This window comes from Schistocerca americana, chromosome X, assembly GCF_021461395.2.
Source record: "Schistocerca americana isolate TAMUIC-IGC-003095 chromosome X, iqSchAmer2.1, whole genome shotgun sequence".
In the NCBI taxonomy this organism is placed as follows: Eukaryota; Metazoa; Arthropoda; class Insecta; order Orthoptera; family Acrididae; genus Schistocerca; species Schistocerca americana.
The window spans coordinates 916106038-916178126 of NC_060130.1; positions in this window are offsets into that span (position 1 = coordinate 916106038).

A 72089-nucleotide genomic window follows, 5' to 3' on the forward strand; every position below is an offset into this window, starting at 1 on the left:
CAGTACTTTAGTATTCTGCTAAGCACTCCGTCACATCCATAAAAGTCCTTAGACTTCAGTGAGTTAATTATTGACTAAATCTCCCCCTTGTAGTATCACAGAGGAGTATTTCAGACATTAATCTTGGAAAGGCATTTGCCAAGAAAGTTATATGATTTCCTGTAGAAATTAAATTTCTATTTAATTCACCAGCAATGCTCAGAAAATGATTGTACATATGTCTGATTAATCAGTAACATAAATATTTTTACTACAAACTGACTTTATATTGTCGAACTTGTGCTGCTGACCAGACCTTCTTTCACAACTGACCATATGGTTTTAACTTTATCCTGTGAATAGCTATTCTATTTGCATACCACATATTCTTTGCCTTCCTAATAACATTTTTAAGCACCTTACAATACTTTTTATAATGGGCTACTGTAGCTTGATTGTGACTACTTCTAACATTTTGGTATAATTCCAGCTTTGTTCTACACGATGTCCTTATCCCACTAGTCAGCCACCTGGGCTGCTTATTACTGATAGTAGCCCATTTAGAACATTCTAACGGAAAGCAACTCTCAAAGAGAATGAAAAAACGTGTTAAGGAAAGCATTATACTTATCATCTATGTTATCGGCATTATAAACACCTGCCACTCTTGTTCCTTAACGAGGAATTAATCTGATGGATTTTGCCATCTGAAGAACAACTCTTGCACCAATTGCTTCGACAGGAGGAATGTGGCGACCAGAGATCGTCTCAGTTCCTGCATCAGTTGTGGAGCCTCATGCAGCCTGACATGGTCCTGGACTCGGTGTTGCATACTATCTGGATGCGCAACCTCCTTGTGTAGGCGCAAGCAGTAATGGCTGTGCAGACAGATACGCAGTTGGATGCCATTGCAAACTTACCCAGTCCAGTATGTGACATGGTGGGAATGGCCCTAGACCATGGCTGCAGCAGCCTATGACACCGAACCCCCACCTGTGTGGTGGCACATACCCCCTGCAGCCAGCTCCTCAGACTCCAACCTACACCACATAGTGCAGACCTTGGCTGCCCAGAACTAGGCAGCACTCACCACACAGGTCAATCAGTTTGTGTTCTCACAGCCCGAGGGCAGCAGGCATTACAGCAGCAGCAGATATGCCTACAGGCAACCCAGCTTGTGCAATCGGTGATGCAGTAACAGCTGTTTTAATGGTACCCCAGTGACTGCAGAAGCACCTCCAAGTCGTTACTGTTGGTACCACACCTGTTTTGGCATCGAAGCGATCAGGTGTCACTCACCATGCTCACACTCAAATGCCAGCTGAGACTGGGCCGAGACATACCCAGCTGCAATGCCGTATCAGAGTGTTTGTTCATAGTGGAACAGGATTGTGGCTTGAGGCACCTGGTTAACACAGGTTAAGATTTATCCATTTTCCCTTAGATAATGTTAATAGACCATAGGACAGCTGAAACTCTGTGTCTCTCAGCAGCAAACAATTACACCATATTAACATATGGTAATCATCACCAGCGTGTGGACCTAACCCTCGTCGTGGATTTCCTCAGCCGCTACAAGCTGCTTGCTGACATCGCAAACACCCAACTAATCGTCTCCACAACGAGTTTGAAGATGTCAGGACAGTGAAAACAGGCAGTGTCCTCGAATATAAAACCCACAGCGTGCTCCGGACTGTACTTCGCCATCCTGGAGAAATTCCTAGAGCTTACTCACCCATCTGGAGCACAGAGGTAAGTCAAACATATGATGCTCCGCCATATTATCACCTCACATAGCACTCCCATCTCCTGCCACCCATGGTGCCTCGCATCTGATGGGCTGGCGGTAGCAAAGGCTGCGTTTGCCACAATGCTGCAACAAGGCATCATGCAACCATCAAACAGTCTATGGTATCCAGAATGAGATTTTCACTCTGCAGCAGAGTGTGCGCTGATATGCTATCCCCCAGGCTGTGGCTAAGCCATGTCTCCGCAATATCCTTTCTTTCAGGAGTGCTGGTTCTGCAAGGTTCGCAGGAGAGCTTCTGTAAAGTTTGGAAGGTAGGAGACGAGATACTGTCAGAAGTAAAGCTGTGAGTACCGGGCGTGAGTCGTGCTTCGGTAGCTCAGATGGTAGAGCACTTGCCCGCGAAAGGCAAAGGTCCCGAGTTCGAGTCTCGGTCGGGCACACAGTTTTAATCTGCCAGGAAGTTTCAGTCTGTGGTATGCCATATTACATTTAGTGCTGAAAAAGGACAGTTCATGTGGACTCTCAGTTGAAGAACAGTGCCAGACAGATACACAGTGCCAGACCTGCTGGATTTTAGCTACACCTTGACAGGCTCAACTATATTCAGCAAGGTCAATTGCAGGAAGGTGTACATGTAGATCCCATGGCGCCAGAATACATACAAAAAATGGTAGTCATCACCCCCTTTGGACTGTACATGCAGTTCAGTCTTCAGAAATCTGTCCAGACTTTTCGAGGCTTGCGAGGCTGTTTTGCATACCTCGACAGCATCCTTATGTTCTCGAAGTTGCCTGCAGCCCGATAACGATTGTCTCTCAGTGCGTCAGCGAAGCTGCCATCGTTATAAACCAATTGAAATGCATACTAGAGGTAATGGAGATCAGATTTGTAGGGCATCTAATCACCCCTACCTGATCCAAGCCTCTTCCACACAAGGTGCACGTGATCATGAGCATGCTACACACACAGACCCATGAGGGCATCTGCCAATACCTCGATGTGATAAACTCTTGCCCCAGACATCCACATAAAACTGCCATGGTACTCGAACCCCTGATGGCAATGCTATGTGAGTCACTGCCCAATATCCCTCATAACTTTGACATACACAATAGAACAAAGCTTTGCTGAGACAAAATTGAGCCTTGTGAAAGCAATGCTGCTCGTCCACCTGATACACAACATGGAGTTAGCCATAGATGTGGATGCCAGCCAGACCAGTAGAAGTGCAGCACTCCAAGAATGCATTGGTGGCAGCGAGCAACCACTCGGTTTCTTTTTCCTAAAGTTATTGTCATTGCAACACTCATGGAGTGCATATGTCTGCAAGTTGCTTGAGGTGTATCAGGCAATGAAATACTTTTGTTGGTTGGTAGAAGCCTGCTCTCTCATTATTTTCACTGACCACAAGCCGATAACCCATGCATTTTGTAGTGACAACATCAGCTGTTCACCATGTCAGCTACAACAGCAGTTCACCACAGACAATCGACACATTTTCTGGGATGGACGACATCGTCAATGACTGTCTCGCAATTGTGCTACTATCTCCTCCTCAATGAACTTCGTGGACGTCGCACAAGAATGGGAGACTGATGAACAATTGGTCAGTGTCCGTTGGAACACCTCCAGAAGCCTACAACTAGCAGTGGTACTCATTCCTGGTTATTCCCACAAGCTTTGGTGTGACGTTTTAACAGGCTCACATTGCCCATTTCTCAGAGAGAAATTCTAGCAGAACACATTTGGCTGCACCATGAGGCACAATACCTCAGCGTAAGCACCATCATGACACTTGTCGACATGACTTTCATATGGCTGAGACTTTGGAAAGACTGCCAGAAATGGGCACATACCTGTGCTGCACTCCAAAGACGAGAGACATGCCCATTAAATAATTCAGCACTTTGCACATGTCTACATGGACGTTGCAGACCCACTTTCTCTGTCCCAAGGGAAACGGTATCTACTGACAATTGTGGGCTGTTTCACACACTGGCCAGAGGCAATGCCAGTAGCAGACATCACTGCCGAGACTGTTGCCACTGCATTCATTGACACCTCGGTGGCACGCTTCAGTTCCCGCAGTCATATAACATCATACTGTGGCCGATAGTTTGACAGTGTGGTATTTATGCATATCACACAGCTGTGTGTTGTGGAGTTGCCTCGAATGACCAGATACCAGCTGGCATCTAATGGTATGGCTGAATGGCTCCGCCAAATGCTGTAAGCATTCCTGAAATATCACATCACCTGGATGGATGCACTTCTCCTCATACTCCTCACCTGTGGATAACACCAAAGGACAAGAACAGTGTTTCACCTTCACACCTCATCTATGGTGAATTGGTCACCATACCCAGTGAATTCATGGAGGAGGTACCACCAGAACACAGTGCCTTGTCACACCACTATCACAATGTCTGTGCAGTCACATGACTGGCCTCTGATCGTATGCACTGACATGGCATGGCACGGGCGAAGTATTCGTTCACTGCTACTTACAGCACTGTATGCATGTTATGTTGCACAGATACATGGTACAGCCACCACTTATGCTTCCCAACTTCAGATTACACCATATGAATACCCTAGATGAGAAAATGAGAAGACTCAAATGTAACAGCAAGCCAATACAAGTCTCTATTGACCGAGTCACACTGACTGAAGTCTTGACTGCCCCAGCTGCCATTCATTTCTTTGATTTGGCTGAGGACCTGTCAATGGACAATGCTCCCCCACACAACTGGTCACGCAGAGCCCACTCTCGTAGCTGCTGGTGATGCATCTACGCTGCTAGCTGTCACTGTGCAGCCGCATGTGCCTCAGCCTACCCTCACCCTGACCAGGCAGCCACTCAAACCTACCCACATAAGTGTGTCAGCCACCACTTGCACAGCAGCCAACAGACCATGGTACATCTGCTTCAAATGCAGAATGAAGCAGCCAGCATGTATCCCACCTGCACCTCCTGCCTACCATTGAGATGCTGTCTCTGGTAGGACCCCTCACCAGCTGCGACCTCATCTGCAGTTGAGCTCCGGACATCACTACACATCTAACCAGCTGTTTGTCTGTTGCAGCTCCTTGCCCCACTGTTGGATTTATCTGAATTCTCCACATCGGGCATTGATACTTCATTTACTCTCATACTGGCCACTGAGTCATGTTCCCATCAAGCTCTGGAAATTGCCCAACACACCTCTGGGCTTGTCTATTGCAGTTCCTGGAGCCACATTTGAGTCCAAATGACACCATATTCATGCAAGAGAAGACTCTCCATAGTCTCCACACCCCTGCTGCCGCATATTTCAAAGACACATTCACTGCCATGCTGTGTTTCTATGTTGGGTGTATTAAGAATTAAGTGCTTTATGAACAGCACATCTACGTGAATGTTTTGTTTTGTGTCTTTCATTGCTGTTTTACCAGACTTTGTTCATGTGCTTGTATCTTCAAGACAACATGTATGCTTTGAACATTTTGAACCACACATCCTCACAGGTGGCTTCAGGACACCACCACCTGCCACTGCTGTCTCTAGTGGGCCATGCGAGGACACACCCTCCACATACCCAGCCAGCCACATGTGATGTCATGCACTACAGCCCAATTGTTGCTGACTGGCCTGCTGCCATCATGCTCACACTGATGTCAACACAAAGTATGTGAGGCCAATCTTGTAATAGTATATAGATCCTGGGCTGTAATTTACTAACAAACCCTAAAAAATGAGGGTTTAAAAATACATTTTATTCAACTTCACTTATACTAAAAAATAGAAATCATGGAAGTAGTGCAATAAATCTATTAACATGAAAACTGTGAAGTTTTACAAGCAAACCGAAAGCTGTAGATAGCATGGAAGTTGAGAAAACCTTTCTCAAAGCTTATTCTGCGGAATTTTTATTGATATCCAGTAGGATTTTCTCAGTCATTCTGACTTTTTTCCTGTTTCAGGTTTTTAGATTTCAGTTTCAATCTAACATTGCGGAAGTATGAGCACATCATTTTTGTGTCTTTTTTCCAGCTCTATTTCATAACTTCTTGGAAGTAGGACAGATTGTGGGTTGTGGGACAGGTAAACATTTGGTGATTCATCATTTCCAGTGAGCATGCTTTCCAAATCACCTTCACAGGCACTGAGAAAAGTTGCAAGATCTCAGTAGCCTGCAGCTGTGTTATCAATGTGCAGTTATGATATGGTAACACCACAGTTGAAAAGCCATAGGTCATGAATCCAGTTCTGGTGCAGATAATCATCTTATCACATCTGATATCAGGTCACACAGCCATTGTCACATTACCCACTTACCTGACTTACATGTAAGGCCAGCCCCTCCCCTACACTCCTCTCCACCCAGGGAACTACCAGGAATTGATCAGTGCCGTCCAACATGCACCTTAGGCAATTATGTGAGATATATTCAAGCTCATGATGTAGCTCAGTAGTAGTCATGTGATATGAAATCAATGGGAAATCCCTCCCATCTATTTCTACCAGTGGGAGCACAATAGAAACCCAATGGACTAATACGATTCGAACTATTCCTCCCCCCCCCCCCCCCCCTTTCCATTCTTTATAACTAGCTCAACTTTGTGTTAGCCTCATCATTCGAGGTCTGAGAATGATGGGAGAGAGGGTCAAGTTTATTATAAATTATTATTTTACAATAATTTTAGTTGTTTATTAACAATTTTATCTTTTATTTACTAAGTTATTTGTATCTGATGACTTAACTTATAGTGTTTTCTTGCAAAGCAATTTTGCACTTTGTTGTTGTTGTGGTCTTCAGTCCTGAGACTGGTTTGATGCAGCTCTCCATGCTACTCTATCCTGTGCAAGCTTCTTCATCTCTCAGTACCTAATGCAGCCTACATCCTTGTAAATCTGCTTAGTGTATCCATCTCATGGTCTCCCTCTACGGTTTTTACCCTCCATGCTGCCCTCCAGTACTAAATTGGTGATCCCTTGATGCCTCAGAACATGACCAACCAACCGATCCCTTCTTCTAGTCAAGTTGTACCACAAACTCCTCTTCTCCCCAATTCTGTTCAATACCTCCTCATTAGTTATGTGATCTACCCATCTAATCTTCAGCATTCTTCTGTAGCACCACATTTCAAAAGCTTCTATTCTCTTCTTGTCTAAACTATTTATCGTCCATGTTTCACTTCCATACATGGCTACAATCCATACAAATACTTTCAGGAATGACTTCCTGACACTTAAATCTATACTCAATGTTAACAAATTTCTCTTCTTCAGAAACACTTTCCTTGCCATTGTCAGTCTACATTTTATATCCTCTCTACTTCGACCATCATCAGTTATTTTCCTCCCGAAATAGCAAAACTCCTTTACTACTTTAAGTGTCTCATTTCCTAATCTAATTCCCTCAGCATCACCCGACTTAATTTGACTACATTCCATTATCCTTGTTTTGCTTTTGTTGATGTTCATCTTATATCTGCCTTTCAAGACACTGTCCATTCCGTTCAGCTGCTCTTCCAAGTCCCTTGTTGTCTCCGACAGAATTACAATGTCATTGGCGAACCTCAAAGTTTTTATTTCTTCTCCATGGGTTTTAATACCTACTCCGAACTTTTCTTTTGTTTCCTTCACTGCTTGCTCAATATACAGATTGAATAACATCAGGGAGAGGCTACAACCCTGTCTCCTCCCTTCCCAACCACTGCTTCCCTTTCATGCCCATCGACTCTTATAACTGCCATCTGGTTTCTGTACAAATTGTAAATAGCCTTTCGCTCCCTGTATTTTACTCCTGCCACCTTCAGAATTTGAAAGAGAGTATTCCAGTCAATATTGTCAAAAGCTTTCTCTAAGTCTACAAATGCTAGAAAGGTAGGTTTGCCTTTCCTAAATCTTTCTTCAAGGATAAGTCTTAGGGTCAGTATTGCCTCACGTGTTCCAACATTTCTACGGAATTCAAACTGATCTTCCCCGAGGTCGGCTTCTACCAGTTTTTCCATTCGTCTGTAAAGAATTCGTGTTAGTATTTTGCAGCTGTGACTTATTAAACTGATAGTTCTGTAATTTTCACATTTGTCAACACCTGTTTTCTTTGGGATTATAATTATTACATTCTTATTGAAGTCTGAGGGAATTTCACCTGTCTCATACATCTTGCTCACGAGATGGTAGAATTTTGTCAGGACTGGCTCTCCCAAGACTGTCAGTAGTTCTAATGGAACGTTGTCTACTCCCGGGGCCTTGTTTTGACTTAGGTCTTTCAGTGCTCTGTCAAACTCTTCACACAGTATCATATCTCCCATTTCATCTTCATCTACACCCTCTTCCATTTCCATAATATAGTCCTCAAGAACATCGCCCCTGTATAGACCATCTATATACTCCTTTCACCTTTCTGCTTTCTCCTCTTTGCTTAGAACTTGGTTTCCATCTGAGCTCTTGATATTCATACAAGTGGTTCTCTTTTCTCCAAAGGTCTCTTTAATTTTCCTGTGGGCAGTATCTATCTTACCCCTCGTGAGATAAGCTTCTACATCCTTACATGTGTCCTCTAGCCATCCCTGCTTAGCCATTTCCTGTCAATCTCATTTTTGAGACTTTGTATTCCTTTTTGCCTGCTTCACTTACTGTAATTTTGTATTTTCTCCTTTCATCAATTAAATTCAGTATCTCTTCTGTTACCCAAGGATTTCTACTAGCCCTCTTCTTTTTACCTATGTAATCGTCTGCTGCCTTCACTATTTCAGTCCTCAAAGCTACCCATTCTTTGTCTACTGTATTTCTTTCCCCCATTCCTGTCAATTGTTTCCTTATGCTCTCCCTGAAACTCTGTACAACCTCTGGTTCTTTCAGTTTATCCAGGTCCCATCTCCTTAAATTCCTACCTTTTTGCAGTTTCATCGGTTTTGATCTACAGTTCATAACCAATAGATTGTGGTCACAGTCCACATCTGCCCCTGGAAATGTTGTACTATTTAAAACCTGCTTCCTAAATCTCTGTCTTGCCATTATATAATCTATCTGAAACCTTCTAGTATCTCCAGGGTTCTTCCATGTATACAACCTTCTTTCATGATTCTTGAACCAAGTGTTAGCTATGATTAACTTATGCTCTGTGCAAAATTCTACCAGGCGGCTTCCTCTTTCATTTCTTAGCCCCAATCCATATTCACCTACTACGTTTCCTTCTCTTCCTTTTCCAACTGTCGAATTCCAGTCACCCATGACTATTAAATTTTCGTCTCCCTTCACTACCTGAATAATTTCTTTCATCTCCTCATACATTTCATCAATTTCTTCATCATCTGCAGAGCTAGTTGGCATATAAAATTGTACTACTGTAGTAGGCTTGGGCCTCGTGTCTATCTTGGGCACAATAAAGCATTCACTTTGCTGTTTGTAGTAGCTTACCCTCACTCCTATTTTTTTTTATTCATTATTAAACCTACTCCTGAATTACCCCTATTTGATTTTGTATTTATAACCCTGTATTTGCCTGACCAAAAGTCTTGTTCCTCCTGCCAGTGAACTTCACTAATTCCTACTATATCTAACTTTAACCTATCCATTTCCCTTTTTAAATTTTCTAACCTACCTGCTCGATTAAGGGATCTGACATTCCACGCTCCAATCCGTAGAATGCCAGTTTTCTTTCTCCTGAGAACGATGTCCTCCTGAGTAGTCCCCGCCTGGAGATCCGAATGAGGGACTATTTTACCTCCAGAATATTTTACCAAAGAGGATGCCTTCATCATTTAACCATACAGTCAAGCTGCATGCCCTCGGGAAAAATTACAGCTGTAGTTTCCCATTGCTTTCAGCCATTCGCAGTACCACAACACCAAGGCCACTTTGGTTAGTGTTACAAGGCCAGATCAGTCAATCATCCAGACTGTTGCCCCTGCAACTACTGAAAAGGCTGCTGCCCCTCTTCAGGAACCACACGTTTGTCTGGCCTCTCAACAGATACCCCTCCGCTGATGTTGCACCTACGCTGCGGCTATCTGTATCATTGAGGCATGCAACGCTAGCCTCCCCACCAATGACAAGGTCCATATTCCTTGGGGGGGGGGGGGATATTTCACTTATATACATTAATTTGCAAAGCCAACTTTTCTACAGTTTTTTAGTGATGTATTTTTTTCTTTTATGTACGTACATTAATTTTATTGACAAAGTTATTATCTTCCTGATGACTTATACCTAGCAGACAGAATTATTAACACTAAAGCTAGTATAGAGAAGAGGAACTGGAATACTACATTTCCCATTTTCATTCTATGTACACTTGTTATTCTTTTATACAATATTTATGTTTTTCTGTCTTACGATTCTACACACTGTATTTACATTTCTTTTCTCCTTTGAATGATCATTTTTGACATATACAGGGTGTGTAGAAACAATTTGGCCAAAGCTGTAGGGCAGAAAGAACAGCATTCAATGAAGAAATCTGAGTATATGAAATAGGGGTCACAGTAGAATATTCAAGATGCTATTCCAGCATGAAAATTGTGGTCAGCTTGAACATTTGCTATGAGATGATTATATTTTAATGAAATGGTGGCAAGTCTGTGTATAAGAGCATGCTCATTTTTCACTTATGATGACCTTCTTAAGTCATACTGAAACATAAAACATGGACATCTGATTATTTAATTTCTAAAGAAGTGCTGTACGGTATGTCAGCTAAGTATGACATACGTGAATATGATGCTTTAAGATTTTCTTGTTCTCATCATGATTATTGGTTAGTCCAAAAATTTTATTTATATATACATTTTCTGTGAATTAAATTTCATTTTGAGTAAAGACATCCATATCTTTGATTTCAATTATGTTTCTGTAGCACCAAAAACATGCAGCTGTCTCTATAAGTTCCTGTAATCAAAGTCCTTTATTTGATGCTTTCTGCCCTACACTTTTGATCAAACTGTTTCTTCCCACCCTTCGTATGATATATGTAATTGGGGACTAGCAGTAGCAGATGAAGAAACCCCCATACACACCCAGAAATATATATACAGTACTTTACACACTCACATGGGTTACAGTTGTATAGATGTTATACACAATATATGCATACTCATTGTGTACAATCAGCAACCATACATTCACTCTCACAGACACACACACACACACACACACACACACACACACACACACACACACACACACACACACACACACACTCAATTACAACAAGTAGTTCATCCAACTATTAACTATTTGCAAATAAATATACAGCTTCACACTCAATCACTCCAATGAATAGTGTCAATGCAGAAGTTTGCCAATCCATTCTCATAGATGAACCATTTATTGTCATGACAGGACCACTGTACTTTCAGGTGCAGTGCAGTATGTACCTCATGGCCTCTTGGTTGAAAGACTGCTTTGTGCACAATATGTGGTGCTGAGCCAACATCCTCGAGAAGGCACCTCTTGTAATCGTCTATTGAGAAATCCTTTGAGGAGAATGATGCGCACCCTTATCTCACATCTAGGTGGCACATGCATCTATCCCGTATGTGTACATTTTGGATCTCAGCCCTACAAACTCTACAGTCTGAAAATCATTTGGCTTTCCTCCCAGCAGGCCAATAACCTTCTAGTTTTGAGGTGCTATTGCAAACGGATTAGCAGCAATGTATCCAGACAAGTCAAATTCTTCAGGACTTTACCTAATTACTTGGTATGGCTTGCAGTCTGTATCCATAAAATGTCTGTATCCATATAAAGTAAGTTGAGGTGGGTGAAATTTGGTTTGTGAAATTCAAAGTGAAAATGATATGAGTGGAGTCTGGAGAGCTCCAGAACACATACACTACTGGCCATTATTATTGCTACACCACAAAGATGACATGCTACAGACGCGAAATTTAACTGACAGGAAGAAGATGCTGTGATATGCAAATGATTAGCTTCTTAGAGCATTCACACAAAGTTGGCACCAGTGGCGACACCTACAACCTGCTGACATGAGGAAAGTTTCCAACCGATTTCTCATACACAAATAGCAGTTGATTGGCATTGCCTGGTGAAACATTGTTGTGATGCCACGTGTAAGGATGAGAAATGCGTACCATCACGTTTCCAACTTTGATCAATTTTGCATTGTAGCCTATTGCGATTGTGGTTTATCGTATCGCGACATTGCAGGTTGCGTTGGCTGAGATCCAATTACTGTTAGCAGAATATGGAATCAGTGGGTTCAGGAGGGTAATACGGATCGCCATGCTGTATCCCAATGGCCTCGTATCACTATCAGTCAAGATGACAGGCATCTTCTCTGTATGGCTGTAACGGATCGTGCAGCCACATCTTGGTCCCTGAGTCAACAGATGGGGATGTTTGCAAGACAACAACCATCTGCACGAACAGTTCGACGACATTTGCAGCAGCATGGACTATCAGCTCGGAGACCATGGCTGCGGTTACCCTCAATGCTGCATCAAAGACAGGAGCGCTTTCGATGGTGTACTCAATGACGAACCTGGGTGCACGAATGGCAAAACGTCATTTTTTCGGATGAATCCAGGTTCTGTTTACAGCATCATGAGGGTCGCATCCATGTTCGGTGACATCACGGTGAATGCACATTGGAAGCGTGTATTTGTCATTGCCATATTGGCATATCACCCGGTGTGATGGTATGGGGTGTCATTGGTTACACGTCTCGGTCACCTCTTGTTCGCATTGACGGCTCTTTGAACAGTGGACGTTACATTTCAGATGTGTTACGACCCGTGGCTCTACCCTTCATTTGATCCCTGCAAAACCCTACATTTCAGCAGGATAATGCACGACCACATGTTGCAGGTCCTGTACGGGCCTTTCTGGATACAGAAAATATTCGACTGCTGCCCTGGCCAGCACATTCTCCAGATCTCTCACCAATTGGAAACGTCTGGTCAATGGTGGCCGAGCAATTGGCTCGTCAAAATACGCCAGTCACTACTATTGATGAACTGTGGTATTGTGTTCAAGATGCTTGGGCAGCTGTACCTGTACACGCCATCCAAGCTCTGTTTGACTCAATGCCCAGGTGTATCAAGGCCATTATTATGGCCAGAGGTGTTTGTTCTGGGCACTGATTCCTGAGGATCTATGCACCCAAATTGCATGAAAATGTAATCACATGACAGTTCTAGTATAATATATTTGTCCAATGAATACCCGTTTATCATCTGCATTTCTTCTTGGTGTAGCAATTTTAATGGCCAGTTGTGTATATTGATATGGACAGGCTTTGTGAACTGCACTGAAACCTTGGCCATCTCCACAGGTACTAGTCCTTCATTGAAGATGGTGACACATTTGAAATTTCGTCCTGCGATGTAATCTCTTGTGCCTTAATGGCTATCCCACCGGGTGGCTACATGAATTTAGCAGTGTTCTATAATTTTTCTGAAAACTGAATTGTTCGTTAACTTGTAAAAATCGTTTTAAAAATCACACATTGTGAGAGCTCTCTGTTCAGTGTTAACACCAATGTATTCTTTCAACTAGCAACACTGCTTGAAGGAACTTCCACGGGTGATACTGGCAAGTTCCATCCTCAATCTGATACACTGCTGGCGGTTTCTGTTGTGGAGAATACAACATTTCGTGTTCCCTAGTGACGTCAACAGCTTCAGGATAGAACCATTTCATGGGACTAGGCACTCTGGACGCTGTGTTTATCTTGCAATTGCGCAGGGTATTTAAGTTCTACCTCTGGGACATATCCCTCACCAGTGTCTAAAGACACATCATGGATCTTTGGACATGTATCAGAACTCTCCAAATGGTAGACTTTGTAGCATGGCATACCCATAGAGCTTGTTTACATCCAGGTAAAGAACGTAACTTAAACCAAATGGCAAAGTCCCGAATCCTATGTTCAAAAAAGACCAATGTTATATAGGGAAGCTATGAGAAAGGGAGCAGCAACCCGCAGGCTCCTCAGGCATGCATCCTTTTTACATGGCCCTTGCATGCCTCAGCATCGTGAGCTTTCCATGTTAAAGTCACGACCAAACATCAGGCTGCGGTACCAGCACTAGCACAGGCCACCACTTCTGATGAACCTGTTTGCATCTGCACAACACATAATAAGAAAATAGTATCACAAGTATTCTGCCACCGGCAGCCATACAGGTCAGTGCTTGGACTACACAGCCAGTTCTTCTCACTTTGAGAGCCTCTCCTGGCCTCCGGGTGAGTGCTACTCACCTCATCATCTCAGGACACTCTACAAGCCCATCGTAGGGACCAGTACCACTGTTCTCAGATATTGTCATTGTTTCCTCTGTGGACTTAGAATACATTAAGGACAGGCTGTGTTGGACCTAATCAGGACTAAATTCTTGGAACTTGGATTATTTCCCTGCAAGGAAGTTTTCCTACAAAGCTCCTGGTGGTGTTACTGCATATGAGAAATAATCAGGTGACTTTTAGATAGCAGCTCTGTTAATCCTCTGTACCAGTCTCTAATGAGACACTCTTTTGCCTTTTCTTCTTATCGTCAATAAACTTATTGAAACTTGATCACTGGTTTCCCTGTGTCCCCATTAGGAACACTTCAACCAGCATGTCAAAACTGGTCAACAGGCACATACATGAAGTAAAGAAAAAACAGGAATTGGAGAGTTATTCTTGGCCTGATCCTTTGGGAAAATGAAATGACCTTTCAACAGTGTCAGGTATGACACTGACCTTATCACCCACCAAACTGAGAACACCTGAGTGCTCAGTCAGAAGATGAGCATCATATGCACTCAACTTGTGAAAGAAGATGGGTATGTTCTGTGACAGTTTGTACTTCATTGCACACATTGTCAGCTGTGTCATGCAACTTCCCCATAAGATGAAAGTGGTCCTTAGATTGGGTCTGCTTCTCTATCCAGTTGCATCCTACAAATATGACAATTAACTGCCTGCTCATACAATGCATCACCTTCTCCATGGCAGTCATTGGAACATTGTTGTGTTAAATCCCATCAACTTCCAATGCAAGTTTTTTGAGTTCAGCAAGCAACAACCTTGCACGATTATCCTCAATGTAAGATTAAAATTTGTTGTGACTGTAGTCATATGAGAATACAAATTGATATGAGGCATGAGGCTGTATATGATATGTGCCATTCTGTGAAGGTAATATGGAAGGAAAGGGGCCACCTTCAAAATATGTCACATGAGTTAGGAGGTACTTGAAGTCTGTGTATGCCATGAATGGGCATCACTCCTGGTTGTAGGCATTCTTAAAATTTATGAACTTTTTATCCTTCATAGATATTTCCACAAGTACCAGTTCCTTGTTTGAGCAGTCAGTGAGGTGCCTTTCAAGATACTCTCTTTTGGCAAACGAATTGAGACATCTATGGCATAAATGTTGTTTATGTTCATTTTTACTCAATATGTTTGGTGCGCTGACCAGCTAATTTGCTAAAGTAGAGGGGTCCAATTACTTTATAATTGACTTTTTTGTTCTGCAGAATGTGCTCATGGTCCTCATCTCCTGGTTTGCTATCATCAACTCACAGGGGCCTCAACATGAATCGAATAATCAGATCCCTACCTTTGGTATTTGGTAGGACCTGATGTTTTGCAGGGAATAAGATGCCATTGAAATCATTATGTTCACTGGCATAAGTGTTTCTTATTTACTTGTGTGCTCAAGACGATCACTATAATTTTTCTCACTAGTCAGAAGTGACCAGGCCAAGCAATATACATACATCATTTAGGTTCTGCATGATTTTCTTATCAGCGGTATCTTTCAGAAAAGGTATGAAACTGGACCCTCCATTAAGTGGATTTTTTTATTTTTTATTTTACACGTCTCATTCCCTAGGACCAAATTGAGGAGCAAATCTTCAAGGTCATGGAAGGTGTCAGTACGTGAAATTACAACACAAAAGTAATAACACAAAAGTAATAAAATTTTTATGAACCCCCCCCCCCAAAAAAGACCAGCCATAAGTTTATGTAAAGCAATCAGCAGTGTAACACAGGAGTCAGCTTGATTTTTCGAGGAACTCCTAGACAGAAGAGAAGGAGTGACCCATGAGGAAGCACTTCAGCTTCGATTTGAAAGAGCGTGGATTGCTACTGAGCTTATTGAAAATGGATGCAGCAGTATACTGCACAACCTTCTGCACAAGAGTCAAGGAAATGCAATCCAAATGCATATTCAATTTCTGCCTAGTATTAAGTGAGTGAAAACTGATAATTCGTGAAGCTGATGCTGTTAACAAGAAATGACATTGAGGCCAATGTCAGAATACCCAGACCAGTGAACAGGGATTGAGAAGAGGTTTGTGAACTTAAACCACTTATTGCCCAAACCGCCCATTTATGAGCCAAAAGTATCCTTTGAGAATGGAAAGAGTTACGCCAAAATATAGCACCATATACCAAAAGCGAATGAAAGTGAGCAAAGTAGGCAACTTTTCATGTCAGACTTGCACTTACTTCAGATACTGTTTGAATAGTAAAAATGACAGCATGAAGTCTTTGAACATGGGACTTCCACAATGGCTTACTATCTATCTGAACACCAAGAAATTTGAACTGTTCAGTTTCACTAATCATGTGGCCATTCTGTGAAATCAAAATATCGAGTTTTGTTGAATTGTGAGTTGGAAAATGTAAATACTGAGTCTTACTGTGATTTAGCATTAATTCATTTTCTACAATCAATGAAATTATGTCATGAACTGCACTATTTGAAAGAGTGCCAGTGTTGCACACAACATTCTTTACTACAAAGCTACTGTCATCAGCAAACAGACATATGTTTGAATCACCTGTAATACTTATATATAATTTATATAAATAAGGAATTTATGTGAATAAGAAACAGGATATCCCCTGCACTAATCCATGGGATACCTCCCATTTGACCGTGCCTCACTCAAACCCCACATCATAACCATTCTCAACACTGTGGATAATAACCTTTTGCTGTCTGTTGTTAAAGTAAAAGTTGAATCAATCATGTCTACTGCCCGTATTCCATAATGGTCCAAATTCCAGAGCAACATTTCGTAATCAACACACTCAAATGCCTTAGTTAAATTTTAAAAAATGCCTAGTGTTTGAAACCTTTTATTTAATCCATCCAATAACTCACAGAGAAAAAAGAATATAGCATTTTCAGTTGTTAAACAATTTCTAAAACTGAACTTTACATTTGATAGCAAATTATGTGAAACAAAATGATCAATTATCCTTACATACACAGCCTTTTCATTAACTTTATAAATGTAGACATGTGAAGGCATGTAGACATGTTAGTATATATTGTAGACACTTGAGTATATATCAAGATGGTCTATGCAGCTGAATGCCTTACCCTGCCTCCTTTCCCACAAGTTGGAAAAAATACTGAAAATGACACTCTTGATAGAAGTTCCAAACCACCCAGCAACTGAATAGCCCCATGATATCACACCAGTTCTCCTCCAAATTTGGATAATGATCTTCTCCACACCAGCATCACTGCCCCCTTTCAGGGGAAGCACGAGATCCCAGTATAGAACTGTGTTACACATTATGACAGGATGCCGCTGGTCTCTGGTAATTTTGGTAAGTATCCTTTCCAAATCACCTTGGCAGGCATCCAGAAAAATGACAGGACCTCAGTGGCCCACATTTGGGTTACCAGTGCAGGTTAATTCTCACTAAAAGAGAGAGCAATCACAGAATAGTCCAATGCAGCTGTGGGAGTTACTTGGTAATTCACAACAGAGTGGGCAGGGGTATTACTGCAGCAAGGTCCACAGTGAAGTCAGAGGGGTGTGCAATGCAATGTAGGTCCACGATGATTGTGAGATGGTCCAGGGTGCTGCTGTGTTGGCAAATGAGCTGATGTCATCATGTTTAAGATGATAATGATGATGGCAGTGGTATTTGTGGGTGCTGCAAACACATCATCGATGAACCCGGCTAGGGCAATGAATACATCATATTTGGGTGAGTTGTTGTAGTAGTAGCTGTAGGTGCAAGTCCACATCAGTGTGTGGCCTCCATCTTGTCTGTAAAGAAGTAAAGAAATTGATAAATATCATGCATAATAAAAGAAATGATATATGCTGCCATCTATAGTAAGTTACTCACCTTCAAAATCAGCAGCATCTGAATAAGCCCATGAACCCCTCATCTCATTGTTATTTGCAGTAATATCTTGCAATATCATACCCTTCAATCCATCTCCATATTAATGGTGAGAGAATCTAGAAATGAAGGTCTGTGTTGACTGTACCTGTAAGCTGGTCCAGGGCATAGCAGCATTGGCAAACTAGCAGATGTCAGCTGTCTATACCACAGTGATGGTGGTGAACCAGAGTGTGGTGGTATTAATAGGAATTGTTAATATATTATAGACAAACAGGGCAGGGGCAATAAATACATCATAATATCACTGGAGTGTGGAGTTGTCGTCTCAGGTGCAGTTCCGAGACTTCACAAATCCATCACATCTGCAAGAGAAGGAGAAGAAAAAGAAGAAGAAATTCATCATCAGAATGTAGCTGAAACAAACACATACAAACATAAGAAATAAATAAATAAAATCACCTTAAAACATAGCTGTAGAATCAACTAACTTGAACTCAGATTGCCTGTTAGCCTCTGATGAACATTCATTTCCATTACAGCGTTTCATCTCTTTTGATTCTGTAGGTGCTGTTAATATTGCAGATAGCAAGTCTAAGACTGGAATGACTTCTCGCAATACAACAATTTGTATTTATGGCCAAAAACCACATTCCTTGGCATACTTCAACTGAAGATGAATGAATATTCATATCTCTAGTCATGTGGATTTTTTAAATGCACGATGGCACCTGCTTGTGTCTACGTGTAGCAACACCTGTCTCACACCACTTTCATCAAAGTTTCTAAATTGAGAATTATATTTCAGTGCAGGTGCTCTTTGGACCATCACATGGGTACCATTTTCACTGTCGAAAGAGCGAAAAGAATTTACCAGTGCTCTGAGACTCCCTGTGCACTGCGACCAGCATCTGCAACTCACTACCAATCCATCACAAGCCCCTGTCAAGGGATTCCATACATATTTCCATCAATTTAAGCATCAGACATCATTCAGCGTCCATTTTGCAGAGCTTCTCAATAACATCAAAAGTAGTAGTGGAGGGTAGTGAGATTAATTTTTTTACTCCACCAGCCAGGATTCACAAGGGCCTTGCAGACTGACTAATAGCATTCAGCAGCTGATATTATGCAGAGCATGCCTACAGCCTGACAGATGATATCTGCTGATAGAGGGCATGATCGTATTGAGATGTCATTAATCTCTCTGACAAGTGTTTGAAAAGGACCATGGTAAAAACATGAATGATTTTTCCAATAGCTGCCAGCAAGGAGTGTTTATAAATTGTTCTAGTCTATTTTATTTGATCACGAGTTTATGTCATCAATTTTCATATTACAGTTATAGACCAATATATAATATACAGCATTAGACCCCTACATATCAAACACAGTTTTGTAGATTATCCACATCAGTAGCAGAAACATATGAGTAAATACTCCAGAAAAAGTAATGTATCGTAGAGTAGCTTCACATCTTTGTAAAAATAAATTTTTAACAAAATGTCAGTTTGGTTTCCAGAAAGGTTTTTCAGCAGAAAATGCTATATATACTACCACTAATGAAATATTAAATGCTCTGAGTAACTGGAAGTCACCTGTTGGGATTTTTTGTGATCTCTCAAAGGCTTTTGATTGTGTAAATCATGGAATACTTCTAGATAAGCTCAGGTACTGTGGTATGAATGGGACAGTGCTCAAATGGTTTAAATCATACATAACTGGAAGAGTGCGGTAAGTTTAAATAAGCAGTTCACATAATATGCAAAAAACTGGTGATTTCTCAAACTGGGGAACAATTAAGAATGGGGTGCTGCAAGGTTCGGTCTTGGGTCCTCTGCTGTTCTTAATATATATCAATGACTTGCCATTCTATATTCACGAATATGCAAAGCTGGTACTTTTTGCCAATGATATAAGTATAGCTATCGCACCCAACAGACAAGAGTTAACTGGTGAAACTGTAAACGATGTTTTTCAGAAAATCATTAAGTGGTTCTCTGCAAATGGGCTCTCATTAAACTTTGACAAAACACAGTATATACAGTTCCATACAGTAAATGGAATGACACCATTAATAAATACAGACTTTGATCAGAAATCGGTAGCTAAGGTAGAATATTCAAAATTTCTAGGTGTATGCATCGATGAGAGGTTGAACTGGAAAAAACACACGGAAGATCTACTGAAACGTTTGAGTTCAGCTACTTATGCTATTAGGGTCATTACAAATTTTGGCAATATATATCTCAGTAAATTAGCTTACCACACCTATTTTAATTCTCTGCTTTCATATGGCATCATATTCTGGGGTAACTCATCATTGAGTAAAAGAGTGTTCATTGCACAAAAGCGTGTAATCAGAATAATTGCCGGAGCTCATCCAAGATCATCCTGCAGACACTTATTTAAAGAGCTAGAGATCTTTACTGTAGCCTCACAATATATATATTCACTTATGAAGTTTGTTATTAACAGTCCGAACCAATTTAAAAGTAATAGCAGTATACATGGTTACAACGCTAGGAGAAAGGATGATATTCACTACTCAAGGTTAAATGTAACTTTTGCTCAGAAGGGGGTAAATTATGCTGCCACAAAAGTCTTTGGTCACTTACCTAATAGCATCAAAAAGTCTGACAGATAGCCATAAGGCATTTAAAAGGAAATGAAAAGAATTTCTTAATGGCAACTCCTTCTACTCATTAAATGAATTTTTAGATGTAATAAGTGACTAATTTCACCAACAGAAAAAAAAAAAAAGTGTCACGTAATATTTTGTGTAATGTAATATCTTGTATAGACACCTTTTATTAACCTGACACATTCCACATCATTACGAAGTGTCATATTTATGATCTATGAAACAACTACTAATCTAATCAGACAACAGAACTTTTGGTCATTATGTCTGATTGTTTGTGTGTGTGTGTGTGTGTGTGTGTGTGTGTGTGTGTGTGTGTGTGTGTGTGAGAGAGAGAGAGAGAGAGAGAGAGAGAGAGAGACAGAGAGAGAGAGAGAGAGAGAGAGAGAGAGAGAGAGAGAGAGAGAGACAGAGAGAGAGAGAAAGAGAGAGAGAGAGAGAGAGAGAGACAGACAGACAGAGTGAGTGGGAGAGAGAGAGTTTGTGTGTTGTGAAGTTGATACACTTATGGCTGCAGGTGGCCTGGATGTGATTTTTCAGATATGTGTAGTGTAATTCAAAATGTATAATAATGGGGAAATACCATTTTTAATGAGATCCAGATCCAGTTTATATGATGAGTGAAATAGTTTTTTAAATAATAATAATAATAATAATGTATAAAGGTATAAGAAATGTTAAACCAAGGATGGTGACAGGAGCTCACTGGCTGATGGATAATAATATAGGATGACCTGAGATAGAGATATTGAGAAGTAGACCTAACACACCGCACCATGATATGTATGGTATCAGAGTATTAGTGTTGATGGCAGCTTTAACCATCTTTCTGTCACAGGTCTGCATTCACTCTCCTGTAAAACAGTTAATAGTATGCATTTTGGAAACTGTGAATTTTCCAGAACAGATACTATTAGAGATGTTGTTGTTGTTGCTGTTGTTGTTGTGGTCTTCAGTCCTGAGACTGGTTTGATGGAGCTCTCCATGCTACTCTATCCTGTGCAAGCTTCTTCATCTCCCAGTACCTACTGCAGCCTACATCCTTCTGAATCTGCTTAGTATATTCATCTCCTGGTCTCCCTCTACGATTTTTACCCTCCACGCTGCCCTCCAGTACTAAACTGGTGATACCTTGATGCCTCAGAACATGTCCTACCAACTGATCCCTTCTTCTAGACAAGTTGTGTTATATTCTCCTTGAAGTCTGAGGGAATTTCGCCTGTCTCATACATCTTGCTCACCAGATGGTAGAGTTTTGTCAGGACAGGCTCTCCAAAGGCTGTCAGTAGTTCTAATGGATTGTTGTCTACTCTCAGGGCCTTGTTTTGACTTAGGTCTTCCAGTACTCTGTCAAACAATCACGCAGTATCACATCTCCTCTTCTCCTTAATTCTATTCAATACCTCCTCATTAGTTATGTGATCTACCCATCTAATCTTCAGCATTCTTCTGTAGCACCACATTTCAAAAGCTTCTATTCTCTTCTTGTCTGAACTATTTATCGTCGATGTTTCACTTCCATACATGGCTACACTCGATACAAATACTTTCAGAAATGACTTCCTGACACTTAAATCTATACTCGATGTTAACAAATTTCTATTCTTCAGAAACGCTTTCCTTGCCATTGCCAGTCTACATTTTATATCCTCTCTACTTCGATCATCATCAGTTATTTTGCTCCCCAAATAGCAAAACTCCTTTACTACTTTAAGTGTCTCATTTCCTAATCTAATTCCCTCAGCATCACAAGACTTAATTCGACTACATTCCATTATCCTCATTTTGTTTTTGTTATTGTTTATCTTATATCCTCCTTTCAAGACACTGTCCATTCTGTTCAACTGCTCTTCCAAGTCCTTTGCTGTCTCTGACAGAATTACAATGTCATTGGCGAACCTCAAAGTTTTTATTTCTTCTCCATGGATTTTAATACCTACTCCGAATTTTTCTTCTGTTTCCTTCACTGCTTGCTCAATATACAGATTGAATAACATCGGGGAGAGGCTACAGCCCTGTCTCATTCCCTTCCAAACCACTGCTTCCCTTTCACATCCCACAACTCTTATAACTGCCATCTGGTTTCTGTACAAATTGTAAATTGCCTTTCACTCCCTGTATTATACCCCTGCCACCTTCAGAGTCTGAAAGAGAGTATTCCAGTCAATATTGTCAAAAGCTTTCTCTAAGTCTACAAATGCTAGAAAGGTAGGTTTGCCTTTCCTTAATCTTTCTTCAAGGATAAGTCTTAGGGTCAGTATTGCCTCATGTGTTCCAACATTTCTACGGAATCCAAACTGATCTTCCCCAAGGTCGGCTTCTACCAGTTTTTCCATTTGTCTGTAAAGAATTCGTGTTAGTATTTTGCAGCTGTGACTTATTAAACTGATAGTTTGGTAATTTTCACATCTGTCAACACCTGCTTTCTTTGGGATTGGAATTATTATATTCTTCTTGAAGTCTGAGGGAATTTCGTCTGTCTCATACATCCTGCTCACCAGATGGTAGAGTTTTGTCAGGACTGGCTCTCCCAAGGCTGTCAGTAGTTCTAATGGAATGTTGTCTACTCTCTGGGCCTTGTTTCGACTTAGGTCTTTCAGTACTCTGTCAAACTCTTCACGCAGTATCATATCTCCCATTTCATCTTCATCTACACCCTCTTCCATTTCCATAATATTGTCCTCAAGAACATCGCACCTGTATAGACCCTCTATATACTCCTTTCACCTTTCTGCTTTCCCTTCTATGCTTAGAACTGGGTTTCCATCTGAGCTCTTGATATTCATGCAAGTGGTTCTCTTTACTCCAAAGGTCTCTTTAATTTTCCTGTAGGCAGTATCTGTCTTACCCCTCATAAGATAATCCTCTACATCGTTACATTTGTCCTCTAGCCATCCCTGCTTAGCCATATTGCGTTTCCTGTCAATCTCATTTTTGAGACTTTGTATTCCTTTTTGCCTGCTTCACTGACTGCATTTTTGTATTTTCTCCCTTCATCAATTAAATTCAGTATATCTTCTGTTACCCAAGGATTTCTACTAGCCCTCATCTTTTTACCTACTTGATCCTCTGCTGCCTTCACTATTGCATTCCTCAAAGCTACCCATTCTTCTTCTACTGTATTTCTTTCCCCCATTCCTGTCAATTGTTCCCTTGTGCTCTACCTGAAACTCTGTACAACCTCTGATTATTTCAGTTTATCCAGGTCCCATCTCCTTAAATTACCACCTTTTTGTAGTTTCTTCAGTTTTAATCTGCAATTCATAACCAATAGATTGTGGTCAGAGTCCACATCTACCCCTTGAAATTTCTTACAATTTAAAACCTGGTTCCTAAATCTTGTCTTACCATTACATATTCTGTCTGAAGCCTTCTCGTATCTCCAGGGTTCTTCCATGTATACAGCCTTCTTTCATGATTCTTGAACCAAGTGTTAGCTATTATTAAGTTATGCTCTGTGCAAAATTTTACCAGGTGGCTTCCTCTTTCATTTCTTAGCCCCAATACATATTTACCTACTATGTTTCCTTCTCTTCCTTTTCCCACTGTCAAATTCCAGTCACCCATGACTATTAAATTTTTGTGTCCCTTCACTACCTGAATAATTTCTTTTATCTCATCATACATTTCATCAATTTCTTCATCATCTGCAGAGCTAGTTGGCATATAAACTTGTACTACTGTAGTAGGCTTGGGCTTTGTGTCTATCTTGGGCACAATAAAGCATTCACTTTGCTGTTTGTAGGGGGGTACTATTAGAGATAACAATCAGAAAAATGGTTGTAGCAAAATAAATTGTTAAAAATTTATACAAAACAATAAGCAATAGTACTAATTTTGGACACTTCTGAAGTATAAATACAGATATTCTGTATGACGGTGTCATATCCAGATTATATTGAATTTTTGACACTTTTTTACCATTTTTACATATTTTTTCCATTTATAAAATGTTTTCATACTTTTTTCCCATATTGCATTTGTAAATTAACAGGAGTATATACGTTCTTATTGTTATCTTCACCAGCTGTGACTTGCTATTTGTTTACCAAACAACTGTGATACAGAGTCCAACCAAGCAAGGTTATCTACAAGCTATACTTCTTCCAGCGCTAAGTGTTAAAGGCAACACTAAAACACACATGCACATACATGAATTGCTGCGGAGGTAGAACATTGATGTTATTCTGTTGTAAACACACACACACACACACACACACACACACACACACACACACACACACACACAAAACACACACACACACACACACACACACACACACACACGCGCGCGCAGAACATATTATGTCTTTTTTTGCTTCCCACAGTGTCACGGGGTGTATTCAGAGTTGCATCTGGAAGGTGATTCCAGCTGTATTAGGTGTGGGAGATGGATCCTCCTACATCAGCTATGATGCTGCCAGTGTGGCCCGCTGCCCACTGCCTGCTTCCTGCAGGGGTCACCCTCATGGGAAGCCAATATATATATATATATATATATATATATATATAAAACAAATATAATGTGACTTACCATACGAAAGCGCTGGCTGGTCGATAGAAACACAAACAAACACATACATACACACAAAATTCTAGCTTTCGCAACCAATGGTTGCTTCATCAGGAAAGAGGGAAGGAGAGGGAAAGACAAAAGGATGTAGGTTTTAAGGGAGAGGGTAAGGAGTCATTCCAATCCCGGGAGCGGAAAGACTTACCCTATGGGGAAAAAAGGACAGGTATACACTCCCACACACACACATATCCATCCGCATATACACAGACACAACATAACATCCCGCGTGGAATGTTTCCCTCTATTATATATATAAGGCTTGGGTCTGTGTATATGTGTGTGTGTGTGTGTGTGTGTGTGTGTGTGTGTGTGTGTGTGTGTGTGTGCGAGTGTATACCCCTTTTTTCCCACTAAGGTAAGTCTTTCCACTCCCGGGATTGGAATGACTTCTTACCCTCTCCCTTAAAACCCACATCCTTTCATCTTTCCCTCTCCTTCCCTCTTTCCTGATGAGGCAACAGTTTGTTGCGAAAGCTTGAATTTCATGTGTATGTTTGTGTGTCTATCGACCTGCCAGCACTTTCATTCGGTAAGTCACATCATCTGTGTTTTTATATATATATATATATATATATATATATATATATATATATCTGTGTGTGTGTACTTACGATAGAATAATGTCAAAAGTTCACCCCCCCCCCCCCCCCTTCCTCCTGCAGTTCATGTACGTGAATGTGTGTTTTAGCATTGCATTTAGCATGTGGTGTTGACATTTGGAGGAAGAAGGATTATTTGTAGATACCCTTGCAGGCTTTCAACTCTGTATCTCAGCTGCATGGTAGGGGAAAATGGAAAAATAGTATGGAAAGTATAGAAAAATATTGAAAACGGAAAAAATGTACATAAAAGGTAAAACCGTGAAAAATTTGATAAAATCAGGCTATGCCATGGTCATACATTACATCTGTAATTATACTTTGGAATACCCAAAGTTTTTGTACTGTAAGCATTAGATCAAAGTGTCTGGAGCTCTCTTGAGTATTTTCCAAAAGCCACAAGTATGTTCCAAGGCTAGTCATATATATATTTGCAATCATAAAAATATTTGGATAGAATGTAAAGCGGTATGATTCCGGAGGCAATAAACATGTATCACATATAAGTCTTATTGATGCCACTACTACAGATGGAATCATAAGAACTTTGTATAGATAGCATATAACACTCAGATTAGAACTTAATACTATTGCTCATCGTTTTTTTCTAACTTTTTAACATTTTATCTTGCTTTGACTATTTTTCTGATTGTTCTCTCCCACAGTATTAGTTGTGAGAAACTTACTGTTTTAGATGACATGCAGTTGAGTGTTTTAGAGGAGAATGAACTCAAGTTGACAAGAGAAAGATGGTTGAAGCTACTGTCAGCACTGATACTGTTCATATTATGGTGTGGTATGCTAGGTCTACTTCTCAGCATCTCAATTGTGTGGTTTCCCTGTATCATTATGCATTAGCTAGTGAGCTCCTCTCACCATCCTCTATTTAACATATTTTTATCATCATACATTATTAATAGGAAAATATGTAATTAGACTCCTCATATAAAGTGGATCTGAATGGCATTAATATGATTTTCCTCCATTTGTATGCATTTTCAGTAACACTATGCATACTAGGATTTCACGACCAGCTACCCCTGGCCCTGGGGTTATCCATGTTATAGCACACACACACACACACACACACACACACACACACACACACACACACACACACACACACACACACATGAATAGTGTAAGTATACTGACACTTAGAGGACTTAGAGGGTATGATGGAAAGTGCTGTCTTTTGTAGTCTTTACTCATATTGCTGCTAATACAGATAATCAACTTACTGAGTTTGACGTGTTAGGATCTAATCCAAAATATAAACCATCTTTCTATAATTTTAATTATTTAACTTGGAAATCAATTATGCAAAGTCATGATCATATAAAACAACATTGAATGATTTGTAAACATACTTTGCAGAGTGCTACTGGTCAACACACATCACAGGCTGCTAATGACTTGATACAGCCACACTCTTCTATTGCCAGGTAGCGACAGCAGGCTTGTAGGCAGCCTCTGCATGATAACAGCTGCCTGATGCCTCTGAACAGTCTGCAAGGGTCTCATGAGTCCTCAATGGTGGAGTAAAAAACTTAATCTCAATACCATTAATTGCTGTAATTAATACTATTGCAGTAGCAGTTTGTAGCAGACTCTGAGTGATGCGCAATGCTTACATTGATGGCTTCCATGCTAGTGAACACCTGAAAAAGGTACATTACTGCAGTATGTATGACATTCCTTGACAGTGGTGTTTGATGCACTGGTAGTGGGCTGCAGGTACTGAACGTGGTGCGTGCTGAGTCTGAAAGAGTTGGTGAATTCTTCTTACACTTTGAACAGTGGAATTGATACCCATGTGATGGATCAGTGCACACACATACACTGAAATGTAATTCTATATTTAGAAACACTGGCGGAAATAATGCAAAATATCGTGGGCCTATGTATAGCCGTGATCAGGCAACATCATGCTGGGCACCACTTGACAACAGAAATGAACACTTGTTTCCCATCAAATGAAATACACAAAGATATGAGTTTTCTGGCTATAAATGTGAGTCATTTTGATGTGAACAGTCATTCCAATCTGAGACTTGCTAGCAGCAACATTTACAATGCTGATAGAATCAGCAGAGATGAAAGGTTATTATGGAAACTATGGTTCATCAGGGGTTTCAGAACAAAAGCAGTCTCTATTGCAAAAATGTTTAATGTCAATGATTTATTTTGACCTTTTGGGTCATTATCATGAATGAAACATTTCGAGAACAGAAATTTTTTAAAAACCATGCGTTGTGGGCTTTCCTTTCAGTTCATCACACAAATCACAATGATTAGTACTAAAGGGATATGCCCCATACAATATCACTGTCAAATATCAATTTGCAATCAATTTTGCATAGGGCACATCCCTTTAGTACTAATTGTTGTAATTTGTATCATGGACTGAACGGAAAGCCTGCAAAGCATGGGTTTTCAAAAATTTCTGTTCTTGAAACATTTCATTCACAGAACATATCAGACAATCTAATCATGCCCTGAAAGGGCAAAACACATCATTGATATTAAATAATTTTGTGACCAAGGCTGTTTTTGTTCTGAAACACTTTACACCAGTTGCTATAACAACTGCCATGATGGAATGGCAAAATTTTGTACACTATGGGGTAATACGTGACCATGTTATAACTCCAGTGATCCCATGGGTATGTACTTCAGATGATTGTTTTTATTTTATGATTTTGTATGCTTGTTTCAGCATTCTGATATTTAATTTCTTCTTCTTCTTGTTCTTCTCTTTCTGTTGCAGATTTGATGGATGTGTGTGGACTGCTCCACAGCCTGTCTAGACAAGATGTTGTGTTCCTCACTCCACAATGGGTCATCTATGATGTATTCGGCAGACCTACAAATATCACAACAGCCCAGTTCATCATCATCGCCATGGTATGGACTGATGAAGCCTGCTCATTTGCCAACACAGCAATGCCCTGGACCATCTCACAATCGACATAGCCTTTCATCTCCAAACTAAATTAATGCTGATATTGTGATGGAGTGACAGGCTCTGATGTTACAGGAGATCACTGTAAATAATAATGTGATGAGGGGTTCTTTGGCTTGTTTGAATACCACTGAGTTTGAAGGTGAGTAAGGTACTATAGACACCTGAAAATATATATATAAACAAAGATGATGTGACTTACCAAACGAAAGTGCTGGCAGGTTGATAGACACACAAACAAACACAAACATACACACAAAATTCAAGCTTTCGCAACCAACGGTTGCTTCATCAGGAAAGAAGGAAGGAGAGGGAAAGACAAAAGGATGTGGGTTTTAAGGGAGAGGGTAAGGAATCATTCCAGTCCCTGGAGTGGAAAGACTTACCTTAGGGGAAAAAAGGACAGGTATACACTCGCACACACACACACATATCCATCCGCACATACACAGTCATAAGCAGACAATATATACTTATCAACTGTTTTTCTTCCTTTGCAGATGAGATGGTGGCCAAATGTGGACTAGGGCTTGTACCTGCAGCAGCTGATACAACTATGATGTGTTTGTCACCCCAGCCTGGTTTGTCAACAATGTATTGACCCCATCTGCAAATATACAGCTGCATCATCATCAACCTTCTAAGGGCTGATGACACCAGCTTGTTCACTGATGCAGCCATGGGTCATCTTGCAGTTATCATGGTGATACATAACATCAGCCATCTCGTCAACAAATCTCTGAGTCTAGCAATATCAGTAGTCGTGCCTAGTCTGTTACAGATTACCAAGTAAGTCCAGCAGCTGCATTGGATTGTTCTGTGGTTGCTGACACTATTGAAGATGTTGTTGTTGTTGTTGTGGTCTTCAGTCCTGAGACTGGTTTGATGCAGCTCTCCATGCTACTCTATCCTGTGCAAGCTTCTTCATCTCCCAGTACCTACTGCAACCTACATCCTTCTGAATCTGCTTAGTGCATTCATCTCTTGGTCTCCCTCTACGATTTTTACCCTCCACACTGCCCTCCAATGCTAAATTTGTGATCCCTTGATGCCTCAAAACGTGTCCTACCAACCGATCCCTTCTTCTAGTCAAGTTGTGCCACAAACTTCTCTTCTCCCCAATCCTATTCAATACCTCCTCATTAGTTACGTGATCTACCCACCTTATCTTCAGCATTCTTCTGTAGCACCACATTTCGAAAGCTTCTATTCTCTTCTTGTCCAAACTGGTTATCGTCCATGTTTCACTTCCATACATGGCTACACTCGATACAAATACTTTCAGAAACGACTTCCTGACACTTAAATCTATACTCGATGTTAACAAATTTCTCTTCTTCAGAAACGATTTCCTTGCCATTGCCAGTCTACATTTTATATCCTCTCTACATCAACCATCATCAGTTATTTTACTCCCTAAATAGCAAAACTCCTTTACTACTTTAAGTGTCTCATTTCCTAATCTAATCCCCTCAGCATCACCCGACTTAATTTGACTACATTCCATTATCCTCGTTTTGCTTTTGTTGATGTTCATCTTATATCCTCCTTTCAAGACTTTGTCCATTCTGTTCAACTGCTCTTCCAAGTCCTTTGCTGTCTCTGACAGAATTACAATGTCATCGGCGAACCTCAAAGTTTTTACTTCTTCTCCATGAATTTTAATACCTACTCCGAATTTTTCTTTTGTTTCTATTACTGCTTGCTCAATATACAGATTGAATAACATCAGGGAGAGGCTACAACCCTGTCTCACTCCTTTCCCAACCACTGCTTCCCTTTCATGACCCTCGATTCTTAAAACTGCCATCTGGTTTCTGTACAAATTGTAAATAGCCTTTTGCTCCCTGTATTTGACCCCTGCCACCTTCAGAATTTGAAAGAGAGTATTCCAGTTAACGTTGTCAAAAGCTTTCTCTAAGTCTACAAATGCTAGAAATGTAGGTTTGCCTTTTCTTAATCTTCCTTCTAAGATAAGTCATAAGGTTAGTATTGCCTCACGTGTTCCAACATTTCTACGGAATCCAAACTGATCTTCCCCGAGGTCCACTTCTACTAGTTTTTCCATTCGTCTGTAAAGAATTCGAGTTAGTATTTTGCAGCTGTGACTTATTAAACTAGTAGTTCGGTAATTTTCACATCTGTTTACACCTGCTTTCTTTGGGATTGGAATTATTATATTCTTCTTGATGTCTGTGGGTATTTCGCCTGTCTCATACATCTTGCTCACCAGATGGTAGAGTTTTGTCATGACTGGCTCTCCCAAGGCCATCAGTAGTTCTAATGGAATGTTGTCTATTCCCGGGGCCTTGTTTTGACTCAGGTCTTTCAGTGCTCTGTCAAACTCTTCACGCAGTATCTTATCTTCCATTTCATCTTCATCTACATCCTCTTCCATTTCCATAATATTGTCCTCAAGTACATCACCCTTGTATAAACCCTCTATATACTCCTTCAACCTTTCTGCCTTCCCTTCTTTGCTTAGAACTGGGTTGCCATCTGAGCTCTTGATATTCATACAAGTGGTTCTCTTCTCTCCAAAGGTCTCTTTAATTTTCCTGTAGGCAGTATCTATCTTACCCCTAGTGAGACAAGCCTCTACATCCTTATATTTGTCCTCTAGCCATCCCTGCTTAGCCATTTTGCACTTCCTGTCGATCTCATTTTTGAGACGTTTGTATTCCTTTTTGCCTACTTCATTTTTATATTTTCTCCTTTCATCAATTAAATTCAATATTTCTTCTGTTACCCAAGGATTTCTATTAGCCCTCGTCTTTTTACCTACTTGATCCTCTGCTGCCTTCACTACTTCATCCCTCAGAGCTACCCATTCTTCTTCTACTGTATTTCTTTCCCCCATTCCTGTCAATTGTTCCCTTATGCTCTCCCTGAAACTCTGTGCAACCTCTGGTTCTTTCAGTTTATCCAGGTCCCATCTCCTTAAATTCCTACCTTTTTGCAGTTTCTTCAGTTTCAATCTACAGTTCATAACCAATATATTGTGGTCAGAATCCACATCTGCCCCTGGAAATGTCTTACAATTTAAAACATGGTTCCTAAATCTCTGTCTTACCATTATATAATCTGTCTGATACCTTTTAGTATCTCCAGGATTCTTCCAGGTATACAACCTTCTTTTATGATTCTTGAACCAAGTGTTAGCTATGATTAAGTTATGCTCTGTGCAAAATTCTACAAGGTGGCTTCCTCTTTCATTTCTTCCCCCCAATCCATATTCACCTACTATGTTTCCTTCTCTCCCTTTTCCTACTGACGAATTCCAGTCACCTACGACTATTAAATTTTCGTCTCCCTTCACTACCTGAATAATTTCTTTTATCTCGTCATACATTTCATCAATTTCTTCACCATCTGCAGAGCTAGTTGGCATATAAACTTGTACTACTGTAGTTTTGAAGATAGGATCTCACAAACCCACAATGATAACTTGAATGCAGGATATCAAGAAAGTGCCACATTTATCAATGCCTGGTAATGCATTTTGGAAAGGATGCTCCCCAAAATTGTCGGTGACCCACAATATTCTGCCATTAAGTTAACACTGTTCTATACTGGGAGCTCACACTCTCCTCAAAAAGGGCACTGATGCTGCTGAGAAGAAGATCATTGTCCAAATTTGGAAGAGATATTGTGGGGCTATTCAGTCACAGAGTGGTTCGGATCTTATGCCAAGAGTGTCACACTGGGTCATTTTCCCAATATGCAGGAAAGAAGATTGGGTGAGGGATTCAATCATGTACTACACATCGATATGTACTCACATATCTTTGATTTATATCATGGATGGTACAGTTTCAGCCCCCTTCCACAAGATGTTGTTGCTAAACATGTTTATTAATGTGCAGAAGCTAGATGAGGAGGATGTATAATGCTTTGCATGGTAGCTTCTGGCTGGTGACAAAAATTATAGTGATGATCCTGAGTTTACAGGTAATTCTAAATATCTGATGTTTGTGGGAATTATAATTTCCAAGGCATCTCATTCCCCATAAAACTCCAGAACCTACCAAATTGTGAGAGGAAAAACCTTGCTGGTACACCAGAATATAGAAATGACTATACTGAACAGAGAAGATAATCATAAAATAGTTGGATCTGCTTACTTTTCAAAATTAGTCAGTAAGCATCCCAAACATGTAAATTTGTTGCTATTCTCCAAGGATGAGAAGCGACTCTATGTATGGATCAAAAGGATGTCCTATGCACTTTCCTCCAAACTGATTAAAAAAGAACATAAACTATGTTTTTGCTGTAGATGTCTCAACTCACTTACCAAGAGTGGGTAACCTGAAAGGCATCCCACTGATTGCTCTAACCAGGTACTGGTACTTGTGGAAATGCCTGCACATAACAAAAGGTTCTTGAAGTTTAAGAACACCCACGACCAGGAGCGATATCCCTTGGTTGTTTACACAGACTTCGAGTGCCTCCTTGTTCCTGTAGTGCATCGTGAAAGGTAACACATTGCCTCCCATATTGCCTTCACAGAATGGCACATATTTAAGTGGTCTTATATAAAGCTTTAAGCTCATGGGACTCTACCCACAATACATTCAAATCATACATCAGGGATAATCTTGCAAAAAGGTTTGTTGCTGAACTCAAAAAATTTGCTTGATGGGATGTATAGCAATGATGTTCCCATGAGTGACTTAGGGGAGAATGATGCCTTGTACAAGTATCTCGTTTGTTGGCTTCTGTTGGAAGAAACAGAAACTCCATGTAGAGATCATTGTCATCTAATGGGGAGGTTCCACCACACAGCTCATAATGCATTCAACTTGAAGTACAAACTTCTTTCACAGTTTGTGTGAGTAAGATGCTCACTTTCTCATTCAGCACTTGGGTGGTTTCAGTCTGTAGGGTGATAAGATCAGTGTCATCCTGATACTGTTGAAAGTATATTTCTTTTTCCAGGAGAACTGGACCAAAAATATCTCTCCAATTCCTCAGTTTACTTTGCTTTATGCATGTGTTGCTTCAGAAACTTGCTGAGATGGTGCATCAGGAAGACACTCATACCACTGAAGCCACATTTCTTGATTATACAAAGTTTCAGCTTGTGATGAAGAAGCTGTTCATGCCATATGAGTACCTGGATTCAGTGGAGAGACTCCATGAAACCACAGTGCCCAACATAACTAAACTAATGAGTACTTCCACAATGAATGTGGAGCATGAGCATGCACTGAATATTTGACAGAAGTTCAGCATCTCTCATTTAGGAGCATATGCAAGATTATACATGAACACTGACGTACACCTGCCCATGGACATTTTCAAGAAGTTCCACATATGTGTGTGTGTGGGTGGGTGTTCTGTGAAGCAGTGTGTCTATAGTATGCTTCATGACTGAGAAAGAGAAATGGATGAACAGTGTAGCATTAACCTTTTATCATTATTAAATATCTTATTTAAAAAACAGTATTGTATGCTAGGGTAAACTGAATGACACTGCAGTGTTTCAAACAGAGTGGCTTCCTGTTTAGGAGAATGAAGACTCCAGTCCTCATCCAGCCATCCTAATTTAGATTTCTGTGTTTTCCCTAAACTGCTTCAGGAAATTGCCAGGATGGTAGGTCATGGCCAACTACCAGTCTCATCCATGTCCTATTAGACCTGCATGAATGTAAATCTCTGCATATTACTTAATTTTGACATTTCCAGTATTCCTGTAAAAGAGAGCTACAGATAAATAAAACTGCTACTGCTGCTATTACTACTATTAATGATGGTTTCAATTAGCTGCCATGTTAATTATGTTACTGACTATATCATAAATTGTTGTTGTTGTGGTCTTCAGTCCAGAGACTGGTTTGATGCAGCTCCCCATGCTACGAAATCCTTTGCAAGCCCCTTCATCTGTGAATAACTACTGTAACTTACATCTTTCTCAATATGTGTACTCTGTTCATCTCTTGATTTTCCTCTACAATTTTTACTGACACACTTCCCTGCAATACTAAACTGGAATCCCTTGATGCCTCAGAATATATCCTATCAACCCATCCCTTCTTCTAGTGAGGTTAAGCTAATTTCTTTTTTCTCCTGGACTGTATTCAGTATCTCATCATTAGTTACATGATCTACCTACCAGATCTTCAGCATTCTTCTGTAGCGCCCCATTTCAAAATCTTCTATTCTCTTCTTGTCTAAACTGTTTATCATCCAAGTTTCACTTCCATACATAGCTCTTCTCCATACAAATACTTTCAGAAAAGACTTCTCAACACCTAAATCTACAGTCGATGTTAACAAATTGCTTTTCTTCAAAAATGCTTTTCTTGCCATTGATAGTCTAAATTTTACACCCTCTCTACTTTGACCATCATTGGTTTTTCTGCTGTCCAAATAACAAAACTCATCGACTACTTTAAGTGTTACTTTTCCTGATCTAATTCCCTCAGCATCACCTGATTTAATTTGACTACATCCCACCATTCTTGTTTTACTGCTCTTCTCATATTTGCCTTTCAAGACACTGCCCATTCAATTCAACTGCTTTTCCAAGTCCTTTGCTGTCTCTGACAGAAATACAATGTCACCAGTAAACCTCAATGTTTTCATTTCTTCTGCTTGAACTTTAATTCCTGCCCCAATTTTTTCTTTTGTTTCCTTTATGCTTGCTTAGTGTACACATTGAGTAACATTAGCAATAGTCTATAATCCTATCTCCCTCCATTCTCAGCCACTGCCCCATGCCTCTTATTACTGCCTTCTGGTTACTGCACAAGTTGTAAATAACAGTCTGATCCTAGTATTTTACCCCTGATACCTTCAGAATTTCAAAGAGGGTATTCAAGTTAATGTTGTGAAAAACTTTCTCTAAGTCTAATAATGCTATAAAGGTTGGTTTGCCTTCCCTTAACCCACCTTCTAAGATGAGGCGGAGGATCAGTGCTGCCTCACATGGTTCTACATTTCTATGGAATCCAAACAGACCTTCCCTGAGGTCAGTTGCTACAAGTTTTCCCATTCTTCCATAAAGAATCCATGTTAGGATTTTGCAGCCATGAGTTTTTAAACGGATAGTTCAGTAATATTCACACCTTTCAGCACCTGCTTTCATTGGAACTGCAATTACTACATTCATTTTGAAGTGTTAGGGTGTTTTACCTGTCTCATACGTCTTGCCTACCGGATGAAAGAGTTTTGTCATGGCTGGCTCTCCCCAGGCTGTCAGTAGTTCTGATGGAATGTCATCTAGTCACAGAACCTTGTTTTGATCTAGATCTTTCAATGCTCTGTCATATTATTTTTACACTATTGTATCTTCCCTGTCATCTTCACCTAAATCCTCATCGCTTTCTATAATATTGCCTTGAAGTTCATGTCACTTGTACAGACCATCTATATACTCCTTCCCCCTTTCCCATCTTTCCTTAGGACAGGGTTTCCATCTGAGCTTTTGATATTTATATATCTGCTTTCATTTTCTTCAAAGGCCTCTCTTTAATTGTCCTGCAGGTGGCATATGTCTTTCCCCTAGTGATATATGCTTCTGAATCCTTACATTTGCCCTATAGTCATTCCTGTTAGGTGATTTTGCACTTCATGTCAGTCTCATTTTGTAGACATTTGTATTCACTTTCACCTGATTCATTTTTATGTTTTATCCTTTCATCAATTAAATTGAATATCTCCTGTTGTAGCAAAGGGTTCTTTGTCTTTTTATGTATTTGTTCCTCTGCTGCCTTTTCTATTACATAATGCTACTCATTTGTCTTCTACTGTATTTCTTTCCCCTATTCTAGCCAATTTTTGCCTAATGCTCCCTCTGAAACTCTTAACATCTGGTTCTTTCTACCTATCCAGGTACCATCTCCTTGATTTGCTATTTCTTCAGTTTTAACCCATAGTTCATAACCTAGAAATTGTAGTCAGAGCCCACACCTGCCTGTAAAAATATCACACAATTTAAAATCTGATTCTGAAATCTCCTTCTTACAATTACATAAGTAGTCTGAAACCTTACGGTATCTCTAGGTCTCTTCCATATATTTAACCTTCCTGATTCTTAAACCAAGTGTTAGCTATGATCAAACTATGCTCTGTACAAAATTCTACCTGGTGGTTTCCTCTTTCACTCCTTTCCTCCAGTCTTTATTCATGTACAAGTTTTCCTTCCCTTCCTTTTCCAACTATTGAATTACTGTCCTCCATCACTACGAAATTTTTGTCTCCCATAACTACCTGAATAATTTATTTTACCTCATCATACATTTCTTCAATCTCTTCATTATCTGAGTTATATAAACTTGTACTATTGTGGTGGGTGTTGGCATTGTGTCTATCTTGGCTACAATAATGTGTTTACTGTACTCTTCATAATAGCCTACCTGCATTTCTGTTTTCTTATTCATTATTAAATCTACTTCTGCATTGCCCCTATTTGATTTTGTATTTACAACCTTGTATTCACCTGACTAGAAGTTCTGTTCCTGCTATCACCAAACTTCATTAATTCCCACAGTTTCTAACTACCACCTATCCATTTCCCTTTTTAAATTTTCTAATCAACCTGCACTATTAAGGGATCTAACATTACATGCTCTGATCCATATAATGGCAGTTTTGTTTCCCTGTGGCAAAACATTGTGAATTATGTATCTTTTATTGTTTAATTATTTTGATTTGTTGTTAGTCAGTTGAAGGCATAAAATTGTTTTTCGTGAGTGTGATTCTATATATTTTATGTAGAAACTAACAGTAACTATAAACACCTAACACATCACATATAGTTTTAAGTTATCTAAAATATTAGCACATAATGATAGTAGCAAAATCATGACAACTGAGAATTACAGGGAGAAGCCACACAATAAATTGATGAGCTGTGTGATGCATGACTTTGGATAAAACTTCACAAGTTTTATACGATTAATATAGAAATCATCATTTGCTACAGGAAAATTGTTGTGCAGTGCTGTAACTGTGGTTATATAAAAAAATTAGAAGAATAAAGTTACAAAAAATGAGTTCTTCAATACTCAAAAACCACTATCATTACTGGTGTCCCACCTGATATTGCAAATTCACATCACACCATACGTATGCAAAACTGTAAGTAGTGAAGCAAGGAAGTTATTGAAAACTGTGGAGCTATCACTGTTTCTTATGTCAGAGTCTAACATAAGAGCTTTGAAGTATTATATCTATTCATGGCACAATGAGGTTAAATTTGCAAGCATATTTACATGAAGTATAGCTCTATGTGCAGCAATAATGAGTTAAATTCTGATAAAACTCCACTGAAAAGTGTTGTCATTTTCTAGTTGTCCTGTGTTCATGCCAGTTATAATGTATTAAATGACTCCCTAACAAAACATTAAATGGAAAAAATCCCACATGGCTAATTCTGACTAACTATGAGACATTGTTCTAATACTGTCAAGAGAAGTTATTCCCAGAGTTCTGACTCTGAAGATGATCATCATGACAGGTCAAAATGAAAGATCAAAATTTGAAAAATTATAAGTAAACCAGGTGGTAACAAGTTGTGTACATTTATGAGTATTTTATGTATACATTTTTCTGAGAATATTTGCACTTTTTTTTCACAGAAACCAATATTTACCATCTCTGTATTGCATTTAGGATATATCTTGTATTGATTTGAATTTTTGTTTAATGGGACTTTTATCTAACATGATTCCATTATGGCTGTTATCAGTGAATTAGCCCTCATAGCGAAATTAACATTTTAATGTGAAGTTATCTACTTTTATAGTGGAATAAACATAATACATCTCCAAATATTCCTTTAGCTTTAAATATGTATGGCTTTTTCTATGCTAAAGTAATTTTATTTAACCCTTAATGGAAACTTTGTGGGTTGCTCCAGGAAAGAGAGTAGCAGGATACATTGTTGGAGCAGTAGCAAATGTTTTCATTGGGGAGAATGTAGTGGGGAGAACTAAGGGGCAGTCTCTGAGGATCTCTTGGAACTGCAAACTGTGCAATAGAAATAGATTGAAAGAGCAGCAGAAAAGAAAGATCTGTGCCCTTCAGGCACATCTGGGAAAAACTAGGAGAGAGCTAGTGAGGATGAAGATAGGAAGTGGTGATGATGGTGGCTGAGAACTTGCAGTTGGATGGAAGACTGGGGATGAAGAAGGAGGTCAGCCAGTTTGTTGTGCCTATTAGTAACAGGTTCCAGCTGCCTGAGTTGAGGACAGAGGAGCCTCAAGTTGGTGTGGGAATAGGAAATGTGTAGCAGACTCTGCCCATGACTAGTAATGCATGGACTACCACTAACGTTAGGCAGAAGACAGTATTGGTGCTAGGTACCAATCATAGCAGAGAGTAGTAGGCTCTAAATTACAGGAGTAATTAGGGGAAGAATATCAGGTCATAAGAATTTTTAAGCCAAGTGCTGGACTGAATGAGGTGATTGAGAATTTAGGGCCCTTGTGAAAGGATTTCACTAAATACGATCATATACTGTAGCAGGTAGTACTGGGAACAACTTTGATAGGCTTCAAGTATACATAATAGTTGGTGATCTGAGGAAGACAGGTGCACGTTTGAGCTGTTGTGGCAGCATGACTGGTCTTGTCATGGTAGTGCTGTGGGGTGAGTTGATGAACTGCTGGAAATGGTGCTGATGCCTGCAGACTGCCCACATATTACATTGGTGGTGGTGGAGACTATTGGGAGATGAGATTATACTAAACAGGGCTATACTAAAAATGGTTTGTACCTGAGCAGGAGTGGAAATGGGAGGTTGAATGAGTGAACTGGTGAGAATGTAACAGGTGGGTATGGGACCACGTATTGTCTAATAACTATTGTCATGGGTAGGATGACTAGGCCTTTTTTAGGATAAATGATTACAACATGCTCACCTACCTCCAGAGTGTCTCAAGCAGTTTATAAATTTCTTCACGTACGCAGAAGATAGAATTTGCCTTTACGTGGTGGACAAATAAGCATACTCCAATTATCAAAGAGAAACAACCATCAGGACAAACCTCATAGAAATTTACTCAGCATTATCCACTCTTCTTTGAAATTTGCAAGGTATTAAAAAAAATACACCACCTTGAAGTTGAACTACAGTTTGTGAACAGTACAGTGGTATGCATTATAGAGTGCTGGTGCAGTGACACTGAGATATAGCATCTGGTGCCATCATCATATGAATGTGAAAGTTATTACTAGAGAACTACCTTAAAGATAGTGTTTAAGTACCTACATGTTTATTTTAGAAATGGCACACATTTTAAAGCTAAAGAATATCTTATCCCAAGGGGAGAGAACTGTTTACAAGAGACTAAGAATGGCAACAGTGAGGAATGCTGTTTTCTATCTGACTGACATGATAACACCTAGAGACTGAAGTGAGAGGACAATATGAAGAGAAATCAGACTGATAGGGAAAGATTTACAGTACCTGTGATCAGCAAGAGTATTGACTGAATGGACTAAAAGAATATGAGGAACAATGGGCAAGAGAGAAGGAAAGACAGCAACCCAATACGTTGTTGAGCTTAGGAAGGACTGGTCTGAATTTGGAAAGACGATGGAAGGTAAGGACAATGGGAGAGGCATGTAGACACTGATATACACCACACAGATCAACGAAAGAGAAGGGTACAGAAAAAGGACAGTGTCACCAGTGATGCTGACATGAGAATAAAGCACTGAATATCTCAGAAGTGAAAGTTATAGGATGTTCCAAGATAAAATGAAAATGGAATTCGTGAAGAGGCTACCCATAATCTTACAGAGGCTATAACAAAAAAGGAGGAGGAGGAGTTAATATTGAGAGCCATCAGTTACACACATAGGCATTATTTGATGGGAATGACATAACTATTGTATACTGCTAGACAGCCATTAGTATTATGTTGACGGAATGCTATTAAATGAAATTATTGTTTATGAGAAGAAAGAGGTGCAAATCTGCTGTCAGTGGGAGGGGACCATTAAGAGTAAGGATTATATATCTGCTTACAAAATAAAGAATTTTAGGTGAGTTGGAAACTGCAGAAATGATTGCAAAATTTGTATCCATGAGAAGAATAAAAGAAAAGGGGAGATGAAAATGTAACATAATTGGAGAGTTGATAAGGCAGAAGAAAGCAAGTTGTAGTAAAATATAGGAAAACAGAAAGTTGTGGTAAAAATAAGACATGAAAAGATACAGATGTTAAAATCAAAAATCATGATAAATGAATTACCTAATGATGTGACATACTTGTCAAATGTGCCTTATGCGATACATAAAATGTCCACTTTCAATTTGATCATCAATAAACTAAATTCTAAAAGTGAATTTACTAACATATATATCCTCACTTTCTTAGTGTCATGGATCCCATTCTATCACTTGTACCATTTCTTGGTGGGGACTGCTACTACAGAGATGCAAGTGATAAAACTCCCCTGTGGAAAGAAAAACTATGTCTCAACACCACAAACCTCATTCAAGCATTAACGTTCCTCTCTCTGGATCCGTTCAGTACAAAATCCTAGAATCTAGTGATAATATGGGCCATGACTGACATTTTAGCTACCAGCTTAAACACAGCTAAACAAAATTAGCCTGAAGACACCATTAAAGACAACATCTTAAGTCAAAGGAAGTTTAAGTTATGCCAATAGAAACAAGCTTATTTTTGGAAGATTTTGTTGTAGATGCACAGGGAACAGACAGCCTGAACATCTCCAGGTAATGTTATTATGGAGTTTCCAAAACATTTCTGACTGTGTTTGAAAATGCACTATCAATTAAAGTCAGAGGAAGACAGTACAGATTCATCTCAAATCAAGTTGGAAACATCTTATAGTTCCAAAACAGATAATATATTTAAGAAGACTTATATACAGATTGTTTTTTCAACATATCAAAACAATTATCAGAACTCTGATGGAGGATGCTGTACAAGAATTATAAGGAAATAAACAGGGAAATTGTGACAAACATTTATTGTTATACATACTGCAGTTTTAGAAAAGTACATAGTTTTACCGTTACATATTAAAACTTTGGAAATTATATTCATTAAACATTATTTTTGAACTCAAAGCAGAATGCACAGGCAAATATGTATTAATTATCCTTTTGAGAGGCAATTTCTCTTCTCCATTTGTAGCGCTTCAGTTCCTTCCTCATACAAGACTCCATGCAGCTTTTCTGAAACCCGTTAGCATACGTATTACTTCATAAATCACAACAAGTGCCCAAATGAAGCAAAATATGAAGTTTGAAAATTATTTCATATTTCAGGAAAATTTACAGGAATAATCATGTACATAGTAGTACAGTGAAAAATTATAAAGCATGTGCGTTTAAAAACACAAAAGTTGTTTCAGTAAATAATTTGGCCACTAAACATCAATATTTGGCTTCACAACTTAGGGCTATGGTATCAAGAATATTCTTATTTCTAATGCAGTATTTATCATTAATACAGATGCTTGTGGTTGCATGTAAAATGAAGAAATACACACATCTAAACAAAAATAAGAGTTAATCTGACAGAGGGCACTAAGGTTACAGAGACATCAGTTATGACACAATGACTTTCAGCTTCCAGATGCTTCCTAATTTGACAAATCAAAAGCCTAATGGGGAATATTTATGTGTTCAACAGTGGATGCAGTCTTCAAAACATTCATTATTCTTATTAAAAATACATTAACAACGTTAACAACTACCTGTCCATATTTAAAATCCCTAAGAATGTGCTCCCAGATTTTTATGACCAACTACTTGAGGCAGAAAGAAGGAGAGAGAGAGAGAGAGAGAGAGAGAGAGAGAGAGAGAAGATGATAAGTTCAGTTCTTATCAATTTTGAAATAATCTATAACACTACTTTTCCCACTGTCCCTACTTGTAGGAAATGTGTGGTGACTATACTGTCTCTTTGTGAAAAAGAGAAAAAGCATTACATTTTGAAAGTAAAGTGTACCCCTACTCTAGGTACTCTATGTAGCAGCTCATGACTTCAAGAATAAGTAATGCAAAGTACTTGTTTATTAAAGTTACAATATTGAGATGACTGTAGTTGGGTTTCATTCCCTTTACATGGTTGTATGTGTATTCACAGGTTTCAAGAATGTCTAATGTCATAATTAAATTGAATCATTATAAAACATCTGAAATGGGAGATAATTTTATAGTCACTTCAATCTTCCAGTCACTCTGTCACATCATGGATATCTACAAATAACTAAAAGAGATGACAATACACAAACAATGAAATTGGGAAAGGATATCACAGAGCATTAAGGTAAAAAATGCATGGATTAGGGAAAGAAATATGGAATAAATATAAGGGAAAGAGCGGCCAAGGTGGAGAGATAAAAATTTTTATACTGTAAAATACAATGAAACCCAAGAAATGCTTATAAACAAGTTTTGACATGTGGGATCATAATGCTGAAAAGTTTATTTATTATTATTATTATGATCATTAGCACTATAAGTTATGACGTTTCTATGAGTTCAATACCTACAGTTGCAATAGAAAGTATAAGATAGTCATTTCATTTCCTCTCAGGTGAGCCACATGTTCATTGCATGATATCCTGTTACTGTAATGTGTAAGAAGCGATGGATAGGAATCATTAATTCGCATCTGTAGATCTGTTAATAATATTTTTAAAAAGTCTTATAAATGTTCATTATGTACCATACTTATAAAATATTTTGCGATATGAAAGTAAAAATGTTTGTTTCCACATCATTAAGATTTATTGTGATAATAATTCATGGTATATGATAACTATTACTCTATTTAGAAAAGCAGACACAGTTGGCAATTAAAAGTTTATTTTATAGTTTGGAACTGCCATATAAACTGCACTGAAGATTTACATGTAATTCCACAATCTACACTTGATTATGGTAGACCTTGATTACGATAGACCAGTGACTTGACAGCTTTCAGAGGTGTATTTCTTTAATATTGTTTTTCACTGGTTGGTAATGTTACAATAGAAGAGAGATTTATACTTCATCTACATCTACATGATTACTCTGCAATTCACATTTAAGTGTTTGGCAGAGGGTTCATCGAACCACAATCATACTATCTCCCTACCATTCCACTCCCGAACAGCGTGCTGGAAAAACGAACACCTAAACCTTTCTGTTCGAGCTCTGATTTCTCTTATTTTATTTTGATGATCATTCCTACATATGTAGGTTGGGCTCAACAAAATATTTTCGCATTCGGAAGCGAAAGTTAGTGGCTGAAATTTCGTAAATAGATCTCGCCGCGACAAAAAACGTCTTTGCTTTAATGACTTCCATCCCAACTCGCGTATCATATCTGCTACATTCTCTCCCCTACTACGTGATAATACAAAATGAGCTGCCCTTTTTTGCACCCCTTCGATGTCCTCCGTCAATCCCACCTGGTGAGGATCCCACACCGCGCAGCAATATTCTAACATAGGACGAAAGAGTGTAGTGTAAGCTGTCTCTTTAGTGGACTTGTTGCATCTTCTAAGTGTCCTGCCGATGAAACGCAACCTTTGCCTCGCCTTCCCCACAATATTATCTATGTGGTCTTTCCAACTGAAGTTTTTCGTAATTTTTATACCCAGGTACTTAGTTGAATTGACAGCCTTGAGAATTTTACTGTTTATCGAGTAATTGAGTTGACCTCAAATGATTCCCTGCCTGTTCAATCACCCACCTGCTTTATGTCATATGTATTATACCATTGCCATCCTACGCAGGCCTATTTGCTGACACATAAGCACAAATAGTATGGTGCAAAGACTGAAGAAAAGCTACACTATGGATTCTGTGGTGCATGCAATTGTCATCAGCCTACATAACTTATTACTTGCCAAACAAATTTTCAGATCATATATTTTACAGTGTATAACACTGTGGTATACTGACATCTATATAGAGGGTGACCATTTTTCAGACTATTTCAGAAAAAACTAAGTGCAATTAGGACATGACACAAAACACACACACACACTCACTAGTGTCTATCGATATGAACTCACTTGCAATGATCTGAAAAACAAAGCCATACATCTGTACAAGGTTGTTTTTTGACTTCAATACATACTACATTAGAAATGTAAAAACTGTTTTTGGGAGAGTGCATGTAAATGTCAAAGAGAACTGCTCGTTGTAAGAGATTTTATTTTCCAAAATTTGTGGATACAGACTACAATCTTTCCTTGTGGTTATGTGTTACAGTTCTGTGTACGTTATTATGACTCAGGGCATCAGTAAGATGACAACAGGCAACTACGAAAGATGGGGACTCAACCAACAGCTTGGAAAATATTGACTAATTGACAGGGTTAACAAAGACATTCTGGGTATAAGTACAACACATGTAACTATGTTTAGACAGTGTAACAGCATTCCTTAACTAATTACAGCTTCATGAAGTCAATTGAATAAAAACCCATTTACTTACATGTAACCAGTTTACAGTCAAAGTCACACAGCAAAACAAAATTTGCAAGTGCTAAAAAATGTCAGTGTTGCATAGTGCAGTTGACTAGGATTATTCTTTATCCACACAAAACTCAGAAAAACACCACTTAGCACATCACACTCATGTTTCATATAATCCTAAGTTGCTTAATAAATTAAGTAGGAAGGAGTGTCTTAACTGAAAAACATTTCTTTATGAAGTATGTGTGTTGTGACAGTGTCACGTATTCTTCAACCACTAGACACTTGGCAAAGGCTAGTGATCAGAAACCGTACGCCAATTTCTCTCAATTTCCCTGCCAAACTACAGTGATGAATGTTTCGCCCACTACTGCAGTTTTAAGTGACTATGGCCATGTTGAGCATTACCAGTACCACACAGGTGTATATTATCTGCATTAGATATGGGGGGTTAGGATTTAGCACTGATAAAAAGTGTTTCTAATCAATGTGATCAAGATAGTAACCACCCAAAAATCCAAGCACAGATATATCAGGCAAAAAAGTGTATTGTAACTTAAATGTTAATAACATGAGGAAGAATATTTAGAGACAGCTCACAACAAATGCATTGAGTGGTGAATCACTATCATTATGGCATTTTCAAAAGAAGAAAACTGAGAAGTTATGCACAAGTAAATTGGAAAATGAAAATTTATTTGACAGGAAACCTTGTTAGCCTCTCTTTTATATTATCCATAACTTCCTTTCTGGACTTACAGGTTCCTGCCAACTACATACACTCAATTGTCCCTAGTAAAAATAAGTAGTTTTATTTACATTGCTCGTTATTACCCTTTCTTGGGCATTCACATATTTATATTCAAAACATTTTAACAGCAGTGCTGATGCAAGAACAAATTTGTGAGGTATCAAAATTACTCCATTCAATTACCAGTACTGAAAATGTCCAATTGACAATGTTGAACAAATGTCAGAACAGTTAAGTAGTGTTCTATTGATCCTACATTAACACTTCCTTCACCTTGTTGGTTAGAAACTCAGTTATAAATCCTTAAGAACACAATTTCTCTTGATAAATCAGCTAACTCGTCTGAGTGCAGTAACACATGACTCATGACCACTGAAAACAGTCCTTGTATAGAGCCAATGTCTCAGTTCTTAAGTACAAACCCTTCTGCTTAGTTTCATTAGTAAGAGAAAAAAAATTTGTATGTTCAGTCCATCCATTGAATAGAACATTATGCTCGTCTAGTGCAGTGGTGTTAACCAAGAAGAATAGATTATGTACCAGCATTGGATTTAATGCACTCTCCTCTTTTCCATCTATAAAAGTTCACCACAACATAAACACAATAGAAGACAGCACAAACACCTCATGCAGCCATCCTAACACAGGCGCACTCCTAGCACACAACATCTAGGAAAGGAATAGACTCCATTTCATTTATTCAGCATAGTCCAAAGGTTTGAATTCAGATTAGTGACTGATCACAGACATACGTATGTCAATATACTGATAACCTACTCACACTGACACACTCATTCACATATAGAAGAAGAACGTATCTGTCACTATCTGTTTCGCATTAAGGTATCCAGACACATTTCATTGTTATCTAGAGATCTAAGTTAATTAGCAGTTCATTAAATCACTAGCGGTAGAAATGTGCCAAAAAATCTGTGGTTTTAAATGGCTACATATGTAATCCTCAATACAGAAATACATTCCTGTTTTTACTCATTTAAATGTCGGTATATACTTAGGGATGAAATAACATGCAAAATAACTTCCATATGGTGTATAAATAACATTTTAAAATACTTCTAAAAAATGTTTTTTTTAATATCACAAGGAACAATATGTGCGTCAAATGTAATCGGAGAATTATATTTGAGTATGTGTAACAACAGTCACTAGCATCTTTTTTATTTAGTCAACTAAAGTCAATTCAGAAATTCAAATTTGAATAGAAATGTATCATTTATCAAGACATGAAATTATGATACAGTTCCAAAACATAGAAGGTGCAAATATTATGAAAACTGTGCAGAAGACTTACTGAACCAGAATCATGAGTGAGCAACAACTTTCGAATTTCACAATTTCAGTCACCATTAACTTAGATCTGGAAGTAAATTTTATGACATTCTACCAACGGCCATTACTGTAGGTAGTAAACAATGAATTGCTGTTAATTATAATCTGACTGCAAAAAATTTTCAAACAATATGTGAACGGTTAGAGCATTAAGAAAACGATTAATACATCAATGGTTAAGTGGCGCAGTAACTACTGCTGAAGCAATAATACAATGAAGATTTGCTAATATGAGATATGGTGTTTCAGCTCGTCTTTTGCGAACTCAGGTGGAATAATGACACGTTAAAAAGTATTGCGGCACTCATGCATATTGAAAAAGGCGCAAGAATTGAACACATCTGTTCTGCAAACTAAACGTTCTGTGTTATAAAGGAAGTATTTACCTCTCCAGGGCTTAGACGAAGAGGTCCGCCAGGTTTGAGGCACCTTCGGTAACATTTTTCACATATCTCTATGTACTCCTTGACTGAACGTTCAAACTGCAATAAATTAATTATTTGTTAGCTGCAAACATATAAATAAAATGTACCGTTACATTGCATTAACTACTTACTGTATCATCGTTATTTGTGGCCATATTGAGAAACAAGGAGGTATATGCGTCTAACTGAAGTTGAACTTACGAATATTCTCCGCTGTTCAATTCCCAGTAAATGCCCGCTACGGAAACAAATGAGAGTGCAATCACTGTTGCGCCGAAGATCGTACTTAATGACACACACTTTGATAAAGACTTCGTTTACCGTGTTCTCTCAAATTAGGCCCCTGGTAGGATTAAGAAGCCACTCAAATTGCACACTTACTTTCAAATGTAGTCAGTAGTCTTTAGCGATGTATTTCACTCGTAAAGAACGTGTTTCGTCAATTATCATTTACCTCTGCTAACGCCCTAATAACAACAAACAAACATAGACACATTCATGGAAATGGCGAGTTGCTTCAATTAGTTTTAAAACTGTGTTCCGTGAAAATATGTTTATTTCATCAGTACCTTATTTTATTGTTCCCTGCAGCCTCAGAGTTTGTTTCACACATTGTTGTGTGACAAGCCTGAAGAGCGTTATAAACTGTGTACATTTAAACTCGGTGATCAAAAAGTCAGTATAAATTTGAAAACTCAATAAACCATCGAATAATGTAGATGGAGAGGTAAAAATTGACACACATGCTTGGAATGACATGGGGTTTTATTAGAGCCATAAAAAAACACCCCATATTGCTAGACGCGTGAAAGATCTCTTGTGCGCGTCGTTTGGTGATGATCGTGTGCTCAGCCGCCACTTTCGTCATGCTTGGCCTCCCAGGTCCCCAGACCTCAGTCCGTGTGATTATTGGCTTTGAGGTTGCCTGAAGTCGCAAGTGTATCGTGATCGACCGACATCTCTAGGGATGCTGAAAGACAACATCCGACGCCAATGCCTCACCATAACTCCAGACATGCTTTACAGTGCTGTTCACAACATTATTCCTCGACTACAGCTATTGTTGACGAATGATGGTGGACATATTGAGCATTTCTTCTAAAGAACATCATCTTTGCTTTGTCTTACTTTGTTATGCTAATTATTGCTATTCTGATCAGATGAAGCACCATCTGTCGGACATTTTTTGAACGTTTGTATTTTTGTGGTTCTAATAAAGCCCCATGTCATTCCAAGCATGTGTGTCAATTTGTACCTCTCTATCTGCATTATTCCGTGATTTATTCAGTTTTCAAATTTATACTGACTTTTTTATTACCCGGCATGTATATAAGTATTCAGTACCGGTAGTATTAGACATACCACTTTAACACCCCGTAACCACTCGTAGCATATATTTTACTTGAAGATATCCTTCGCTAAAGACATGTTTGTGGCCCAGTAGACCACACGTATACACACTAATACCAGAAAACAGTGTTAACTCAACAATTTTACTGGGAAGCCTTGAGTTTGATCGTCGTAGAAGTCGAGCCATCTGCTACACCTCACCACGGGATTTCGGTACAGACCCTTAGTAGGACACGAGATTTTAACGATCATCCCTTAGGATTGTAGAAGGGACTCTTTACAAACACCGAATACCACTTAAACTGGCTAGGGCTGTGTGGCATCTGCTGATATAAACAACATTTTCAACCTTGAGTGAGGCATTCGATTTTTTCGATGCAAAGCCAATAACAATAGTGCTAGGCAAGTTGTATCAACCACACTATTTCCTGCTGAGGATTTGTCCGCAGGTAATCGAAATACTGGCACATAGCATTCGTTTGTGGGTGATTTACACTGAGTATTGCATTTTGGTATCATCAGTAGGGTAGCGCAGATATCCATCTTTTCCCAAGGTCACTGGCAATGAGAAGACTTCCAGGAACTCAGCCCATGCACCTGAGGCAACTGGTCTTGATATTTTCAAGGTCACTGAGGGGACCCCATCGTCTACCTCAGGGAATCCGCACAACTTGGACAATTATGAAAGGTACCGGATGTATGTAACCTGATACCGCGGCCATGCCTCTGGGGCACTTGCGCGAGGAAAAATAGACGGAAATATGAATGTCACTCATCCACTGCGCCAATGCTGGATCAGATAAGAACCTAAGGAAATTGTGTGTTCTAAAAATGGCCGGAAGCCCTCCACTCCCCTCCTTCCTTCTCTAGGCCAATAAGAATCACGCCCCCCCCCCCTTCCTCTTTTAATACTAGAGCCACTCTGTGGCCCTCATTATGTTTAGTCTCTTCATTTAGTAACACTATCATCAGAAGAGTTAACACACTTAACAAAATGGCGGCAATATACTACCATAATTAAGGATGTAAGATAGTTTTTCATACAGCATGCTGCTGAATTACTATAATTTACTGACGTCATGGTATATTCTATAAAATGGCGGTAAATATTAACGTAATTTTGCGTGGTAGATTACTTTTACATTACATTGTGTATCTGGAGTGAGGACGAATTACTATAATTTAGTGACGTTACGGTATATTCTAAAAAATGATGATAAATACTACTATAATTTATGATGTAATAGACTTTAACATTGCACTGTGTGAAGGGGGTCCAGCTGAATTAATATTAGTTAATGATGCCACGATATTTTTCTCTATAATTTTGCTGATCTTCTCCCAATACCCGTGTTTACATTATAAGATATGTATGAATATGTGACTGAACAAATGGCAGGGGGCGATATTTAAACATATACACCTACACTGTCCAGTCACATTAACATGACCATATGTCAGAAGCCGGAATTACCACCTTTGCAGCATGGACCCTGGAGACATGCAGGAAGAGCACTAGTGAGGTTCTCCAAGGTATCGACAAGGATGTGGGGTCATGCCAAGTCAAGTACCAAAGCCAGTAACGCTAGGTTTCTCGATGGGCGCGAACACCCCGATCGAGGTGGTACAGTTGGTCAATTGGTTCGTAATCTGGGGAGTTTGGTGGCTAGGGAAGTACAGTAAATTCATCCTAGTGCTCTTCAAACCATGCACATACACTGCATAGTGTGATACGTTGCGCTGTGCTGCTGGTAGATGTCATTGTGTGGAGAAAAACATATAGGGGTGGACATGGTCCCCAAGAGGATAGATAGCCGTCCGCAGTGACCTAGGTGGCCTAGGTGCTTCAGTCTGGAACCGCGCGACCGCTACGGTCGCAGGTTCGAATCCTGCCTCGGGCGTGGATGTGTGTGATGTCCTTAGGTTAGTTAGTTTTAAGTAGTTCTAAGTTCTAGGAGACTGATGACATCAATGTTAAATCCCATAGTGCTCAGAGCCATTTGAACCCAAGGATAGATAGATACAGGGTGTTACAAAAAGGTACGGCCAAACTTTCAGCAAACATTCCTCACACACAAATAAAGAAAAGATGTCATGTGGACATGTGTCCATAAACGCTTAATTTCCATGTTAGAGCTCATTTTAGTTTCGTCAGTATGTACTGTACTTCCTCGATTCACCGCCAGTTGGCCCAATTGAAGGAAGGTAATGTTGACTTCGGCGCTTGTATTGACATGAGACTCATTGCTCTACAGTACTAGCATCAAGCACATCAGTACGTAGCATCTTGATTGGGTCCCATGTTCTTCCACCTACGCTCAATGGAGCACGTCATCATGATTTCATACGGGATACTCTACCTGTGCTGCTAGAACATGTGCCTTTACAAGTACGACACAACATGTAGTTCATGCACGATGGAGCTCCTGCACATTTCAGTCGAAGTGTTCGTACGCTTCTCAACAACAGATTCGGTGACCGATGGATTGGTAGAGGCGGACCAATTCCATGGACTCCACGCTCTCCTGACCTCAACCCTCTTGACTTTCATTTATGGGGGCATTTGAAAGCTCTTGTCTACGCAACCCCGGTACCAAATGTAGAGACTCTTCGTGCTCGTATTGTGGACGGCTGTGATACAATACGCCATTCTCCAGAGCTGCATCAGCGCATCAGGGATTCCATGCGACGGAGGGTGGATGCATGTAGCATCGCTAACGGAGGACGTTTTGAACATTTCCTGTAACAAAGTGTTTGAAGTCACGCTGGTACGTTCTGTTTCTGTGTGTTTCCATTCCATGATTAATGTGATTTGAAGACAAGTAATAAAATGAGCTCTAACATGGAAAGTAAGCGTTTCCGGACACATGTCCACATAACATATTTTCTTTCTTTGTGTGTGAGGAATGTTTCCTGAAAGTTTGGCCGTACCTTTTTGTACCACCCTGTATTAGTGTTGATCCAGTGTGCATTCCAGAATGATGAAACCACCCAGGGAATGCCACAAAAACATTCTGCAGATCATAACGCTGTCCTGATTACAGGGTGTTTGCTTTCAGACGTTTCACGCCTTACTCGACAACGACTATCTGTCTGACAGAGCATAAATCGTGATTTATCAGAAACGACTACCTGTCACCACTAAGTGGACGTCCAGTTTTATTGTTGTGCAAATTCCAGCTATTGTCTCTGATGAACAGCAGTCAGCATGGTCGCATGAACCAAGTGCCATACGCAGAGGCCCATACACAGCAACGTTCGTGACAAACCAAGTATAGGAAGAAGTCGCCCCTGCATTGCTTGTGTGTGACGTCACTATAAGGTAGCCTTAGGAGAACATGACACTATAGGATTATAGCAGACGTAAATATCAATGACGGAAAAAATCCACATTCACAACACACTGATGAATTGACACTAAGCAATTTAGGAATGGTAGAGGAACTGTATTTTCTTTAAAAAGAACTAAAAAAATGTATCTCTAATCCTCTTCAAACATATGCATCACTTAGCAGATAGCCGGCTGGGGATCGACTGATACCACCAGCCGTGATACACAAGGCACCTCCTGCCTAGGTTAGAATCTTCGGCCGCAATAATACGCGGCAGGTCACGGCACGTAACGCACGGCAGGCACGTAACAATGGTCACAGCATTCCATGCACACACAGGAGAGAGAGAGAGAGAATGAGAAGGAGGATGCTCTCTTTCTAGGTAGCATCACGCAACAAACGTTAAAAATTCACCCACAAGCGGTAATAGCGGCCAGCAGGAACTAGCCGGAGAGCTACATCGATCACGAGACATAGTACACACCGGAGAGTACGGATTCAGCCTCGATAAGAACTGCAACTCGGAGTCACGGAATGCAGCCAGTGTTAAAAATAACGATTTTGCTTTTTTTATTATGCGTATCCATAAATGAGTCTTCATTAAAATCATTACATCACAAGTGAGAAACCATTCATCAGTGTACTATTCCTTCCTTATTTTCCGAAAAACTCATAGCAAAACTATGAAACTGGCAAATTACTACGATTTATGCGTGGATTTCACAATGGCTGTAGGATATTATGCATACACAGGGTAAGAAGATTTCCATTACCGATTTTCTGCACTGTCCCTGGAAATATTAACTACCGTAAAATACCTCTGAGTGAGTATCTGGAGCAAGCTGAAACATATGTCACAGTTGGGGACATTTGCGTGAATATCAAGTTGAACTTGTTCAGAGACTTTGCCAACCTATCCTGAATACAGGCCGCAACATAACTTTCGACAATTATTTTACAAGTTACGAGCTTGCAAACACATTGATTACGAAGAAGATGACCATCGTTGGTACCCTGAGGAAGAACAAGAGGCAAGTCCCAAGGGGATTTAATAACACTAAAAACCGACAAGAAAAGTCATCTATGTTTTGGTTTCAGAAAAATTGCACCTTAGTCTCTTATGTGCCGAAACGAAATAGAGTAGCATTACTACTGTCAACGATGGAAATATTGATGAAAATACAGGGAATGATAAAAAACCAGAAATTATCACGTTCTATAACCTTACTAATGTGGAGTTGACGTTTTAGACGGAATGAGGCCAACATATAACGTAGCTAGGAACACAAGAAGATGGCCAATTTTTTATAGCATCATGAACACAGCTGCAATAAATCCTGCTATTATTTTCAACTCATATCAGAAAGAACAACTGAGAAGAAGAGAGTTTTTGAGGCAGCTTTCTTTTGCGCTTCTGCATGACCATCTTCAGCAAAGAGTAATGTCAAAAATATTGCCAAGGAAGATAATGAAATGGTCCTGTAGCCACCTCTCATTAGTCCGGTAGCCCAATTTCATTAGCATTTCTCTTTCTTTTTCTTGTTTCTCTTTCCTCATATCTCTCATAGTGGTGTGATTGAATGAATGTGGTTGTGTGTCACGCTGCTAGACGGTGGCGTAGCCTGCTGCAGAAAGTCTGCGATAGTCATACAGATTCAGCAGCAGTTGCACAGAATAGGCAACTCTCGTAGTGGTCAAGTAGGCAAAGAGGTTTGCGCTACTTGTAAGAAATCCACCTGCATTAGGTTGGTGGCGGAAATGGCATCTTTGGGTTTTCCGCACCATGCAGAGCGTGGATGAGGCTGGAGAAGCGGGAGGCAGTCTGCCGCCGGTACGGGAAGCGTCCACAGCTGTGCTCCAGTCGAAGAAGGGTGAGTTAGAATGACCGCGTGGCGCGCTGTTACTTGGCGAGGGGAGAGCTGTTAGCTTTTGGTCTCGCTTTTCAAATCTGGAAGATTGTTTTGCCTTGTCGCAGCAAGGAATGCAAAACTTTGGCAGATTTTTCTTTTAGCAAATTTGTGTAGCAGACTTGGATCCGCCGGAAGAGCGCCACACAAAGTTGTCGATAAGAAGTGAGCACTCGCTTCTGTATGAATGTCTGTTTGCCTTCAGCTGTGCCTGCATAAGCTTTCACCTTTATGAATATTTAGAGCTTTGCCTTCTCGTAACTTTTCCTTGCTTTATGTGTCTTTCGTCTGTGGGGAGCCAACCACGTGGTAGAACATTATAGTTGTTGGGCTACCGGCATCACTAACTGTCCGATCGCATGTTTGTTTTAGATAATGTTAACATGATTGTGTGATGTGATATTGTTGGAATTTGGGCACTATACCTAGAAACTGTGTCTCCACAAACCATGTGTTATCAGGAATCGTGTACATACCTCACATCCTTATCTTAGGAATAAATGATTTTATCTACAATTTTCTCTTGTGTTCCGAGATTACGTTTTTGCACCTAAGCCACTCACCTTGTAGCTTTCCCGTTAGCACATCCAATGCGTTTCCTTATGCACAGGTCCAGTGATTAGTCTCCCCTTGTATTTTATAACAAATGCTTTAGATTAAGTCTTATTTTCAGGTGTGTTGCTGGGAGCTGATCTTCTGCACAGTGTTCTTGCATGTGCTATTTTATTTTAAATGTTTGATTGTCGTGAACAGTGCACGGGGAACACTATTAATTACATCGTATCCCCTATGAGCGACATCACAACGTATGCATTTTTGTGAGTTTTTGGTCTGTGATCAAATTAATTTATTTTCCGACTCGACCAAATCTTTGATTATTTGTATGGTTAGAGTCGGTGGCGACCCTACTCTTCTCATGTTAATTTCATAAGCAATAAGTATTTCCATTCCTAATAATAAGGAATAACCCGTAGTAACAGGTTAGTTACACATGGCGACCGAGGGAATGTGTGAGCGCATGGCCCATTTAGAACTTCACCTAAAAGGGTTAAAGGCCCATGAAATTGAAAGAAATGAACGAAAGGGCCATTATACCGACGATGATTCCGGGAACGATGGCGAATTTGATCATCGTCACGATCACAGATCTCGTAGCAGGTGGGAACGGCGTGGATACCCCCAGGAACGTTCGCCAAGGAAAACTCACGAATTTGACTTTAAACATTTTCTGACAGTGAGGAAGTTTGAAGTCCTCCGTAACTCGGCTACAGGGATTCATGCGCGGTACTGGTTACAGCAGTTTGAGTTCTCCCTTCCTCCTACGTGGCCCAGTGCGCACAAAATAGAGTATATGTGCGGCTACCTCGAAGGTGAGCCAGTGGCGCGGATGAGGTCAATTGCACGCAATTGTTACACAGTCCGGGAGTTTCGTCTACACGTCCTGTCAATCTATTGGTCAGTGGCAGCGCAGAGTCGTGTAAAACACGGACTGATTATGCTACCTGAGTTAAACCGGTCGAAATTCTTCAGCCCTGTGCAGATGTTCGAGCACATGCTGCAGGCAAATGAACATCTTGACGATCCTTATGGACCGGCGGAAATTATTCGTATTTGCCTGGGAAAGTTTCCAATGCAGTTGCGGCACGTTATCCTTGCAGGCGGATGTAAGGATGACGTAGAGGGGTTTCGCAATCTCCTTTTAGAGTTTGAGTGCGATGCGAATGGCACCACGCAGAATTACGGTCAGAGCGCCTACGAGCAGCGGCTGCGAGAGCGAAGCCGCAGCCGTAGAGACAGGTGGCTCTCCAGACGTAATGGGTCGCCTGAGAGTTACAGAGCGCGCGAGTGTTGGCAGCGTCGCGACTCCTCACGGAACGAGGGCCGAATGAACGATGCCAATAATTATCATTCGCCGAGAGGAAATCAAAGACATCCCATGGAGTTTAGAAGATACGGTAATGGGCAGAGATTTAGGCGCAATTATAGCGGACCTAGGAACGGTAGTCGTAACCGACCACAAAATAATTATCGAACAAGCGACAACAGAGGTGCTCTAAACAGTACGGGTGGTCCGCCAGTGGGTGTTCAAATTCGTCCCGTAAAACCGCGGCACAATCAGACAAATGCCCCTAATCAAAGGAGAAGGAGGAGGAGAAGATTAGTGTTTAACGTCCCGTCGACAACGAGGTCATTAGAGACGGAGCGCAAGCTCGGGTGAGGGAAGGATGGGGAAGGAAATCGGCCGTGCCCTTTCAAAGGAACCATCCCGGCATTTGCCTGAAGCGATTTAGGGAAATCACGGAAAACCTAAATCAGGATGGCCGGAGACGGGATTGAACCGTCGTCCTCCCGAATGCGAGTCCAGTGTGCTAACCACTGCGCCACCTCGCTCGGTCCTAATCAAAGGGATCAATGACTGTTGACTGGCTCGGTTGGCGTCAACTTAATCAGGACCGGTGCTATTGATGTATTGATGCGCATTTGATAAAGGAAGACGTTATTATGGAAGATTTGTTGAAGAAGGGCCACAGTATTGGTGTGCCTGTGGTAAACCCAGTCGTGTCTGTTTAGTACAATTACAGTGTATATTTTCCAAAGTTTTGATTCACTCTGGTGTGAATAAAATTAAAGTGTATATTTTCTATGAGTTTTAAAGGGTCCCCCAATATATGTGTAGTTATTTCTTCTTCTGAGCAGGAAAGAGTAGAGTTGTGCAGCTTTATAGCATCTGAATGTGAATGATTATGAGGTTCATATAAAGCGTTTCCTATTACAGTAAGATGACTTTTGTTTCTTGATGACTAAAAAGATATCGGATGTGTTGGCGTGGCGAGTCATTGGTCGTAAGGTAATTCTTGATGATAAATTACAGTTGTAATGTTCTTATTCCCCTTAGGTGAGCATGATTCAGTGAGATTTTTCAAATGTACTGTGATGTTGATGAAGCGACTTGGTGACTTTTAGGCGAAGGATTTGTATACGAAGGGAGATTAATAGTGTTTGATTTTCAGAGTTGCCATCTTATAAGATATTTGGAAAGTGTAACTTGACGCCACCTACTACTAGGTACGGTTGAGGGCACCAGAATGTGAAACCCCAGAAGACGTATATGGAAACAGCTTATTAGCTCAAGCAACTTGATATTTAATAGAGAATCAGTGTGACTACCTCCAAGCTGAAATAACATGACGGTAGGTGAGGACCCCTGGGGACATGTGGTGAGTAATTGTGTTATCATTATGAGTATCTTATGAGAGCAGTAAGTTGGGTACTCATGGCCCTGGACAATGGATTTCTTTTGACAGCATTTTTTTTATGTGCTCATAGTACGAAGTGTTTATGTGTTTGCTAATAGGATAGGATGATTTTTATTTCCATTTTTATGCCCACTGACCTTTCGCATTAGTCTGATGAATAGACGCTGAAACTTCTGAAATTTTCCCGGCGTATTTCTTCTTCTAATAATTTCCGGGTATGCAGCCGGATCCCGTCGACATTCTGCCACCGATATTTCGGCCCAGAGACGTCCGGCCATCATCAGGTGAGTACACAACTACTGAAGAGCCCAGGTGCAGTCGCGACTGCACCTGGGCTCTTCAGTAGTTGTGTACTCACCTGATGATGGCCGGACGTCTCTGGGCCGAAATATCGTGGCAGAATGTCGACGGGATCCGGCTGCATACCCAGAAATTATTAGAAGATGCTCAAACAGTTACCAATCCAGATGTGACTTGAATGAACCTTCCGTGTCTCATTAATCATAACTTTTATTATGCAATGTCCATAGAAAAGAAGTCTCGGAAATTTTTCACAGATCAGCAAACGTGTGCTGCAAACCTTGGAGGAGGAGTCAATGAACAACGATATGGGTATTGGTGCTGAAAGGAATATTTTGTATATATGTGGGAATTGTAGTCGGGCTATATGGTGATGGTGACTAGTACGAGCTGTGTAGATTGTGTGTGAGGGCGTAGTTAGGAGTAGGTAGAGTTTTGTGTCTGTAGTTAGCAGCGGCGCCAAATCCTATCCAAATCCTGACCAAACCTTGTACAAGATCTACCCTGAATGATTGACAGCAGATGTAATGCTGGAACTATATTTTATAGAAGGGATTTTTTGTTTGTTTGAATATTGGTTATGTAATTTTCCTCATTGTTTTCTTTATTGGTATTGTTAGCAAGGCCCTTCTTGTCAAATTAATACTGGGCATTATTCCATGTATTGATCAGGAGTAAGAAACTCCGCTGATTTTGTGGTAACCTGTACACACGATATTTTGTAACGATCTCTGTGAGTGCAGTTCTTAAGTGGGTGCAAGGCCGCCTAGGGAACCTCCGCATCAGAAAGCACGGAGCTTGGTCCACCGGCAGGCGTTGCAGAACCCTGCTATCAACGGCGAGGCAGTGGTGCGGCGAGTGGTCACAGCTGTTTCCCCATCAGAGGGGAGGGGATGCTGGTCTTCCCCCAAGCCCAGGCTCACACCGGGGCCCAAAGGCGTGTCACCACGGCAGCGCCAGCTGATGGCCGGCGTTCCACTCCATGCGCTAATCATCTGACAAGCGAAAGGGAAAGTACGACGCACGCCAGGCGAGGCCACCGATCCCTGAGCGCCGCTAGTCCAGACGGCCGCTGCGGTGAGGTAACGCCCACTGCCCGGAGGGACGCGGGTCCCACCACTGACGCATCAGCTGAGACGGTGCAAAGAGGCGATAAGCGGGTCTCAAGCCCGACACCCGCACAAGTTTATGCCGACCTCGATGCGACGGAGAAGAGCACGTGTCTCTCCATTGACACGACAGGAGACAGGGGCGTGTGTCGTAAAACACATTCCTCCACAACACACGGACAACGACCGCCAAGCCGCCTTGTCGATGATGAGGCAGGGCCCACAAGCAGCGATATCCTGAAAATCTGCAACGTCGAACCATCCCACAGTATGGATGCAGAGGGTGGAAACGGGCAAGAGGCAACGTCGCGGGGTGCTGTCTAGGATGAACAACCTGGGTTACAATGGAAGTTACAATCAACGCCGCCGCGAACTCCCCAATTCAGTGTTGTGGTCCCCTAGTAGCTTATCCACCAAGTCGCCTTTAGAAGAGACGCCCACCCCAGCACCGAAAGAGAATACCCAGTGAAACTACCATGTGACGAAACTGAAAAATGACAGCGTGTCAACGAGCTGGTTTCTAATGTGTTTTTGTACTCATGTCTCTTTTTCCATAGGTGGTTATTTACCAGCTGTCATTCCATTGGGTTCATTAATGATTTTGTATCGCTGTATTTGTTGTGCACATTGTGCTTTGCACCTTTACTTAGATGTTTTTATATATGTCACCACCAGCTGATACTGCTTTGGTTCGTGGTAATGTTTTGCATCATTTTATTTGTTTATATATGCAAATATATTGTGTACCTGTTCATCTATGTCTTTATGTTAACTTTTGATAATTTGTTGAAGCAATTTTAAAATTATATCTCATGTTTGTGGTCGTAGTAGGTCAGACGACATGATGTTAGCGTACAGTATCACACTTAATTTAATTTGTTTTGTTTGCCTTGCGGACCGCGTGAGGTCACAATTATTGACTAAGGTCAGATAAAACTCATTTGGATATAAGAGATCAATCAATTCTTTTGTGATGCTGTTTGCCTGTTGCAATTGTTGCTCGTTAGGGTATGTTGTTTCGAAGACTGTTGGCGAATCTCCTACCATGGCGAGAAAATTCGCGGCACAGCCTTCTCCGGGACGTTTGGGGTGATGAAAGGATCCTGTAGCCACCTTTCATTAGTCCGGTAGCCCAATTTCATTAGCATTTCTCTTTCTTTTTCTTGTTTCTCTTTCCTCATATCTCTCATAGTGGTGTGATTGAATGAATGTGGTTGTGTGTCACGCTGCTAGACGGTGGCGTAGTCTGCTGCAGAAAGTCTGTGATAGTCATACAGAATCAGCAGCAGTTGCACAGAATAGGCAACTCTCGTAGTGGTCAAGTATTCAAAGAGGTTTGCGCTACTTGTGAGAAATCCACCTGCATTAGGTTGGTGGCGGAAATGGCATCTTTGGGTTTTCCGCACCATGCAGAGCGTGGATGAGGCTGGAGAAGCGGGAGGCAGTCTGCCGCCGGTACGGGAAGCGTCCACAGCTGTGCTCCAGTCGAAGAAGGGTGAGTTAGAATGACCGTGTGGCGCGCTGTTACTTGGCGAGGGGAGAGCTGTTAGCTTTTGGTCTCGCTTTTCAAATCTGGAAGATTGTTTTGCCTTGTCGCAGCAAGGAATGCAAAACTTTGGCAGATTTTTCTTTTAGCAAATTTGTGTAGCAGACTTGGATCCGCCGGAAGAGCGCCACACAAAGTTGTCGATAAGAAGTGAGCACTCGCTTCTGTATGAATGTCTGTTTGCCTTCAGCTGTGCCTGCATAAGCTTTCACCTTTATGAATATTTAGAGCTTTGCCTTCTCGTAACTTTTCCTTGCTTTATGTGTCTTTCGTCTGTGGGGAGCCAACCACGTGGTAGAACATTATAGTTGTTGGGCTACCGGCATCACTAACTGTCCGATCGCATGTTTGTTTTAGATAATGTTAACATGATTGTGTGATGTGATATTGTTGGAATTTGGGCACTATACCTAGAAACTGTGTCTCCACAAACCATGTGTTATCAGGAATCGTGTACATACCTCACATCCTTATCTTAGGAATAAATGATTTTATCTACAATTTTCTCTTGTGTTCCGAGATTACGTTTTTGCACCTAAGCCGCTCAGCTTGTAGCTTTCCCGTTAGCACATCCAATGCGTTTCCTTATGCACAGGTCCAGTGATTAGTCTCCCCTTGTATTTTATAACAAATGCTTTAGATTAAGTCTTATTTTCAGGTGTGTTGCTGGGAGCTGATCTTCTGCACAGTGTTCTTGCATGTGCTACTTTATTTTAAATGTTTGATTGTCGTGAACAGTGCACGGGGAACACTATTAATTACATCGTATCCCCTATGAGCGACATCTCAACGTATGCTTTTTTGTGAGTTTTTGGTCTGTGATCAAATTAATTTATTTTCCGACTCGACCAAATCTTTGATTAGTTGTATGGTTAGAGTCGGTGGCGACCCTACTCTTCTCACGTTAATTTCATAAGCAATAAGTATTTCCATTCCTAATAATAAGGAATAACCCGTAGTAACATGTTTGTTACAATAACTGAGAGAAGTGGAGAGCTTTGCAGTGTGAAAATTTCTGAAGTGGAATCAACTGCGACTTCACGAGTACAGTGTGTGGACTTCAGAAGCAAAAACAGAAAAAGAAGATATATTTGTAAGAACTGCAAGAAATACATTTACCTTGAACATTCTGTTACTGTGTGCCAAGACTGTATCGACAAAACATCTAATTGAATACATGCACTATTTTGATAACAGCAAAATTTTATGCAACTCCATTTGTCCTAAATATTAAATTTATCCCTTAAATATATTTACTAAACTGATTTTTAATGATATTATATCATTTAATAACGCTTCCCTTCATAATATGCATCTAAATGCAAATTCAGGAAGATGGAAACTGCAAGGGTCTGTGAGACCAGCTCTGTGTACTGCCGTCCCGTTTCCAGGTGCGTGCACCGCCGAGTTAAAGAAAAACCTGATCGCAGCAACTTCCATATTTTACTGTCGCAAGCGGTATTTGTTCTACAGGTTCACACAAGTATCCATGTTAAAAGCTACACCTGCTTTACGAATTGTGGTACAACTTTACCTCTGAAAGAAGTCTTTTTTTTTCGGACAAATACCACGATGGTGCTCGTAGGAATGCGTATTACCAGCCCACAATGCAACCTCATGAAAAAATTTCCCCATTTAGAAAGTGATTCTGCTAAGGAACGTCGTATGTAAGCTGTATTTGCGACTCCCTCACACCACCCCAACTAGATAATTCTATAGTATTTCTAGTGCATTCTGTCTCGATACCATATCAGACGTTCTGCCACATATTCACTGAGTTATAGGCGATGGCTGATTGAGAAGGAACACAAACAGTAGTAGATGATGTGCCGATTGAGGTTGTAAGAAGAAAAATGTACACTACCTTCCCAGGACCCGCAGTAGACCCGAGTAAGGGTTCGAATGTGGATCCACCATGCGTTATATCCGGAGCAGTGTTGAGATGCAGATCCACAATAAGTCGCACATGGGATAGGGTTTGAAGGTGGATCCGCCACGCGCAATGTACGAAGAGGTGTTGGGATGCAGATCCACAATATACCACACCCGAGTTAGTGTTCAAGTGTGGATCTGCCGAGGACTATCTATCCAGAGCTATGTTCGGAGACGGATCCACCACACACCACATCTGCGATAGGGTTCGCAGGTGGACCAACTACGCATTACATGTGGACACACATTCTATTTTCGAAGCTTGGTCCGCCAATGGAGGGGGCTAGGTCCTGGGAGCCATCCTTGAGGTGTGCATACACACAGACATACAGAAAACAGAGCAAACGCTCTCCGAATGTGGAGGTGACTGGATACAGTCGAGTACAGTGCTAAATTACACCTCCTGATCAGTGCATTTGGGCTAGGTGTTGGCAGCTGTGCTATATTTACAATCAATTTTAGAACATAGAACGAGATGTTATGTCATGATCGCATGGATAAATCTGACCTAAAGTCGATATAATTGCGAAAAATGACGAGGGAATAGATATAAATTGACCTAATATGCACTAAAATTAAGGGAAATTGAGAAAGTACTTGTGTAACTTCTGGTTCGTGCCAAACAATTTGTGCATGGGAGCAGGTATGTGGCAACAAGAGGAATCCTGGAAAACGTTAACATCGAAACGAAGGGAAGCAGGGAGACAGTCAATGTTTTTCCCCTTGAGGTAGTATTATACTGTATGTCTATTGAGGTACCAGTGACACACTCGACTTAACTAATGTATCTGGTGCTTTTCAGAAGGACAGAGAACTATTCACCTCTACACTTACTTGCATCTGCGATAACCGATAACCGAGAATGGATGGGTTGATCGATTGAGATAGAGCTGTAATGAGGTACGATTTAATGGTTGACTGATTCATTTTAGAGAAGGAGAAGTTACTGCAGGTCAATTTTTTTCCAATGTTCTGTCTGCATCAGTCATGTGACATAGCCTGCGTTCTACTCGTATACAGCCACGGATTTAGTATGTGGTTTAAGGCGTTTTCTACTTGCGATCGTTAACTTTAAAGCTGTCAGTCATCAGAGGACTTCCATCTCATGTGTAATGAAACTTGACACAGTCCCCTAAACGAACTTTGATTTATGCGATCCCCCCTGTCGCATCTTGGGCGTGAAATCGAGACTTCAATGCCATAACTAAGTTAGCGATAGGAGCCTGTGAGGCGCTGCAATCCCTGTGTACACATTTGCGCGACAGATGTGCTGTTTACAGAATTAGTAATTGAGCGAGTCGTAATTTTCACATGTCAGACGCTGCTGCTATGCATTTATCTGTTTCCTTGTAGGATGTATACCCCGCTACTAACGATAATTTTATATAGGTCTGATGCAGGCATCGTATAATTTCTGAACTGTGTTCGGATGTTTCCGGAAACCTTTATTGTGCTCGTATCATGCAGAGAGAGTGTTTGACGGTTCGATAGCATAGTTTCTCGTAGAGAAATAGGGAAGGAGGATGTATGTGATGCACCTGAAATATGTTTCTCACAAAGTAACATTAACAAGGCTACATTCCATATGTCTGATAGCTCGGAAACGCATGTGATCTAACATTATACACCCGTGTTAAGTGCAGAACGTTGTAACCTTAGGTGTGTGTGTGTGTGTGTGTGTGTGTGTGTGTGTGTGTGTGTGTGTGTGTGTGTGTGTATATGTTCTCTCTTACAAATACTTTTCAGATATCGATCCTAGGCTCTGGAACACTACTTTATAGTTGATAGCATGTTTGATTTAAGTAAAAATGCGTAGAACTCCATCCGTCTGGAGCTCCATCGCCTATAAAAATCATTCCTTTCTTGTTCTTCTTAACTGTCCGCTATTACATCATCGCACTTTGAAATATGTTGCTATACATCGATAAGGAGTGCTAAGCTTCTCGACATTGTCACATCTCGAGAAATCTTGTGCACTTGGATGGCTTAGGACACTGAAAGCTCAATTCAGTCATGAGAAGTGGAGTGTAGCGGTCTTCTTCTGGTCGGTTGCAGATTAATTCGCTAACGGTGCTGCATGGCTGGTTGGTCAATGACAGTTTGAGGAAGGTCTTTCACTCTCTAATTTTACCCTAAGATAGCGAGAATGCTTCGTGACTCCGATGCATAGAGAGATAGATCGTAAATTAAACACTATGCTCTAAGTGATAGAAAAATGTGGATCACTGTCTGGTATACTTTAATGATTTATGTGTTCGAGGATTAACACTTAATGGACGTACTGCACAGTCATCTATCCATGTTCGCAATGATACTCGCAAAGTGGAGAGGGGCTGGTTTAGCTATGTTATCGAAATTGGGAAAAATTGCTATAATATAATTGGCTGGTGTTGAAGTTATTGTAAAATTCTTTGTGCTATCAAATGTGATGTTTATTATTAGATTACATCGATGGTGTCTTTTCCATCCCATCGAAGCACTGATTACCACATAATGATTGACTGATATCGCTTGTTTGAGTTGGGGAACAAGTTTTGGTGGATGGGCAGCAACTTCTGGGGGGTTGCTAGCGGCAAAACAGTGATCGCGTACACGAGTGCAATATGAGGAATCAGTCGAAAGGGAACGCAGAATCGTCAGCTATTCGGTCAGTGTGAGAGTCTAAATGTATAGCTCCTGAATGAACTTGGGGCTGTAGTTTGGTGACCTACGCTAACGCCGTAAAACTGTTACTGTTTGCTTGTGTTGTAAATGTCTTTTATTTAAAATGATCCCGTGTTATGTTATACACAGTAAGAATATGATTTACACTGTGCAAGACCTAGTTTCCTGCCGTGGATAAGAACTTCTTAATGTCAGTTTAGGATCTGGCCCAGGTCTCGAAGTCGTGGCAGAAAATAAAAGGAAATGTTTGACATTGTACGAAGGCGTGTTAGAAAACAGTGTTTGAACCTGGACCAGAGGGAGCGTCTCTTGTGACTTAGTATAGTGTGTGTGGTATGATCATTCGCCTAAAGTATAGGTGATTAAAGTTTAAAGTGGTATCTGCGGTGCCTGTATATTTAATATGTGGCAGTAGCAGTAACAGTTTGAGGTGATGGACTTGGTAAACGGTTAGGAATGCGTTAATGGCTGCACGCTGCGGTAATCTGGGGGAGCATTGCGAAATCTTTCTCCACACTGGAGCACCACCGCAGCATTGCGTCATTGCACCCGCATCAGTGCCTAGATGACTTATATATGGGATGCAGTTAGTAGAAGTTCTATAGTTCGTAATTTTTCTATGTTGGGGGTAGAGAATAAGGATGATAGCATCTTGGGCTGATTGAATTGAATGGACGCAGATCTGTAGTACTTGTATGTAGTTTGGGGACGTACAACATTGCGCGCATTTCTGCCGAATGGTCAAAACACTGTCCTGTTGCACTAACTCAGGTCGTTCTGTTTCTACACTGGTTGCAGAAGGTGGCGGGTATGTCTTTCCCCGACTTCTGCTCAGTTCAGACTTAAATTGGAACGATCACATGCAGAAAGCTGTAGAAATGGAAGCAATTGCAAGATGCATAGGGGGTGACTAAAACCACGTTCAAATTTTACTGCAGCTGATAGGTTCAGGAAAGATGACTCGTTTCGAGATATGGAAGTGCCAGAAATGTGATTCACTTGTGGGTGTGATCGGATGCAGGAATGTGCTTGAATGGAGAGGCCTGATTCCAAATGATAGACATCATTTCTAGCGGATAGCGTAAAACTAGAGATCTGAGAAAGTAGTGTACATTATCCTTCTTACGACCTCAATCGGCACATCATCTACTACTGTTTGTGTTCCTTCTCAATCAGCCATCGCCTATAACTCAGTGGATATATGGCAGAACGACTGATATGGTATTGAGACAGAATGCGCTAGAAATACTATAAAATTGTCTAGTTGGTGTGGTGTGAGGGAGTCGCAAATACAGCTTACATACGATGTTCTTTAGCAGAATCACTTTCAAAATGGGGAAATTTTATCGTGAGGTAGCGTCGTTGGCTAGTAATACGCATTCCTATGATCACTGTCATGGTATTTGTCAGGAAAACAAAAAGACCTCATTCAGAGGTAATGTCGTACCTCAATTCGTATAGTGGGTATAGCTTTTAACATGGATACTTGTGTGCACCTGTAGAACTGAGACCGCTTGTGGCAGTAAAATACGGTAGCTGTTGCAATCGGGTTTTTCTTTAACATCTCATCGATTAAATCTCTCTTTCTAGGACAGGGTGGAAGGACTCTAAAGAACAACGTAAGCGACATGCATAAAGATCGTTGATTTTCGGTCAGTATCATTTCGTATTGCAGGCAATAGTGTATTGATGAAATATTATATTTAGTAGTAGTAGGGAATAGGTGATATGTGCGCATTTTAGCATCAGGTTTATAAAGTATGTGTTTGTGGAAAGAAAATGGTCATCTCCACTCATAAGTATCGTATGGATTTGACTTGGAGTACTGTGATAGCGAAGGGAAGAATGTGTCCAGCTGTATGAAAGGTACAGATTTTTCTATTTGCAGAGCCACTGCTGACAGTAGGGTGTATTTCTGATACTTCACTCACTGTCGAATGCCGTTCAGTTGAGAGCACGATCATAACATTTAATTGTAACTATAATGATAAAAGGTATACGTGACCGGTTCCCTGGAATAATTCCGTGTATGCATGGGCTGTGGTGGGAATGATTCATGTTCCTCGTTAATGGCGGCCGCCACCCAAATACTGGGGCCTGTTGGAGTGTAGGAGTGTAGGAATGTATATGAGTTAACTTGACGTCTCTTGACAATGTATTGGGCGGCTTTCGTGGTCAAGTGGAAATTTGAGAAGATTGTGTATGGAAGTGCGTTTGTGCAGGACTGTTATTCTCTACCATAAAAATTGTTCAGTTGACTGCTTCTGCATATTTCGGGCCTTTATTTAGTTGAGAGAAGATCGATTGTGGCGTGCGCATGTGGCATGTGGAAGACAGGTTTGCCTTTTCTCTAGACATGGGAAAGGTCTTAGTTGGTTTGTAAATTACAGAGATGATTTGGAATATGTTAAATTAGCGAGTTGGTATTCGCAGGTGGAGATATCATTTTTCATCTGCTTGTTTCTAGTTACTCAATGGTCTAGAGGATGCTCCACATAGCTAAAGTTTCGGGTTTGTAGAGAAATTATTTGGAGTCCATATCTTGGGAATTATGTTGTGTGAGTGATCAGGAGGCTACTGTTGTGTGCTTGATATCGAGAAGTACCACGGTAATCACATAATATTATGGATAACAATGCAGAAATACTTGAGCTCGTGTAATCACAGAGTCTGGAGATGGGTGTATAAAGGCAAGCAAGCAGACAGGTCCTGACTAGAAACAGTAGTGCTTTTGTATCGATGGGGATAGGACCCTGTCTTTGCACGTCAGTTCTGAGAGAGACTTCGATTCAGTGAGGGCTTTCTTAAGTAAATGGGTGATTTTGTATGGCGTAGGATATGAATTGTATGTTTGCTACATCAGTAGGGTAAGCGCTGATATATTTCTGAGTTGGAGATTGGTTTCACGCACTAATATTCAAGCTCCTGGCCCCAGTGGGAGGAGAGTGTAAATGAGTAGGTGTGTATACGTATTTGATGATATGTATGGTACTTTGCGAGGTTTAGCTGTCGGTGCAATTCGGCGACGAGTGTAAAATAGTTTATACAGCTGAATGTCACGTCTGTAGAAAGAAAGAAATGGTTGATGGTGCTTCCCTAGGACTCAGGAGCATAGTGAGATATAGTGCATGTGAGTGTAGGCATACAATAATTTTTTTGGGCTGTACAGATATAGAAGAGAACTGCACTCTTTGTGTAACATGTGTATATATTGGATTGTAAAGTTAGTGTTGTTTATGTTGTGGCAAGACTAGAGGGGATGAATGTGTGTGCTGCCATGAGGGACGTACAGATTGAGCACATGGATAATGGAGACAGATTTCTTATGTTGAGAATTATGCACGCTACAGATAATAAAATTGGTTCCAGAAGCACAGCCATCAAGAGGAGACATTAACTGTGCAATGATGGGTGTCAGACTGTAGCAGCGATGGTAATATTTAATTGTAGTTACATTGGTAGATATGTTCCTGGCTTCCAATATCGTTGTGAGTATGGTATGTATTTGATGATCTATAGACAAGTTTAAGGGTTTAATTGTCATGCACTTTAGCGATCTGTGCAAAATAATTGCTGGCTGGAGTGGCCGTGCGGTTCTAGGCGCTACAGTCTGGAGCCGAGCGACCACTCCGGTCACAGGTTCGAATCCTGCCTCAGGCATGGATGTGTCTGATGTCCTTAGGTTAGTTAGGTTTAATTAGTTCTAAGTTGTAGGCGACTGATGACCTCAGAAGTTAAGTCGCATAGTGCTCAGAGCTATTTTGCAAAATAATTTTACTGCTAAAAGTCCCAGAAAGAAGAGGTGGATGGTCCTTGGATACCGGCGGCATCAGTAATTCGGCGAGTAAAGTCGATAAGAGCAAATGATAATGTTGGATTCATTCACATTCCTCTACATTGCCGTGTAAACATTTGCATATGTTGAGAGCAGGATGAGTATCACGTGATGGATTGGGTATCACATCAGGTCTGCGAGGAAGACTGCATTGGACGCTATTATGCATTATTTTCGTAAAGAGGTTCTGTTAGGGCAAGAATTCCCGTGTATTCAGCCTGAGAGAAGACGAAAATCGCTAGAAAAGAACACGTTAAGTATTTCTGCGGTACTATGGAATTTACTAGAGTTCCACTTGGTTATTATTTTAGATAGCAATGTGGCTTGAGCGTACGCGTGGCGAAGCTTCAGTCAGATGTCACATATGGTCCGTTAGAAAGGCTAAGGAGAAAGAAAGTTCTGATATTCTGGAATGGATTTCTACAGTGTCTTTGTCGGATCGCAGTTAGAGTGAGGGTAGCGAAGAACTCCCCATGCCCACGGCCCTGCTTGGAGTGTACGCCCTGTAAATATGACTTCGCCCCTGTCCGATCATGTCATCAACAGCGTCTACATACAACTTTTGCCTGCGTACAGCGGCAGCTCGCAGCTGCGCTCCCGCCCTATCATGTCAGCACATGTGTCTAGGTGAACACGCATTTAGATAGGAATATCTCAAAAATGAAGTATGAGCGAGATGTCGCCTCCTCATGCTTGTGGGACCCGGGCGGAGGCCTGTGCATGGTTTGAGGCCACATCGTTGGGGTTGCCTGTGCACTCTACTGGACAGGGGTGGGCGGAGGGTGCTTGTGCGCATTGATTGAATTGTTTTGCAATCAGGTTTGTAGGCTGTGCTATGAGTTATTTTGACAGTTTACGAGTACTGAGCGTGTCTAGACATAACTGTGTTGGATTATTTAGGAGGAGTCTGAATGTCTGTACTTAAATTATTTGCGTAAATTAGGAGTTGTTTGCGTGTCTGCAGACTGTGTATTGTGACCACAAGCATAAGATAGCTAGTGTTTTGAGTCAGTGTGATAAATATATTCGGTCCCTAAATAAAATGTTCGAAACTAAATAAAGTTCACTCCTTCCTTACCCTCTCAGCAGCCCAGCGGAGTCAGAGTCATTTTCGCACCATTTTCCTCCAACAGACCACCATCTGGGATTAGGTCACAGGAGGGAGGACAGTACCCTGTGGTGGCAGCAATGTGTACTAGGTCAGTTGGAGTATAGATCTCGTGGTGGAGACATTGATCACAAAATAAAAAACTTGTGTCCATAATAGAGAGTGATGTTTACCCGCCATCTCGCCCCACCCTCTGGGATTACGTTATGCACTATGCACATTAGTAAATGTTAGTGCACATTAGCCTGACAACATGGGCTGGTAGGGGGATGTGGCGGTCGGTTGAGGATCGTGGTGGAGACTTTAACTATTTGAATCCTAATCTAGATGGGTGCGGCATTCGCGAAAATTGATTCCAAGTCATAGGTTCTATGAAGACGAATCACGTGACTAATGCAGCAGCCAATAGGGGTGCAGCATTCTAGGGGTGGGTGCTGCTAGGTCATGAATGAACCATGCGCTCATAGTGGGAAAATGTGGAACTCCTCATTTGATTATTGAATATTGAAACTGTAAATTCACTTTATTGAATATAATTAAAATTGAAATGGAATTAAGTACTTAGATAATTGATAGGTTAGATGCCCGATGTTAGTGTCACATGTGCTCAGTTAAATTCGTTAGCATATTTACAGAAGACTATGCCCAGCGCGAGTATAAAGGTCTAGGCTGGAGGCTCATGAGCCTCTGACGCAGCGCATGTCCAGTTATAACGCGCAAGAGAGAGAGAGAGAGAGCAGAAGAACTTGTGTCATCACCCTACTTCACGATAGGGCCCTCTGGTGGGCACTATATGAACAATGTCAGTTGGGCTCTGGAGCGTGTGGTGAACCAACTGGGTGTCGCCATCTTGAATAACGGTGCTTGTGTCATGATCTGACGTCAGGAGAGTGCCCACTGGTGGCACCTTTATGAACTAAGTCAGTTGGAGTCCAGACCCAGTGGCGAACACACCTCCTTGAAATTGGTTAAACAATAAAGACAAGTCCTTATTTCTTTGCTTTGCTTAGTAGTAGTATTTCCTTGGTTAGTAGAGATAAGCGTGGTGTGGTGCATCATCCTGTTGGAATTTGAACTTCGCGCCATTTTTCTGGGGGAGGGGGGCGTGGCACTTTCCCGCGAAAATTCTAACTTCCAGCCAAAATCCGATATCTTGATTGACGTCAAGGCCACCATATTGGATGACGTCATCGCCGCCATCTTGGATAATGGTACTTTGGAATTGTACGCAGGTTGTCCCAATACTACTGTGTTCCATGGAAATATGCTTTTGTATTTATTTTATTTGATTTTTATTGTTACCAAGAATTTTTTAATTTGCCGCCATCTTGGATAATGGTACTTTGGAATTGTACACAGGTTGTCCCAATACTACTGTGTTCCATGGAAATATGTTTCTGTATTTATTTTATGTAGTTTTTATTGGTCCCAAGAATTTTTTAATTTGTTTTGCACATGGAGGTGGGATAAGTCTGAAGAGAGCTATAAAATGTATACATTTGAGCTGAATGCATGCGTACACTAGCGACACAGCCCAGCTTCACATGCATAGCATTAAGCATCCATTGCCAGATGACGTGTGGCAGATCGTATTTTGTTTGTTTTCCACTGCGCAGAATTATGAATAAAGTTCAGGGAATATCATTAAGTAACTGAATACCATTTCTTTTATATCACTTACGTGACATAACAGCTCATGGCAGGTGAGTTGCGTGTGATTTCATAAGTATCACACGCTGGCTTATGTGACACAGATAAAAGAGCAAATAACAAAAAAACTTGCGTTATGTACATGTTTAGATCATGTTCCAACATTCCTCTTGTCGAATTTTTGTGATACATTGTTGACACTCATTGCTGCAATTCTTTGTCGTGTACTCCTCATAGCAGATTCTTCGCAGTGTCATAAGAGAATCATGTCCACATCTAGGTTCAGTTCAAGAAATGACTCAGGAGAGCTAAAAGCTGAATAATCTGCTGAGATGTTGAAAGAACATAATGTGTGTAAAACGAAGGAAAATTACTGAAGCAGTTTTCCAAAAACGTAGACAAAATTAGCTCCTGACTAGACAACTTTTTGTATGCCTCAGGAATTTTTTGTGACCTATCAAAGACATTTGACAGTGTGAACCAATACTCGCTACAATTAGGGGCACTGTGATAGAGTACTTTAGCTCCTACCTAACCGACAGAAGACAAAGAGCGG